This window comes from Garra rufa, chromosome 11 (assembly GCF_049309525.1).
Source record: "Garra rufa chromosome 11, GarRuf1.0, whole genome shotgun sequence".
Classification (NCBI taxonomy): Eukaryota; Metazoa; Chordata; class Actinopteri; order Cypriniformes; family Cyprinidae; genus Garra; species Garra rufa.
In genome coordinates, this window is record NC_133371.1 from 44054598 (window position 1) to 44126686 (window position 72089).

The following is a 72089-nucleotide window of genomic DNA, read 5'->3' on the forward strand; positions in this document are numbered from 1 at the left end:
ATACACTACCAGTCAAAAGTTTTTTTTTTTCTGTTCACTAAGCCTGCATTTATTTGATCCAAAATACAGAAAAAGCACTAATATTGTGAAATAGGTTTGCTATTTAAAATACCTGCTTCAGAAATCATTCTAATATGTGACCCTGGACCACAAAACCAGTCTTAAGTCGCTGGGGTATATTTGTAGCAATAGCCAAAAATACATTGCATGGGTCAAAATTTTTGATTTTTCTTTTATGCCAAAAATCATTAAGAAATTAAGTAAAGATCATGTTCCATGAAGATTTTTTTGTAAAATTCCTACTGTAAACATATCAAAATGTAATTTTTGATTTGTAATATGCATTGTTAAGAACCTAATTTGGACAACTTTAAAGGTGATTTTCTCAGTCTTTTAGATTTTTTTGCATCCTCAGATTTCTGATTTCAAATAGATGTATCTCAGTCAAATATTGTCCTATCCTAACAAACCATACATCAATAGAAAGCTTATTTATTGAGCTTTCATATGATGTATAAATCTCAGTTTTGTCAAATTTAACCTTATGACTGGTTTTGTGGTCCATGGTCACATATGCTGATTTGCTGTTCAAAAACATTTATTATTATTATCAATAATAATAATTTAAAACAGCTGAGTACATTTTTTCAGGATTCTTTGATGAATAGGAAGATCCAAAAATCAGCATTTATTTGAAATAAAACGCTTTTGTAACATTATACATTATACCATTCAAAAGCTTGGAGTCAGTATAATTTTTTATAATAGAAATTAATACTTTAATTTAGCAAGGATGCTTTAAATTGGTCGAAAGTGATATTTATATTTATAATGTTTCAAAAGATTTCTATTTCAGATAAATGCTGTTCTTCTAAACTTTCTACTCATCAAAAGAAAAACATCTACTCTGTTTTCTAGCTGCTTTCAACATCATAATAAACATAATAAAATATTTTTGAGCAGCAAATCAGAATATTAGAATAATTTCTGAAGGATAATCTGACTGGAGTAATGACGCTAAGATTCAGCTTTGAAATCATAGGAATAAATTACATTTTAAAATATATTCAAAGAGAAAACAGTTAATTATTTAATAATTGTACTCTTTTCGCTGTACTTTGGATCAAATAAATGCAGTCTTAGTGAACAGAAAAAAAAACGTTACAAATCTTACTGTTCAAAAACTTTTGACTTGCAGTGTATACATTTTTAACTTTTTTTAAATTAAAGAGTGAACTGAATGTAATGTTTTAGACACTTATTTGCATTTGCAATTCAATTTTAATTTGCATAATTTTATATTAAAAGCAATTAATTAATTAGCTAAATTTAAGCGTGCTTTTCTGACCCAACATGAGTAGGACTTTATATGTTATTTCATAATTTCTTCTATAGTCTTTGAAATATGGGAAAAAAAATGTACTTATGGTAATGCATTTATGGTAAACTAAAATATACTTTGCTGTCATTTCTATTTAAACTTGTATGGCATGCATTTAAATAAATTTTAATTACGCATTAGTAATAATAAAGTTGGAATTTAGTATATTTATAATATAATTACTGTGTGCTTAAGTTAGTCAGAACAAAATGATTTAAAAAGTACTTTAAAGGTAAAACTTTTAATTTAACTTTATTATGCACTTTAAAAGTATACTTAAAGGGATAGTTAACCCAAAAATGAAATGTTGTTCCAAACCTGTAATTTATTTCTTCCGTTCAACACAAAATAAGATTTTTTGAGGAATGTTGGTAACCAAATAGCTGCTGGTAGCCATTGACTATCCATAGTATTTTTTCCCCTATGGAATTCAATTGCTGCCAGTAATTATTCAGTTACCAACATTATCAAAATATATTTTATGTTTCACACAAGAACGTAACGTTCCATACAGGTATAAAAATGTAATTTATTCCTGTGATTTCAAAGCTGAATTTTAAGCATTATTATTATTATGTTGAAAACTTGAGTAGATTTTTTTCAGGTTTCCTTGATGAATAGAAAGTTTAGAAGAACAACATTTACCTGAAATAGAAATCTTCTGTAATATTATAAATGTCTTTATCATCACTTTTGATCAATTTAAAACATTCCTGCTAAACAAAAGTATTCTTTTGTATAATTTTATTAGAGTAATAATGCTGAAAATTTAAATGATCACAGGAATAAATTACACTTTAAAATATATTTAAATAGACAGCAGTTATTTTAAATAGTACAAATCTTACAGTTCAAAAACTTTTGACTGGTAGTGTTTTTTAAGCGTGCGAAGAAACATAATCATGGAAGTGTTCTCCAAGTACACGTAAGTGGCCTTTTTATTACATTATATTATCTGCAAGTAGTTTCTTAAGATATACATATACTTTTAAGATTTGAAGTGTACTACAAGTGCACATTCAGTGCAGTTGAGTGCACTTTTTTCCCAAGGTTATGTCGAACACCACTGAGCTTTTAATAACTTGCTGTCAAAAAAGCAGACTGATTAAAACTAATCAGCTAATTACAGCTTTTAATTAATCTAAAAAGCCATACAGCGTCTGTCTCCAAAATCACATTATGTCTCAAGTTAATAGCTATGCCAGAAGATAATATCATAATTTATGAAAAAAGAGCTGACCAAAGATCGTTCAAAGACAGCCAAGAGAATAATTCTTGCACTTGAGTCTTTCTAAGTCTAACCTTGAGGTTCGTTTCCTCCGCAGTGTGTTCTCCTGTTTGCCAAAACTCCAAGTTCTGGATGGCATCCCAAAGCTACCGGAAGACTCCGTGCCTCCCTCTTCACCGGCAGCGTCTAGATTTTGTACCATTCTCTGACGTCGAAACAGAAGAACCTGAAGCCAAGATCTGAATCCAGTGTACTCTACCATCAGAGCGAACTGAAATCTTGTATATAGTTGTGTATATTCTCTTATGAGCTGTAAAAAGCACATTTATATGACTTATTAAAGCTATTTTTGTACCTTTACTTCACATTTTCACATTTCATGAACTCAAAATAAACCTGCATTGACTTGGCAGCAGCTAAGATATAAGTGAGAGAAAAGACTACTATCAGACTACTCACAGTATGGATCATAGCAGCTCTGTTCAGGTCACAGTATGTCTGCTGCCAACCCTGTGTTAAGTTCACACTTTGTCCTGAGGACTGTTTTGACAGACGAGTCTGTTCTTGGGTAGTATCGCTTGATGCCCGGCTGACATGGTGTGAAGAAGGAGCACAGAGATTAAATCAGATACAGTCATGTGACACTGTTAGCAGCAGATAACTGATGATGTCACAGCACGTGTTGGCTAAGCGTTTCATGTTCTCATGGACTGAGCCGTATGAACATGTCTCAGATTGAAAATAAATCCGTAACAGTGGTCATGTAGGAAAGATTTGGCCTTTTTTTTGTACATCATGGTCAAACATACTAGTTTTTAACAGATATAATCAGAGTACAAATTATGTGTACATATACAAGTGTTTACAAATGTTAAAAAAGCTATTTTATCCACTTTATTTTCCCTGTAAGAGTGGGTGCGGCCATTTAGGGGTCAAGCACCGAAGGTGAGATTACCCTTATTGTATCTGTTGGCGTTCTTCTTCTTCTTTCACTATTGAGTCTTTGGCAGCCGACAGAACTACTTGTGGTAAAGTTATGAAATTTGGCACACAGATAGAGGGATAGTCTCATCATTAACCACAGCAAGTTTGGTGTCTCTATGCGAAACTATGCGCCACCACTTGTCCAAAATTTCACTTATGTTTACATTAATAACTTTTATTACACGGCTCTTTGGAATGCTTGATTCTGATTGGTCAGTTGAGACATTTGCAGGTTCGTTCTTTTCAAATAATCACCGCTCCAAAGTAATAACGCATAGCCAGTACTACTTGTATGTTTAAAATCCCTCCGTGCCAACAAAGATTACCGTTTGGCGCCATCTTGTGACAAACACTGGACAACCACAAATAACAATGGAAAATTTCGACATTAATCTATTTAAATTGTCTTACTAACGTACATAGTTTGAATGTTAGTCACGTGGTACTATATCGTTTCGCGGAAGGATAAAAATGTTAATTTAAAACAAATATGCCAATAAAAGATTTCAAATTCATATTCATGTCCAGTTTTTTTTTTTTTATTACAAGTAGCCGTGTAATAAGCGGGATAATGTACAGGCAGCCGGTAGTTATCGCGAAATAAGCCCCTTCAGTGTGATACAAGACCAGTCCTGATCACACTGTCGGGGCTTATTTCTGCGATAACTACCGGCTGCCTGTACATTATCCCTTACTTAAACTGTAAGGTCTATAAGGAAAATTCTAAAAGATCCCCCCCCCCCTCTGATTCCTTGGCTCATGTCGAGTCAAATGGACACCAAAATGTAAAAATAGCAAGGTTTAGTGTTTCGCTATTTTTAATAGTTTGTAAAACCTACTTTTTCGAACTCGTCCTAGACATCTTGTCTGATTTTCACCAAAATTGGCTCAGATCATCTTCAGACCATGCTGGCAAAAAGTTATGGAATTCAAGTTGATTAGTCATATAACACACAAAAATGGATATGAGGCTATATCTCTGCAACGGTTTGGTATATTGAGACCAAACTTGGTGTGTTTTTTAACAACCATGTCCTGAGGCTACCTGGAGTTTTGGCGAAGCACCACCTAGTGGTCAAGAGATATGAAAAATAGCTAACCATATCCAATTTTTCAATGTCAGCCATTTTGGGTGTTGGCTATTTTGAATTTTATCGTAAAATGCTATATTTTTACAAACACGTTGGCATATTGTTCCGAAACTCTGCATGTGTCTTCGGAACCATGCCCTGGCAGTTCTTATAAAGTTTGGGGGAAGTTTTAAAGAAACTAAAGGAATAAAAAAAATGCTAATACATTTGCTTAAATTGGCCTTTTGTAATGAAAGTGATCTTAATATATTCCTTGGATCATGCTGAGAACATCGATACCAATTATGCCAAAATTGTCCGAAGTTCCTGTCTGCCATTTTGATTAATGTTGAAAACATACTTTTTCGAACTCCTCCTAGACTATTGGTCCAATTTTTTCACCAAATTTGATTTGGATCATCTTTAGTCCATGCTGGCAAAATGTTTTGGATTTTGTGTCAATATACACTACCAGTCAAAAGTTTGGACACACTTCCCCATTCTCTTTGATGGCGAAGTGTGTCCAAACTTTTGACTGGTAGTGTATACGAAATGGTTATAGTTTAACGCATAATGCATTTGCTAGAATGATGTCAAACTGCGTCTGAAACTCTGCAAAGCTTTGACATATTGATACCAAACTTTGTGTGTGTCATTGTCACCTCACACTGAACAATTTGATAACAGCACTATTATCTATTATTTGTGACCCTGGACCACAAAACCAGTCTTAAGTCGCTGGGGTATATTTGTAGCAATAGCCAAAAATACATTGTATGGGTCAAAATTATTGATTTTTCTTTTATGTCAAAAATCATTAGGAAATTAAGTAAAGATCATGTTCCATGAAGATTTTTTGTAAAATTCCTACTGTAAATATATCAAAATGTAATTTTTGATTAGTAATATGCATTGCTAAGAACTTAATTTGGACAACTTTAAAGGTGATTTTCTCAGTATTTTGATTTTTTGCACCCTTAGATTTCAGATTTTCAAATAGATGTATCTCGGCCAAATATTGTCCTATCCTAACAAACCATACATCAATAGAAAGCTTATTTATTGAGCTTTCATATGATGTATATATCTCAGTTTTGTAAAATTTAACCTTATGACTGGTTTTGTGGTCCAGGGTCACATTTATGAAATTTCCAAAAATGCTATTAACTTTTGATTCCATTAACCTATTGTAAACTGGTCTCAAAGTATTCAATGGGTAATGCCAGGAACATGTATACTATTTTGCCATAGTCGGTTGAACTGCCTGTCCGCCATTTTGATTTATGTTGAAAACTTACTTTTTTTGAACTCATCCTAGACCATTTGTCCGATTTGTCAGATCATCTTCAGACTGTTATGACACAAAGTTATGGATTTTGTTTCAGTAGACAAAAGCGTTTTTGTATAGCACAGCAAAAAATTTGTACCATGATGCCAAAATAACTCTGAGGCTGTATCTTTGCAAAGCTTCGACATATTGACACCAAACTTTTCGACTAAAATCATCTTAAAATGGCTTTAATTACTGAATTTGCTTCAGTTGCTCTGATATTTGCTGCCTTGCTTGCCTAGTGCTTGGCTCCTTAATTGCTGCTTGCAGCTATTTTTAGTTGTACAAAATTGCTCGTTTTGCTGCTTGATATTGATATATGTGACCCTGGACCACAAAACCAGTCTTAAGTCGCTGGGGTATATTTGTAGCAATAGCCAAAAATACATTGAATGGGTCAAAATTATTGATTTTTCTTTTATGCCAAAAATCATTAGGAAATTGAGTAAAGATCATGTTCCATGAAGATTTTTTGCAAAATTCCTACTATAAATATATCAAAATGTCATTTTTGATTAGTAATATGCATTGTTAAGAACTTAATTTGGACAACTTTAAAGGTGATTTTCTCCGTATTTTGATTTTTTTGCACCCTCAGATTCCAGATTTTCAAATAGATGTATCTCGGCCAAATATTGTCATATCCTAACAAACCATATATCAATAGAAAGCTTATTTATTGAACTTTCATATGATGCATACATCTCAGTTTTGTAAAATTTAACCTTATGACTGGTTTTGTGGTCCAGGGTCACATATGTGTCTTACCATATTATTTAAATGTATTATCTTAATTATGAACACACTGGTTGGTATTGCAGACAGTTTTACCGTTTACTGCACGCTGTTATTCTTCTCGTTATTTCCCTATAGCGACTGATAAACCAGAAATCTCGCTCATAGGCATAACTGCACAAAACCCTTTTTTTAATTAGCGTTTGGCTGATGCATTGATTACATTCAAATCAAATAAAAACCTCTTGAAAAACTCTTCATAATTCTCACACTGGCTATACAACCACTGCATATGTTCACGGCTTTATACACATTCAATAGTCATTCATGACCTGCCATTGTCCTGTGAAGTTCAGCTCATCCTTTCAGCAGCGATCACTTATTCATATGCACTTCAGTGTTTTGTTTTAATTTTGGTGTCAATTTCAGTGCCGCTGAAACCCGAGCTGAGGAGACAGGAGAACAGAGAAACGAGATCTGACAAAATTATACAGCTTATTAAATCTGTGAAACGGCTTTGTTTGTAGGCAAACCCTCGATTCCCTACGGAGAGCATTTTTCCCAGCGTTTCCAAAAGAATTCATTACAGCTGCCTGTAAAAAACAATGAACTGCACTGTTCATTGTTTTTTACAGGCAGCTGTAATGAATTCTTTTGGAAACGCTGGGAAAAATGCTCAAAACAAAAGGCAAAATTAAAAAATAATAATAAAATGTATAATTTACATATTAACCCTGTCCTATAAAAACTCTACACACACAATATTATTTAAAATATTAGTAAGACTAATATATTTTAAATCATTTATTGAGTACCAGGGTTGGGGCCATTCATGAATTGAATTGAGAATGAATGGTAAATTCCAATTCACTTCCTGGAATGGAATTGGAATTGCATGCAGCTGACAGGAAATGGAATTGGAATTGATTTGGAATGCCAGGAAACAGAATTGAATTCCACTAAATTCCACTTGAGTTGCTAAATAAAATTATTTGACTTGATTTGCTTAATAGTTTATAGTACATTAAATATTGTAAATCACATAAACAAACAAAAAAAGAAATACAAAGTACTGTATGTTTAGTATGTTAAGTGTGATCATTTCACATGCCAAATTTCAGGAAATGATAATTCGATGCAATAAAAAGTGACGCATTTTTTTGTGAGTTGAGACATAACATATGTGGTAATCATATATTGAATGTATAGTACATCCACAAACTTATCACCACTGTCATTCAATTATTAATTCATAATGTACAGTTCTCATTTTTATTTACTTGCATTTGATCAACTCTATTTAATACATGGTATTTATAAAGCATCATAAATAAAGTTCAAATTTATGTCTCTAAATGTAATCACAAATAAATGCTCAGAAATAGCAATAAACGGAATTCAGTGGAATTTCCCTGAATTTAATTCCAATTCAATTCCAACTCTGTTTCCTGTAATTGTTGTTGATTTCCAATTCCAATTCCATTTCCTTCTTTGAATTGGAATTGTTGAGTTCATTCCTGAATTGACCCCAACCCTGTTGAGTACTTTCAATTGGGAGGTGGCTGTCCCGAACCCTAACCCCTAAATTTAAACTTCTGAATATGATACTGAAAATTAGTTATTAGTTAAGTTACTACGGAAAATAAGAAACAGTTTATCTTGTTGGACTTTTTATCCGAAGCTTTCTATCTAGACATTCCTTCTGTGTCACTTACCGCAGCATCTCACCAGCCTTTCAGAAACTGCAGGATGAAAGCAGAGTTATTTTGCTTTGGGTTCATTTTTAAATTAATGTTAGACGAAGAGATTTTTCCTCTCTGCTCAAGGTCACCAAACATCAAAACATCAGCACGCCCGCCAGACTTCGAGATTAAAAGAGGATGTGCATTAAATCCTTCACCACTTTTTATTCCGCTCACATTGCCATTATCAACAAAACGGCACAAAATTATTTCTCAGAACGGCTATATCTGAATTACTTTTACAAAACTTGAGAGAGAAAAAAAACTATACACATACATATATTTATTTTAAATATAAAGTAAAGCTGAACACTTAATAGAAAAGCTTGTATTAAATCTAAAAATCCTATGCGTCCTGGAAAATTAAAAAAAAAAAAGATTATTTCATTTTATATAATATATAATAAAACAAAGTAAATACAAAACAAAATAAATACAAAATTGTTCAATATTGTAGTGATTTAGCATACATTCAAAACAAATCATTTTGAGTAAGCGAATCCAGCAATTTTGTTTACTCGTCGCATATTAATATGTCGTCTCATTTCCAATGTGTACTAACAGTGACAATAAGACTTAGAGGACCAGGTCCAGTAGCACGTAGAATACTAGTACTAGTTTATACTAGTAAAACAAAAAAAGACAAAAAATGTGTTTCCATAACAGAGACATTCGACAAAAAACTGATCCAGATCAGGAATTGATTCATCCTGGCAAGATAGGCAAGATTTTTCCTTATAATCTATATGAGGCACTTGGTGAAAAGCAGATCAGTATTTAACTGAATGATTTTGGTTCACATCTAGGCAGCGTATAATTCAACTACGGTAAATAGGCACGTACAGTAACGTTTAAAAAAGCTTTCAACAGCTACAGTTTGCTTGAATTACATGTAAACATTCATGTAGTGACATCTGTTGACCCGAGCATCTTGCCAAATCCATCCTGCATTATTCATCAACACCATGGATGAATTAACACAAGTTTGGGTGGGGCCATGTGAGGATTCAATGCTGAATGGTGACCACTTCCTGTCCATCAAAATCAGTCTGTACTATTAAAATAAGACTGTTTTACTTCAAAGATTGAATATATCTTGCATGTGGAGTTCGAGTGCACAAAAATGGCCCTTGGAAAAACCTTCAGTGTGAGTTTCTGATAGTTAAAATCTGCTTTTAGATTTGTCGTCCAGTCAAAGAACTCAAATGCAAGATATAACGGGACTTATTCACAAGAAACTACGGATAGACAGATGTACAGTAAAGGCAGACAGCAGGCATTTGGTCTGTATGTGGTTGGGCGTTTCTCGGTTTCAGAGTCACACAGACCAAAAGTGAAACCGTTTTCTTATTCATCAGGGCCCAACGGTATGGAAACATAATTTTCCAGCACAAACCCAATCCAAACGGGTGGCAGCGATTGGCTGTCCTTGCTTTCAATCACCTCACATTTCTCCCCTGCGATTGGGCGGTTTGTCATCGTTGCCTTCTTCCTCCTCCTCATCTTCGTAGTTCTCCTCATTGGGATGTTGGGCTGGCTGATTGTCCTGATTCACCGCTACATCCTGATCTCTGGCCTCTTCCTGGACAAAAGAAAGAAAATAAGCAAATATATGTTCATTTCACACCCTGTCTGCAAAAAAAAAAATTAAGTAATGGGTTTGGTCCAACATGAGGGTGAGTAAATAATGAAATATGTTCAATTTTGGGTTAACCTTGCCATTTTTAAAAGAATAAAAATGTTCTATTAATTTACTCACTCCAATGTCATCCAAGCTGTTCATGTCTTTCTTTCTTCAGTCAAAAAGAAATTAAGGTTTTTGAAGAAAACATTCCAGGATTTTTCTCCATATAGTGGATTTCAATAGTGGCCAACGGGTTTAAAATCGAAATTGCTATTTCAATGCAGCTTCAAAGGGCTCTACACAATCCTAGCCGAGGAATAAGGTCTTACCTAGTGAAATGATTGGTCATTTACAAAAAAAAATCTCAATTGATATACTTTTTAACCACAAATGCTCATCTTGCAATAGCTCTCCCTCACGTATTACGTAGTCACGTAGAAAATTCACGCAATGATGCCGGATCATTTTGAAATGTTGGTGTTTTTCGCTAAGGATGCACAGACTGTTTGGCAACCAAAATTATTTGGCCGAAAATAGCAAAAAAGGTCTTTCGGTGTACGTCCAAATAAGTGAAAAGGCAGAATAAATTATACCAAACAATGACGTGACGCGATCAAATAAAGGCGTGCACTAATGCAGCAAACATGTCTGTAGTGTAGAAGCATTTAAAACTGTCAGAGAAAGACGCAAAAGTCATTGCAAGCACCGACAGTGAGAGGCTGTTTAGAATCGCATCCCATGCTTCCACAATAAGATAAAGGCATGGTTTTTGACCGAAATCACAAAATGGCCTTAAACCATTAGTAAATAAACTACAGAACGTATGTTGTCTAATACACGCATAAATTGTACTTATTCTGACAGCTCTGCACAAGCTTGTTAGCCAGGGTTCAGAGTCCAAAACGGCAGGAAAATCTGCGCTGAAACAGTGTAATGAGAATCATTCATAAATCTGCTGCTGTCAGCAAAAAGTAGTACTGAGGTCTTCTTGTGGGTTTCCGCCAAAATAAAAGTCAACATTCATAAATGTTAGCATTGCAATTTTACTGTTGTTCTGTAAAATAAAATAAAAAAGTTTGATAACAGTTATTACAACAGCTCTATTAATACTAGTGGTGGGCCGTTATCGGCGTTAACGTGCTGCGTTAACGTGAGACTCTTATCGGGCGATAAAAAAATATCGCCGTTAATCTATTCTCAAATTTGGGTTGGGAGCTGGGTCTAAACTACGCAAGATATGATGACTTTCACCTTGATAGTTTAACGCGGATGTATACCGAAGACTATAGAATATGGTCGCGCGTTTACGTCTCCTCCGCCAAAACACAGACGGGATCTCCTCGTCCTCCATTCATGAAAACCGAATCTACTATAGCGCGAAATGCCACGTAAATTCGTCGTTTTTTGGATTCATAAATCAAATGTTGGTCTGTCACTTAATTCAAATCGCGATATGGACTAGTGTATGTGAAAACTGAAATGCAAAAAGACCGTTTTGATATGAATCCGGTATGTTCCGTTTGCCTAGCTGTATGTATGAATGGTGGAGACGAGCTTTTACTACACGCATACTGAAACACACGTGACGCTCCCGCTAATTTTTGGCATTTGCATCTCACATGAACAGATAAACTCAATCTCCAAAACTGCTGAGAGTGTCACTTTTACCGTTTCATTTGAGAAAACTCGCATCATATCATACTGTATACACAGAAACTTCACGGCAACCTGTCAAAATAAAAGTACGGTGTAACATGTAACCCCTGCCTTCAGCAGAATTCAAATTAGCCATTTTAATCTAGATTAATCTAGATTAATTCCAAGATTTAATCTAGATTAATCTAGATTAAAAAAATAATCTATGCCCACCCCTAATTAATACATTTATTAAAACATTCTCCTTTACTCAGCAAGGCTGCATTTATTTGTGCATTAAAAAACACATGCCTGATTCAAGAAGGGGTGCTTAAAAATGGCCAAAGAATATTATTTTACTAACTTATTAATTTTAAGTTAAATCGTGCTTTGTTGGTAGGCTATAATGTCTACTAGAATGTTAAAAATGTTCAGTGTTAAGTAAATATTTTTAAATTGTGTTTTTGTAATTTATTATTTTTTTTCCGAAAAGCAAGATAAAACTGTAAAAAGCACATTTTGGCTATTTAATTTATGCAATGGTGAAAAAATAGGTGAAATGCATGGGGGAAAACACGGTAAACGGTGTTTGGTAATCGGCCTTCAGCCCAGTGTTTAATTTTCACGATTTTTTGCCATACTCTACCTTTTTGAACTGTACACTGACAAAAAAACTAACCACATGTAACCTTTCCAACATAATTACGCAATGTGTGAAGTCATGCAAGACGGGCATTCGTGGTTAAAGCGTATATAAATATTTATCTTTTTTAGAAAATGACCGATCGTTTCTCGGCTGGGATCACGTAGAGCCCTTTGAAGCTGCACTGAAACTGCAATTTGGACCTTTAACCCACTGATTCCCATTGAAGTCCACTATATGGATAAAATTCCTGGATCGTTTTCCTTTTCGAGTGAAGAAAGAAACACATGAACATCTTGGATGACATGGGGGTGAGTACATTATCAGGAAATTTGTATTCTGGAAGTGAACTAATCTTTTAAAATGCACAGATGTGAATAAACACTCCCTGAATCTAAGTGATGAGGTGAAAATGGAGGACGGATGTTTAAAGCTGGACCCGTGGCAGTAACTGGATACGGCTGAGGACGCTGCAATCGATCTGACTCACCCAACTGTGGCGCTGCCACCAGTCTACAGTTACAGCGGCAGCTTGTACAAAAGAACAAGTGAAAACGTACACACGTAAGCACTACATAACTATCTGTGATACATTACAGTGACAGCAACCCTTAAAAATGTTTGTCTTTTGCTTGTCTCTTGAACACCTTACGCAATTAAACTTGTTCAACAAGAAACAATATTTTTGCTAATGTTTGATAATCTAACTCTATAAGTTGGTAATTTATGTCCTTAATATATACAATACTTAAAAGATAGTTATGAATTTAATGCATTTAAAATTTCAGGGTTGGTAAGATGTTCAATGTTTTTGAAAGAAGTCTGTTATGCTTATAAATGCTGCATATATTTGCTCAAATACAGTAGAAGCAGTATTGTGGAATATTATTGTGATTTAAAATAAATGTTTCTGTGTAAATATGTTTTAAAATGTAATTTATTCCTGTGATGCAAAGCTGAATTCTCACTATCATTACTCCAGTCTCCAATGTCATATGATTCTTCAGAAATCATTCTAATATGCTGATTTGCTGTACAAGAAACGTTTCTGTTTGAACATTTCTGTTGAAGAACTTAATATTTGTGTGAAAACATTCTGTGACGTAGTGATTCTAGATAGGCCCGTAACCACAATCACACTTCACAGAACAATACAAATACAACATAAGCTCACTTTTACAATTGAAAAACGTTCTTTTCTAATTTAACTCAAAATGGGGGACTCGTTTCTTTTTTCCTGCTTATTCAAAACATATCATATTCTGTGACGTAGTGATTCTAGAGAGGCCCGTAACCCCAATCACACTTCACAGAACAATACAAATACAAATGGGTACCTCTGTCGGATATAAGAAAGTCTGGGACTCCCCATCTGGTTAGTATCTCTTTTCTGAAAACAGTTGCAACAGTCTTGGCTGTAGCTGTACGTATAGGAAACAGTTCGATCCAACGGGTGAAGTAGTCAACAAATACTAAAAGGATTCTTTAATGAACAGGAAGTTCAAATTTTGAAACTGGTAACATTGTGACTACCTTTACTGTCACTTTTGATCAATTTAATACATGCTTGCAAATAAAAATGTTACAAATAAAATCTTACTAAGCAGAATTTTTTGAATATTAGCATATATATACTGCCGCTCAAAAGTTTGGGATCAGTAAGATTTTTAATGCTTTTTAAAGGAGACTCATCAAGCCCGCTTTTATTTGATTAAAAATACAGAAAAAAAAATAATATTGTGAAATGTTAATGACATCTAAAATAGTGTTTTTTTTTTTATTTTAATACACTTGAAATATCATTTATTCCTGTGATGCAAAGCTGATTTTACAGCATCATTACTCAGTATTAAGTGTCACATGATCCTTCAAAAATCATTCTAATATGTTGATTTATTATCAATGTTGGACACAGTTGTGCTGCATAATATTTTTTGGGAAACTGATACTTTTTTCAAGATTCTTTGATAAATAAAACATTAAAAAGAACTTTAAAAAAAAAAGCAACAATAAACACCTCGTTCAAAGTTTGAAGTCAGTACATTTTTTCTTTCTTTCTCTCTTTGATAGAAATACTTATATTTTGCCAGGATGTGTTAAATTGATAAAAAGTGATAGTAAAGACTTTTTAGAACAGATTTAGCATAGTACTATACTATACTATATAGTGAATAAAGGCACACAACCAAAAGGCAGAAATAATAAATACAAAAATTTTGATCTTTACTGTCAAAGTGGGACTTCTAGTTTTCAATATTAAAAGCAAATGTGACCCTGGACCACAAATAATCTGAAAACTGAATAAATAAGCTTTCCATTGGTGTATGGTTTGTTCGGCAATCTGAGGGTTCAAAAAGTCTAAATATTGAGAAAATCGCCATTAAAGTTGTCCAAATGAAGTTCTTAGCAATGCATATTACTAATAAAAAATTAAGTTTTGATATATTTACGTTAAGAAATTTACAAAATATTTTCATGGAAGATGATCCTAATGATTTTTGGCATTGAAGAAAAATCGATCATTTTGACCCATACAATGTAGTTTTGGCTACTGCTACAAATATACCCTTGCTACTCAAGACTGGTTTTGTTTTCTGGTCCAGGGTCACATATATAATGAAATCTTGTATAATGCATATAATATAAAATGTAATCAATATAACTCTGGCATTACTAGGTTTCTAAGGTGTGCTTTTGTAATGCACTGTTGTAAATCTGATCCTAGCACACTGTTCTCAACAAGCCTCAAAATATAAATCTTATACCTGTTCTCCATTCTCCTCATTATACGGGTCTCCTTCTTCCTCCCGCACCGCCTTGCGCTTCTGATTATCTACCAGCTCATCCTGAGCCTGGAGAGAGAAAGCCATTTGAGTTAGGGAACAAATAACAATTCTTGTTTGTTCTAGGACTGTGTGTGCATTTGCATTTGTTATCCGACCTCATCATCTCCATCTTCCTGGTACTGCTCATCCAGAGCATCTTCCTGTTGGTCTGGGTTTCCAGCTATCTGCACAAAACACACACAAACTCATCTCAGACTGTCTCAGTTGCATAATAAATCCTCCCAAGTCTGTTTTCTGACACACACACACAAGTGTTATTTTACCCAGAGTCAAATCTTAATATCACACCAAATGCATAATAAATATTGTCTCTTACCACCAGCTGTTCTTCGGGGGGCGGCTGGTGCTGATTGTCTACAGCCAGGTGCATGTCGGGGTGACCAACAGGTGCCAGCTCTTCCTCCTCTTCCTCACGGTGCTGCTGCTGCTCTGCCTCCTCAAACTCATCCTCTCCCTGGTTGTTGGGGTCATTCTCCGGATCAACGTCCGCTTCTGCGGGTCGCTGTAAGATTGAAATATTAATCATCAATACATGTGTTCACACACACTAATTTAAAACAGACAAAAATGTATCAGTGTCCATATCAGGGTTCATAAAAAGCTAGTTTATCCACCTTTTCTTCACGTAAGAGTCTGGCTTTCGGTCTCATCCACATTTAAGCGATTTTTAGCTGTAAAAAACAGCTCGTTTTGCTGCTTGATATTGCAAATTAGTGTGTAGTACCATATTATTTTAATGTATTATCTTAATTATGAGCACAATGGTTTGTAATGCAAACAGGTTTACCGTTTACTACATGTTGTTATTCTTCTTGTTATTTCCTCACCCATAGGCATACTTCAGCGTTAAAGAAAAAGGTGGACACAGTTTAAAGTAAACCTAGCCCTGTTTATACTGGTGTGTGTTTACTAGGGGTGGGACGAGACAAGACTGGGTTCACGAGAATGAGAATGAGACGAGATGAGATTTTTAAACTTTTTTTAAAGAAATCCTCAATGATGAAATATATAGGGAAAAATAGTATTTTATTCAACTAAAAAACACAAAATGCAAAAAATGTAGGTGTATTTTGATATGAACTTATGTTATACCTATATTAAACTTCTATTTTAATGAATTGTATGCAGTAATGAACACGTACACTAAAGCTGCATGATTCTGGATTAATTGAAAAACAATTTTCTTTAATAAATTAGAGATCACGATTCTACAAATATTACAATATATGAATATTACAAATCTAAACAAAATTACGTAATTTACTAGTGGTTCTGACAGAATGTTCATTGCTTACAAATTTAAATAAAATAAAGGAGGCAGTGTCTCAATTAATAAAGACTATTCGAATCTCTTGAATGTATAATTCAATGCTAAATACTTTTTTAAATGTGCAGGTGTTGCCAACTCCTGGTGGACGAGGACAAGCGTTACACTACATACGTGTTAGAAGATACTTTAGTTTTGATCGCTACTGTAGACAACAAGTGTTTATACCCAAACTATGAGCTTTTATTCCAGTACTTATGCTATTTAAATGTCTGTAACAAAGAAATAATGATGATTATGTGGTTAAAAAGACTGTATATGTTGCTCTTTCTGAATCAGCAGCAAGAATGCAGATTTGAATGTCTTTAACACCTGTTTCACATCGTAAGCGTCAGTGGAGCGCGTGAAACAGTTGTATAAGATCGGCTGGGTGTTTGAAAAGAGATTGTGATATTTTAAGGATCAATCATGCAGCTCTAATGTAAACACTGCAAAATGTTTTGAAATGATATCGTCACGTGCCACGAGATCTCGCCACATCCCTAGTATTTACAATAACATGTGGTAACACACCTCATCTTCACGATGAACATGGTCCGCTTCGTCTTGCCTCGGTTCCTCATGGTGCGCATTCACCTCTACAAATGACAGAGAAATGGATAAATATAATGCAAAGATAATAACATTGTACCAAACACTAAAGAAGTCACTTTTTTAAGTAAAAGTAGCAATGTTATAATGTGAAACGACATGAATTGTCACCTTTCTCCTCAGCTATCTGTTGCTCTTCTTCTCCCTCGACTATATCAGCATCCATGTTTTCATACTTTGCCTTTTTCCTGATAAATACAGCAAATAAAAGGATTTATAAAATAAACCATGACACAAACACAACCATTATTCATTAATGCATTTTTGTTTAATGTTTTGGTTAAAAATATATACACCGCGTTCCAAATTATTATGCAAATGATATCTTTCTCTGGTTTTCATAATTAGTCAATGCAAATGACAGTCAGTATAATTTTTAAGTCATCAACCATTAGGGTATAATTCGAATTTTATTGAACAAACCTCCTAATGATAACAGTATTTATTTCAAAAATAAAAAACTGAAAATGCACTGTTCCACATTATTATGCACAACAGAGTTAAAACATTGTATAGGTTGTAAAGAACTGAAAATGGGCATTTGCTGAATTTGCAGCATTAGGTGGTCATATTTACTGAAATCAAAAGCTATTTCAATCAAAAACATCCTAACTGGGCAAGTTACATCTTACCATAGGACCCCTTCTTTGATATCGCTATCACAATTCTTGCATCCATTGAACTTGTGATTTTTTGGAGAGTTTCTGATTGAATTTGTTTGCAGGATGCCAGAATAGCTTCCCAGAGCTGCTGTTTTGATGTGAACTGCCTCCCACCCTCATAGATCTTTTGCTTGAGGATGCTCCAAAGGTTCTCAATCTGGTTGAGGTCAGGGGAGGATGGTGGCCACACCAGGAGTTTCTCATCTTTTATGCAGATAGCAGCCAATGACACAGAGGTATTATTTGCAGCATGAGATGGTGCATTGTCATGCATGAAGATGATTTTTCTACGGAAGGCACAGTTCTTCTTTTTGTACCATGAAAGAAAGTGGTCAGTCAAAAACTCGACATACTTTGCCGAGGTCATTTTCATACCTTTAGGGACCCTAAAGGGGCCAACCAGCTCTCTCCCTATGATTCCGGCCAAAAACGCCACCTCCTTGTTGTGGTCGCAGCCTTGTTGGGACATGTTCCATCCACTACTCCATCTATCTGGACCATCCAAAGATGCACAACACTCATCAGTAAACAAGACTGTTTGAAAATGAGTCTTCATGTATGTCTGGGCCCACTGCAACCGTTTCTGCTTGTGAGCATTGGTTAGGAGTGGCCAAATAGTAGGTTTATGCACAACTGCAAGCCTCTGGAGGATCCTACACCTTGATGTTCGCGGGACTCAAGAGGCACCAGCAGCTTCAAAAACCTGTTTGCTACTTTGTAATGGCATTTTAGTAGCTGCTCTCTTAATCTGATGAATTTGTCTGGCAGAAACCTTCCTCATTCTGCCTTTACCTGCACGAACCTGTCTGTGCTCTGAATCAGCCTCAAATCTCTTCACAGTACAATGATCACGCTTACGTTTTCGTGAAATATCTAATGTTTTCATACCTTGTCCAAAGCATTGCACTATTTGACGCTTTTCGGCAGCAGAGAGACCTTTTTCTTTCCCATATTGCTTGAAACCTGTGGCCTGCTTAATAATGTGGAACATCCTTCTTAAGTACTTTTCCTTTAATTGGGCTCATTTGGCAAACTATTTATCACAGGTGTCTGAGATTCATTTCAGTGATCCAAAGAGCCATGAGACACAATACCATCCATGAGTTTAATTGAAAAACAAAAAAACTGTGTGTTTATGACACTTACATACAATTTGCATAATAATTTGGAACGCGGTGTAAATAAGATTCAAGAGGATGTCAATTTTTGAATGGGATAATTTTTATAAACTATTTTTTTCTTTTATGGACTATATGTAAACATCTTTTATGTGAAATATCTTATTCAGGTCAGTACTAAATAAACAATAACATGCATTTTGACGTCTCATCTTTGACCCAGTTAATGTATGTTATTTATACAATAAATTGCTATTTGATGCCCACAAGCCTTGAACGGTGTTAAAATCACTGCAACAAACAATCTTTCATAGCTTTTTGCTTTATTTAAAGCTGCAGTCCGTATTTTTTATTTTGTATTCCAATTTTTAAAAATGTATATAAGTATATCATGAATCCATTTTCCAAACCATGTTTTTGGCTTATCCTGAATCACTACGGTACACCTATAGTAAGTATTTATATTCTTATTTCAGATTGATTCTGGTAGAAACTGCTGCGGTGTAGCCTAGTACCTGCATGATTTGTCATAGACATAAACAGAGAGAAGTAGCTCTGGCAACAATGTTTTTTCACTAGAGCGGCAAAAGGTATGGACTGCAGCTTTAAATAGTCATAATAATCATTTTTAAAATGAATGCATAATTGTGCAACTCAAGGGAGGGCCTCTGACCGAAGCATTTCTTGCCGGAGATGTTGTTCTTTGAGATCGGCTTCTCTGTTCTGCTGTTCCTCTCGCTCTCTCTGCAGACGCAGCCTCTCTTCTCTCTCCTTCTGCTGCTGGAGCTGCTGTTTGTGCAGGGCCTCTTGACGCAGATGCAGCTGTCTGCGCTCCTCCGCCAGCTGTGCAGCCAGACGCTGCTGCTCCTGCTGCTGTTCGTAAGCTGACTTCACCCGCTCCACCTGCGCGTGTTGCACATGAGCCTCAGCTGGCGCCACCTGGGGGAAGAACAGAAGAGTGAGGGATTTACGATGAGAAACAGAATGCAGATTGGGTTGAAGGACAATGCAGGAATTGAGAATTTGCTAACATCTCAATATTCATAATAATGAGCACAGAGACATACGTATAGCACACAAATATCTTGTGAAACAGCATTATTTGGCTGCCTACCCTTTGGAACAGCTATATATAATATGATGGCTAAAAATGTTGTCTGGGAATTACGTTCAAAAGTTTTTGGTTAGTGTTTTTTTTTTTATTACATTTTAAATTAAATTAATACTTTTATTCAGCAGGGATGCATTAAATTGATCAAAAGTGATAATTAAGACATTTATTTTACAACTAAATGCAGTTCTTCTGGACTTTCTAGACATCAAAGAATCCTGAAAAAATGTATCATAATTTCCATAAAAATATGAACAGTAATGTAGGCAAACTAGTTTATTGATAATTTGTCTAATGCAGAGAAATAAATAGATAAATAAAAGCATAAAAACAGCAATATAAATGTTTCCAATAAAAAGTGCAAACAAAAATGAGAAATGTTGCCTTGGCAACTCACTGAAAATAAAGTTAAAGTTCTAAAACTTTTTAAAATCAAAACTGAAAAAAAAAAAAAAAAAGTTAAATAGGACAGCAAAAACACATCACACAAAATTACTAAAACTTAAAACAAATTTTATTTCATTAATTTTCTTTTTATTTTATTCAACCAAGGGTGCATTAACTTGATTAAAATGATAATCTATTTCAAATAAATGGGAGTAAAAAAGTGGCAACAGCTTATAACTGTTTTCAATGAAAAAGCGCAAGCAAAAATTTTAAATGTTGCCTTGGCAGCTAACTGAAAAAGTTAGAAAATTACGATTATGAATGGAATTTGGTCTTGATCACGGATCGTGCCTAGTCGGAAATAGTCTGTTCCAGTCGGGCTCAGTCGCTGTTTGCAGTCGTCACAAAAATCACATAGTGTATGGTGTTTAAAGATTATAATCTTAGAATTCAAGAACCAGTCGTTGCCAGTCGTTTTCACTAAGATTTTTTTAAACATGTTTAATATTTGCGACTGACATCAGCGATTTTATGCGGTGGATATGCGTTCACTGTCATTCCGCATTAATTAGGTAATTTTGTCAAAATAAATGTTTTTGATGACAAGAAAAATACAGATTGTTCTTGATGTGAGTTATTTAGCCTTTCTTTTAATTCATAACTTAAGGCTATACAGATTTAAATAGTTTCGTTTTCAAAAGCGGAGCGCAGGGCACAACCTAACACTTTTTGAATTTCATGGTTTGTGTAAGTCTACGTGGGGTTCAGAGTACAATTTTTGTCCACGTTATTTTCACACTTGTCTAGTACAAATATGTGGCTTTGTTTCATATTTACAGTGTATACGTTTATCATTATTTACCTAAAAAAAGGAAGTGAAAAGTGACAACATGCCCCATATCATATGTAAGACGACCATATGACAGCTTAAAATGTTATCTGATCGAATAAAAAAACATATACACAACTAAAATATTTTGTCAATAAAATACATGCATTACCTTCAAATAAAGTAATGACATTTAAAAAAATAATAATCTAATTTTGGAGTTTGACAATGGACACATCGCAACAATGCTTGGAACAGCCCTGATCGCAACACACAGCTGTACGGAAGTTCAAAACAATGTGGACAAATAAATTAAACACATAGACATTCAGAAAAACACTCCACTTCCTCCACGCACCGCTCTCTCAGAACAAGACACACATAAACGAGCCAAAATGCTTCTATTTTTGAAATAATTTCTGAACATTAAACATGTCAAATTGTCAGGCTTTATTCACCTGTTTCTTGTAGTTTCTCAATAAAATCTATAAAAGTCAATAGTGTAAATCGCATCGCTAATGTCATAGAATATCATAGTTTAATAACAGCGGGGCCGGGGCATATTGTAACACAGTGTTACAACGTTCCCCATCTGCACGACTGGAATACAGGTTAGTGTCTTCTGCTGGTTTGCCAAGCATTAATAAACTATCTAAACAGATAAATAACAGATTAAAATACTAGCCGATTTGTCTTATTTTAAATGAATAATAAAAACTGAAATGGAAAAATTATTTCAGCCAGAAATGTACTTTTACTATGGTAAACAAAAAATTCAGCTATATCTTCAAAAGGCTTTTGCATTTTGGCGCACTTTTTTTCTCCGCATAGTGTTGCTACCCCAACTAATAAATACCGAAAATTTGGTTATGCTAGCATGTGTGGAAATAATTAAACCACACGTGTTGCAAATAACCCAGCGTTAGTTTGTGCCCCGTGCTCCCCTTCTCTAAATTATGCCAGTGATTCTCCCATTTTAAAGATGATCAAGAATGGTTTTATTTCGATCTGCAGTGTAAGAAAAGTCAAGAAAAAGATTAGCCGATAGACCTAAATATATATAGGTAAACTACAGGCTAATTACTATTTTTTCTTAACTTTTAACTTCTTCTAAAAATGTATTATCAACAATATTAAATACATTTTATAGGCTAGGTTAACAAATTTTCTTCATAATAAATATACAAACATAACCAATAGCTTACACTTGAAAATGAATAAATATAATATAAATGTTTTTATATATAAATTCATGAATCACGAATATGACGAAATAAAATAATTATATATATATATATGTTATATTTTTAATTGTGTAGCTATAATAGTTAAATGGATAAGAAAATTATAGTGCCTTGAATTTAAGTAATGTTTAATTTCGTTCGTTTCGTTCTCCTTAAATGTAAAGAAAAATAAATACCGTTTTTACCTGGAACCAATTCGTTTCTAATCCCTGATTTTAGACAAGCATACATGAGATAATTTATATACTATTGAATAAACGTTTAAAAATAGTGCTAGAAATGTTATAATTAAAGAAATTAAACAGACCTAAACTTTTGAAAAGCCATGTTATAATAAAAGTGCGTATCAACGTTTCAATGGGTAAAACAGGTGTCAAATAAAAGTGCCAGTGTTGTGCGCAGTGTTGTATGTTGGAGCGGCTGAGGGAGCGTGGGTAGATGCTGCGGTTGTAGTCCACTGTTTTTGTTGTTGTTCGGCAGAATTTGTCCAGTCGTGACTCACCAATCGTTAAGTGTGTTGTGTAGTGGAGTGACTCAGTCATTAGGTTTGTGCTCCTTTCCGATTGTCAAAGGCTAAAATTGGTTCCAGTCGGTGGAAACAATCGTTAAGTGTGTTCAGGTCAGTCTTAGAATGTTTCTGCTAGTCGTGTAGTGTGTTCCCAGCTTGAGGGTGCAAAAAAAAAAGAAAATAAATAAATCTAAACACTGAGAAAATCTCCTTTAAAGTTGTCCAAATTAAGTTCTAAGCAATGCATATTAAATTAAGTTTTGATATGTTTACGGTAGGAAATTTACAAAACATTTTCATGGAACTTGATCTTAACCTAATATCCCATTGATTTTTGGCATAAAGGATAAAACAATCATTGTGACCAATATAATGTATTTTTTGGCTAGTTTTCTGGATCAGGGTCACACATATATATATTTTTCCTTTCCTATTTTTCCCCCCTTTGGTTTGGTCAAATCAAATCAATGGGCATCTCTGCTCTAACACTTGCATTCGGAAGAGTTCCGACCTCATGAGCATGATGTTGCTCCCTCTCCAGTGCGTTTTCATCTGGTTGGTTGGCCTGTGGCTCCTCCTCCTCCACCTCATTATGCGCCACATCAAACTCCTCCTCCAGTTTCTGTGGCTGCCCCGCCTGCTCCATCTCCTCCTCTGCCAGCTCTCTCCTCCTCTCCTCGGCTCCTCCCATTTCTCCATCCTCCTCCCTGTGATGTGGCTGAGCCTTCTCAACCTCGTCATGTTTCTCCACCTGACCAGATCCACATAAGACAGACTTTATTCTTGACCATTCAAACCACTGACATGAGTGAGAAAAACCTTTAATAAAACAGCTTTAATACCTCTTCCTGAGCATCATGGGGTTGATGGTGCTCCTCCTGATGGTTCCCATCCTGGACCGGCTGGACGGGCTGAGCGGCTTCATGTGGCTGGGGCTGTCCTGCAGCATGTCTCAGACTGGGCATCTTATTGAGTGTTTCCTTTAGCTGTTTATATTCATCCACCTGAACCTGGAAATCATAGAAACCAACCACATTAGCACAACATCACACATTAGAATGACAGATTCATATACACTGGGGAAATGTTGGGTGGAAATGAATGGCCTGGAAACACAGAAAATGGAAATCAAGCACCTGACAGAAAGCAGAGATTAAAGACCATTATCAGGGAAAAATACCAAGAACAGAAAGCAAACCAGTGCAATCTTCAGAAATAATTTGAATTAAAGTGAACTGTGCTTAATTGACAAAACACTACTATATTCAGTGGTCTGAAATATATTTATTTGTTTGTGTATATTTATTTAAATTAAAATAAAAAAGGTTTTAAAATGAATAAATATTCAAAATTATATTATTTAGAAATTAACGCACAATGCAATTTTTAAAAATACTAGAAAACTATGTTTTAATTTGATCTATTAATTTTATTTAAGAATATTATTTAGGACTTATTTAGCAAACTTTATTTAACTGAAAAAAATACTAGAAACCCAAATGATTTTATTTGTTAATATTTTAATATTTAATACATATTTATGATTTAATAATTTATATTATTATTTAAAAATAAAATGTTTTAAAATAAATAATGTTCAAAAATATGTTATTTAGACAATAAAGGCAAAATGTAATTGTAAAAAACACCATAAAACTATTATTTAATTTTACTTACATTAATTTAAGAATAATAGTTAGGACTTACAGCAAAACAAAACAACAAAACAACAAAAAAATCATAAATCAAAATAATCATTTAATGTTTATATTAGCATTTAAAAATAAAATGTTTTGAAATAAATAGTGTTCAAAAATATATTATTTAGAAATTAACGCAAAATGTAATTTAAAAAATAATACTACAAAACTGTTTCAATTTTATATCTTAATTTAATTTAAGAAGAATATTTAGGACTTACAGCAAACTTTATTTAATTGAAAAAGAAATACTAGAAAACTACACGGTTTTAATTTGATTTATTTTAATATTTATTACAAATTTAATCATTAATTTTTATATTAATATTTGAAAAATAAAACATTTTAAAATAAATACTGTTAAAAAGTGTATTATTAGGATATTTACCAAATTGTAATTAAAAAAAAATTACTAGAAAACTATTTTTTAATTTTATTTCTTAATTTAATAAAGAATATTATTTAGGACTTACAGTAAACTTTATTTAACTGAATAAAAATACTAGAAAACTACACGGTTTTAATTTTATTTATTTTAATATTTATTACATATTTAATCATTAATTTTTATATTAATATTTAAAAATAAAACATTTTAAAATAAATACTGTTCAAAAGTGTATTATTAGGAAATTTACCAAATTGTAATTAAAAAAAATTACTAGAAAACTATGTTTTAATTTTATTTCTTAATTTAATAAAGAATATTATTTAGGACTTACAGTAAACTTTATTTAACTGAATAAAAATACTAGAAAACGACACTGTTTTAATTTTTTTTTTTTATATTTCATATATACTCATTTAATATTTGTATTAAAATATTTTATTAAAATGTTTGATGAATAAATAATGTTTAAAAGTATATTATTAATTTTATTTTTTAAATGAAATTTAGAATAGTATTTAGGACTTACAGTAAACTTTATTTAACAAAAAGAAAACATTTATTACTTTTTTATTTTAATATTTAATACATATGTACTCATTTAATATTTATATTTACATTTAAAATGTTTTAAAATAATATTTTAAAGTATATTAATTAGAAATTAACGCAAAATGTTATTTAAAAATACTAGAATACTATTTTATTTATTTTATTTCTTAGATGAAATTAAGAATATTATTTAGGACTTTAAAATTATTTTAAAAAATTATTAATATTTAATACATATTTATTTATTTTTATTTTTTTTAAATAAAAGAGTGGGTTAAAAATTCAAAATGCATATTATTTAGAACTTAAAGCAGAATTAATTTAATTGAAAAATTCTACAAAACTACATGGTTTTAAATTATATATTGTATTTATTTAATATTTATATAAACCTTTATTAAACACACAGTGTGTCAAACACATTTTATTTAGAACCTAAAACAAACATATTTAACTGAAAAACCCTACTAAATATATTTAAATATATTTTAACATTTTTATAAAAGTGTGTTCAAAAATTTTTTTTTTGCGCTCCAGGTTTCAAACTTGGTGTTGATTTAATCTAAATGTAAAAGCCAGGCTTGCATTACATTAAAAAAATATTTATGTAATGTTACGTTTGATGTCTTAGGTTTGAACTTGCAAAGTTTTTGTGCATCAAATAAACAGTCATGGTCTGCAAAGTCTGAACAGGTGCAAAAGCAAGTGAGTGGGAAGAGCTACAGAGGAAGTAAATAACAGCTACACATTTGGGTCTGTTATTCACACAGTGCTTATGTATGATGTCAAAAGATTATTATTTTTAACCATATTAATGTTTTACCACCCTCAATTCTTACCTAAATACCCACAATCCTAACCTAACCTTTCTTTCTACCAGTTCTCCTGCACTAGGCTACCTGTTTTTTCTTTTCTGACTGAATACCAAGTGTTGGCGGCATATGGAAGGAAAATAACACGCTGGATGTGTGGGTTTGAAAAGAGAACAAGTGCGAACACACACACACATGCTAAACCCACTGCCTCCCAGCATCCTTCGCTATCATCCTGAGAAAGCAGATAGTGACAGTCCTAATTAACGAGCATCTGTACATCTGCTTTCACAAAGCCGCAGAGACACGGCGAGTAAACAGGAAGTACAGCATGTATGGCTTATCAGAGTCATGCACATTTTAGCATACTAACGCAGGGCAAGAAGTTCTGTGGAGAGGAGTGAAAGAAAGAGAGAGTGTGCGAGAGATCATAATGGCCTTGTGGAATGCGAGCAGACTTGAAAAGCAGGTTTAGGCCTGCTTGACACAGCTCACGCAAGTGGTGCTGCAGTTGAACTGCATCAGCAGGATCAGGTGCTGTTTTCACACTCGCAGAATTTTTTGCTGCATAATTGATACGCAGTGCTATGCAGAAAATATGATGATTTCTGGGTTAACACTTTAGCTCTGCTTCAAAACCTGGTGAGTTGCATCCTAACTGCCAAGGAACCTCATAAGCAACTGATTTGAGACAAAGCCAAATTGCACAGGAAATGCCAACTTAATTGCTGGAGCTTACAGGAAATGCCTATAGAGTTTGTTGTATGTTGTTAAGTAAGAAAATACATTGCACACATAAATACTGTGTGAAGGATTAAATAAATAATGCAATATCAGTATTAAAATTAAATGTTTGACATTTCTTTCACTTTGGCCGCTATCTTGAATTTACAATTTCTCTGTGATATTTGTTGGTTTATTTCAATCAAAATAATGATTCCAGCCCCCGAAAAAATTTAAATAAAAATGAGCTGGAAAATATGCATTGTAGATAAAGAGTATAGCATATGATGATCATTTGCAATTCATATTTATTAAACTACAATTAAACTAAATAATTGGTTTCTTGTAAAGGAAATCTTTTTTTTTAAATATATAGTAAACAGTTATTTTAGTCAGCCAATACTAAAACAATTTTAAAAAAAGCATTTTTGTAATAAATATTTAATTATGTAAAACATAAAATAAAATAAACATAAAATGTAAAAAAAATAAATGTTAACTTAAATAAAATTATGAAATTAAAATATAAACAGCTTTTTATTTTAGCTAGTCAGCCAGGCAGCATGTCTCGTTTTTTTCCCCACAGGATATGCTCTGCTCAGTGTTTGATGGGTCAGTGAAATGCATGCTCAGCAAACACACACTCCTGCACCCGCTTAAAGAACACACACATACACACTCTAACCTGGGCCGCAGCTAGCGCACTCTTGTGGTCCTCCAGGGTCAACACCAACTGGTCGTGGGAAGATTTTAAGTTCTTGTGCTGTTCCTACAAGAAAAAGCATCGCAGGCAACGCTCAGATATAAGCATTCAGGACAACCACACTGAATATAAGAACGGCTAGTGTGATAAAGCTTAAATATGACTATAAATATAATTGACTGATGTGCAATAAGATGGATCAAGGGACCATGGATCATGTGTAAATATAAATTTTAACTGGGTGAATTTCGTGAAAATTGTCAAAAACCTTTGTGCATAATTTCACCCAAAAATCTAAAGTAAATTATATGCATGTTTATATTTTGCATAAAGAAAAACAAGTCTATTTCTAAGAACCATTTAAAAAAATAAACAAAAAATGTGAAATTAATTTACATTGATAAGAATTATGCATGATTCCTTCCTAATTTGTAATATAATAAAATAATCAAACATTATTTCAATTGATAAGTAATTATATAATGTAATGTATAACGTCTTTGGGACGTGGTTTTTCTTTGGTGCTGCTACACATTTGTTGTGTCTATATATTGTGTTTTATATTGTGCTTTGTTTGAAATAAAAAAGTGAAAAAACAAATTTAAATAAGGTTTTTATTTAATTATACAGCAATAGAGAAATAAACCAAACAGTGCATTTTTTCACTAACATGCTTTAAATGTGCTTTTTATTGACATTAAAAATGAAAAAATCCTAGTTTCTTTATGCAAAATATATTCTAATTATTTTATTTATTTTGATTTTACTAATTCGTATTTATTTTTTGTGAATTTTAAGGCTGTTATAACCAGGCATACACCACCAGTAAAAAAATGTTTGAACAGTAAGATTTTATCAGGAATTTATCTGCATTTATTTGACTCAATATGAAGCAAAAACAGTAATATTGTTAATTTACTATCTAAAATAATTGCTTTCTGTTTGAATAGTTGAATAGAATTACTCCAGCCTTTAGTGTCGCATGATCCTTCAGAAATCATCCTAATATGCTGATTTTCTGTTCAAGAAACATTGGTTATTATTATTATCAATATTTAAAACAGTTGAGTACACAACTGAGATTTTGTGACATTATAAACTGACTATACCATTCAAAAGCTTGCAGCTTGGAATTATAGAAATGAATACTTTTATGTATCAAGAATGCTATAAATTGATCAAAAGTGATGATAAAGACATTTATAATGTTACAAAATATTTCCATTTCAGATAAATGTGGTTCCTCTGAACCTTCTATTCATCAAAGAACCTTGAAAAATTCTACTCAGCTGTTTTCAACATAATAATAATAAATGTTTTTTGAGCAGCAAATCAGCATATCAGAATGATTTATGAAGGATCGCGTGACATTGGAGACTTAAGTAATGATGCAAAAAATTCAGCTTTGAAATCACAGGAATAAATTACATTTTTAAATATATTCAAATAGAAAACTGTTATTTTAAACAATAAAAACATTTCGAAATTTGACTGTTTTTGCTGCACTTTGGATCAAATAAATGGTTTAGTGAGCAGAAGAGACTTCTTTAAAAACATTACAAATCTTCCTGTTCAAAAACTTTTGACTGGTAGCTTATATTTACAAGATTCACCCATTCATCTGTGGTGAAAGATACCAATGGCTTAATTATACCAACAACCACAAAGCATATTTTGTACTATTCCTTCTAAAGCAAAACCCATAGTGCTTTTCGGCATTACCCTGGTGTCTTGAAGCTGCACATAAACGTCCTGATGAGCTTTTCTCAGCTGCTTGTTCTCCTCACGTAGGTTATATATATTCTCTAGAGAATAAACGAGAAAAAGAGATTCAGCTGAAATGAGCGCAGCTTGTATTTCCACCATACAAATGATTGCCAAGAGAAAGATGGTGAGAACATGATACCTTTGAGCTTTGAAATTTCAGACTCTTTAGTCTGATGAAGCTGGTCGAGTCTCTGTTTGTGTTCATCTACTGCCTTGTTGTGTTCATCTCCTTGCAGCTGATGTCGCTCTTGTAGTTCATAATACTGCTTTTTTAGGTCGTCATGCTGATTCTGATGGCAAACAAACACACATAGACACACAACAGTGTGTATTTTACAGTACATCACAAACCATTATTTTGTAAAAACAAGCATGTTGCTCACTGACCTTCAAAATTTGATGCTGGGAATGCAAAGAATTAAACCTGACGCTGGCATCTTGCTATAAACAAATAAACACAAACAAACCTGGTTATTTTGTAAGCACGGCATCATTTTTGCATCTAAATTCCAGGCCAGAGAGACACAGACTGTTATATCCAAGAAACATATGAGCCAGAATCACATTCAAACAACCAGATGAGTATCTGACTGCAGGGCAAGAGCATTTGCTCTCAATAAAACTCTCAAAAAGCATTTCACCTAGTTTCACAACTCTTTCTACTAGCTGTAGTTCTTAAAACAACATACCTTTTCTTTGTTGAGAGACTGCTGAGACTCTACTTTATACAGAAGATAATCTGTGAGGAAAAACAAGCATCACAAGTATTAAAAAAACATTGCATGCTTTATTTTGTTCCTACTGCAATGACGGTCATGCATTAAAAGTTTGGCTTAAGGGTGTCCAAACACTCTTAGGATCTTATTAACTTTTTGGCATAACATTGCAGCTTTGGGCTGAACCAAGTGGTGCATCATGTAGGCTACACTTCATAATTTCCTCTTCATCTATTAGTCATTGCCGTTGTCATGTATTACAAACAAACTTGCCGTCTTTGGCTTTTTTATGCTCCAGCCGCTCCTTCTGAAGAGACTTCTCCAACCTGGAGCGATGCTCGTACACAACTGAGAGGAAGAAGGAGAGAAAAAATAGATTTGCTCTAAGTATAATGACATACAGCTATATTCAAACGTCAGGGTCATAGTGCATCTCTATTTTTTTGTGCTGTAAGGCATGGTAACTTGTAGGGATGTAACAGAATTATCAATATTGTGATATCATGGTCACATAACAATATGAAACGAAATGTCTTCTGGGCAAAAAGTGTAGTTTTTAAAACATATTTAAAGTTCTTATTCTAACATAAATGGTCTTTAAAGTTGTGTTTTGGGCCATTAAGCTTTGGTACAGCATCTGTCAAACGAACTAAAACCGAAAGCACAAAATGGCTTAATCAAGTCTGTTTTTGCAGCACGTTTCAAAGCCAAACGCTCAGGTTGTTCAGGTGAACAGCTCGTGATCCTGTGTTTTCCGCACCTCACAGTGAATACTTTATTTTCACATTTTCCCCCAGACTTTTTTTCAGTTAAAATAAAAGCTCTACTGCCATTTCCATCCAAATTAAAGCTTAAAAGTGCAGTATGAGTTGTTTACAGTTATTGGTTTAAATGGGTAACGTTACTGCAGTCCAAATTCAAAGTATCTCTTTCAAGAGTAGAAATTAGGAAAGAAGTACTGTAATTTCCCAACTGTAGTGTGAAGCAAAAATAATATACCTCTGAAATATTAATTCTCATTTATTGTGCAGTGCAATTGTTTTACAATATATGGATATTACTGTCATCCAAATAACAATAATATAAAATTATTATTTTTATATTCAAATTTGTTTGGCTTCTTAAAACACCAGTGTGAATGTAATTTTACCACAAAGAAAAAAGAGAGTTGAGTCCTCTTTAAAGTTCAGGTACAAGTCAATTCACTAGTAGTAATTTGCCTACAGCATCTGTCATATTTTTGATTGATGACGACCTCTGACCTTGCCCCTCCTTCTCGTGACCCTGAGGCCACCCATGTGTGTCGACCCCATGACCTGTTAATGATGTTAAGATGTAGATATAGGCATAATTGAAATTCTAGCGATGCCTTGTGACCTGTTAATGTCTGTATGAGCTATATGATGATTGATGGTTGTTGAACTCTTGATACATGAATTCCTAAGGATTGTTTTTGATCTTTTATGGTCTGTTTTGAACTCTCACATCTTACACATGTCCACATGTTCGCTTGCATTCCATTTCATGCTTCGTGATGTGAGAAAGATGAGAGAGAGAGAGAGAGAGAGAGAGAAAATTGGTCTTAAACTGGCTCTTAAAATTGGTCTTGACAGAAAGCATGCAATGGAATGCAACCAGACAAGGGGACGTCAGATATCCCTGAATGTGAAATTTCACACTGAACCATAAAAGTTAAAAAACAATCCTCAGGACTTCCACAACAACCATCAATCTTCATATGGCTCACACAAACAGCATTAAAAGGTCACAAGGCATTGTTGGAATATCAATTATGCCTAAATCTACATTTGGGCATCATTAAGAGCTCACATGGGTGATGAGAGAGAGAGAGAGGGGTAAGCTCACAAAAGGTCAAACAAAAAAAAGATGACATGCTGTAGGCTAATTACTACTTTCACTGTTTTGTGACTTGTGTGGTAGTGAAGAACATGTGTTGGAGCTCTTTACTTTGAACTCTCAAAGTGCATTAGATAGAATAATTAATTTTCCAAAATCAAAATGTACAAAATGTTTATTTTTTTCTAAGTCTTCTAGAGCTGCATGATTCTGAATAAAATGAGAATCACCATTTTTTTGCTCAGAATAAAGATCACGATTCTCTCACGATTCTGGAGAACTTTTTTATTTGAAAGATTTACCCCTGAACATTAGGTTATCAAACAACAGTAAAATAGCAGTGAAATAAGACAAAATAAACTTTGCTTTAAATTTAAAGAAATGTAATGAAAAATAATGTAAACAAAAAAAAAATACCATTAAACATTAAAAAATAAACATACAAAGGTATTATGTCAGCGTAAAGCGATTTAAAGATTCTTAGCTAGAAACAGTAGCCTATCAACATTTTATGGCTGTCAGCGTCCACTCTGTGGGATGCCCAAGTTTACTTCACCATTTTACAAATAATTTCTAATCTAATCATGACAAACTATATATCGTTGGAAAGGTCTAAGGCTCCTAAATAGACATTCGACATGTTACAAATTATGTAGGAAAATAATTTATGACAAGAGTTTCATAGATTAATTTATGACAAGAGTGCACCTCAAAATTCGACTTCATAACAGGAGTTCTGACATTTTTCACAAACAGACTTTCTTGTTGCCTTTTTCCCTATTGCACTTTAGAAATTATAAGAAATGATATATCAGGTGAAAACTTAAAATTTCAAAATTTCATTTTAAAATCAGACATTGAATTAACATGGAAAATGTACATCAAAATCATGTTACTAAATGTTCTTGTCCATGCATTATAAATATGTAAGACTCAACTCTTCACAGAGCTATCTACACAACTACAACTTATTATAGCCCACATACTAATAACAGCCTAGATATTTTATGTAGCTTAATTTGCGCACATTCGGGAGTCGCTCTCTAAAAGCAGGGTATTGAAAGTTCTTTTGAATGCGCTTCCGGGTTTTACTTTTGGTTTCGTTTTAACGACCGCACGAAACTCTCGGCAGCGCTGAGCGTGCATTTTACAATATAAGAGATTACTTTAACAAAATCATTTGAAAGTGGGTGGACACCAACGGGATTTTGAAAAGCGTGTCCCCAGTGGAAATTACGCCCCTGTGTGAGTGGAACTCTGCCGCTGAGCTATCATTTGATGTGAATGAATGCCACGTTGTACAGGATATTGAGACAGAGGCGCCATGAATTGCATCTGACAGAATGTGCGCTGAAGATGAAGTTTGAATGGTTATGTAATGTTTGAGAGAACGGCGAACCTGTCACTGCATCAGCTCACAGCAGTTTGTGCAGTAATTAGGCTAGCAAAAGGTTTGTAAAATATAAATAAAACATAATTGGCTGAATCGTATAAATGCTGGATTAAGATCGTGAGGGGGTCGAATCGAGATCGCGATCTTTTAACGATTAATTGTGCAGCTCTAAATTCTTCATTTGTCTTTTTTTTAAATATCGTAATAAACTTTGTATCGTGGACTTCATATCAAGACATTATTGTATCATGCAATTTTGATATTGTTACATCCTCAGAAGAAGTTGCATCTATAAATTCATCCCATCTAAAGCAGCACAGCTACAGCCATCAAAGCACTGCTTATTTAATATCATTCAACAATACATTTCAAGACAATAGCTGTCAGATTTCTTATCAAAAAGTGTAGATAGCATTAATCTTGGTTATCTTTTAGATACAGTTAGAGTTATTTTTTAACTGCTGGCCTATGCAAAAATGCAAAAACAAATGTGTTCAGCTGTTGTGTCATATCATGTGTCATGTTTTGTCTCTTGAAACCTTTGTGTTGTGCACTGTGTGCTATTTTTGAACACAACAATGTGTCCTATGTGAACAGAACACTAAATTAGCAAAATTATGCTGCTTGAACATTTGCTTTAAAACTAAATCCGTCAAGGCATTTTAACTTCAAACCATTGCTTCTGGCCAAAATACCAGTCTATAATCCATAACAACACCTCCTACATCAAAGTGCACTTACATATTTGTATAGAGCTGTTTTGGACTGCTTTTGTTTGTAAGCACTGCTTGATCTGATTCTGTGCATAGTTCTCTCCACATAGGCAAAAGTCTAAGAATCTGTAAAATGTTAATTATTGTATGAAAACAAGAGGGATCATACAAAATGCATGTTAGTTTTTATTTAGTACTGACCTGAATAAGGTATTTCCCATAAAAGACGTTTACATATAGTCCTTGAATTTATACAAATGACCCCGTTCAAAAGTTTACATACACTTTATTCTTAATACTGTGTTTTTACCTGAATGATCCACAGCTGTGTTTTTTGTTTAGTGATAGTTGTTCATGAGTCCCTTGTTTGTCCTGAATAGTAAAACTGATTACTATCCTTCAGGTCCCACAAATAATTTGGTTTTTCAGCATTTTTGTGTATTTGAACCCTTTCCAGCAATGACTGTATGATTTTGAGATCCATCTTTTCACACTGAGGGACTTATATGCAACTATTACAGAAGGTTCAAATGTTCACTGATGCTTTAGAAGGAAAAACAATGCATTAAGAGCCAGGGGTGAAAACTTTTGGAATTTGAAGATCAGGGTAAATGTAACTTATTTTATCTTTTGGGAAACATGTAAGTTTCTTCTGTAGCTTCTGAAGGGCAGTACTAAATGGTAAAAATAAGAAAAATTAGGGAAAATGTACACATCTTTGTTCAGTTTAAAAGTTTATACCCCTGGCTCTTAATGCATCGTTTTTGCTTCTGGAGATTCAGTGAGCATTTAAATCTTCTGAAATAGTTGCATATAAGTCCCTCAGCTGTCCTCAGTGTGAAAAGACAGATCTCAAAATCATACAGTCATAGTTGGAAAGGGATCAAATACACAAAAATGCTGAAAAAACAAGAATTTATGGGACCTGAAGGATTTTTCTGGACAAAAAAATATTAAGAATCAAGCGTATGTAAACTTTTGAATGGGGTACTTTTTATAAATTCAACTATTATTTTGTTGACTATATGTAAACATCTTTTATGTGAAATGGATTACTTGTGGATTATTGTGATGTTTTTGTCAGCTGTTTAGACTCTCATTCTGACGACACCCATTCACTGAGGATCCATTGGTGAGCAAGTGATGCAATGCAACATTTCTCCAAATTTGTTTAGCAAATTTAAATTTGGGGGTGTTTTTATTTTCCAGCAGTATTTGACGCCTGCCCACAAAGCCAAAACTACCAGTAATAACTGTACTTGACTGGCCGGCAAACTCGCCTGACTTAAACCCCATTGAAAATCTATATGGGGTATTGTCAAAAGGAAGATGAGGGAACAGAGACCCCGAAATGCAGATGAGCTGAAGGCCAATTTCAAAGCAACTTGGGCTACCATAACACCTCAACTGTGTCAAAGGATGATGGCCTCCATGCCACGTCACCTTGATGCTGGAATTAGTGCAAAAGGAGGCCCAACAAAGTACTGAGGACATAATACATTAACACACTTTTCAGAAGGCCAACATGTGTTTAAGATCCTTTTTTTATTGGTCACATAAAATATTCTAATTTTGTGAAATACTGGATTTGTTTTTTTTTTGTCTTTAATCCATAATACTTAAAGGAACACTCCACTTTTTTTGGAAATAGGCTCATTCTCCAACTCCCCCCGAGTTAATAAGTTGAATTTTACCGTTTTGAAATCCGTTCAGCCGTTCTCCTGTTCTGGCGATATCACTTTTAGCATAGCTTAGCATAGATCATTGAATCCTATTAGACCAAATAGGATAATAATTAGTTCCTAATCTTATCAGCCTAGAAAATTGAAGCTTTGCATTTCCACCGGTCTTAGTACACGATATAACTACAGAAGAGTCAAGTTTTAAATAGGACAAATATGGAAACTCGTTGGTCATTTTTGAACGCGATGCTATTGGTCTAATAGGATTCAATGATCTATGCTAAGCTATGCTAAAAGTGATATCGCCAGAACAGGAGAACGGCTGAATGGATTTCAAAACGGTAAAACTCAACTTATTAACTCGGGGGGAGTTGGAGAATGAGCCTATTTCCCAAAAAAAAAGTGGAGTGTTCCTTTAAAATTGAAACAAATAAAGGCTTGAAATAGTTCACTTTGTGTGTAGTGAACTAATATAACATACTAGTTTCACAATTTGAAACAAATTATTGAAATAAATGGACTCGATATTCAAATTTTTTGGCACATACTTATACACAAAAATACCTATTTTTGCACAAACCAACAAAACAATAGACTAATTACTCAGAAACAATATGAGACACAATGCAATGACCAAAAGCATCTGTCTAAATGTGTATGGCTGTAGTGTCCATATTTTAAAAGCCATAAAATTAACAATGCAAATAATGGTTTTACTGTGGAAACTACTAAGTACAGCATCCTGTTAACATGCAAATACTGAGCTAAAAATATCATAACTAAAAAAAATGCAAAACAATCTAGATGCCCCATACTAACTAGAAGCTTTTGCAAACCACAGTCAGAAAGTAAAGAGAGCTGTGAGTTATTTTTTGAAGACTTTCCTCACTGTGTGATCCACTGACCCATTGAGTGCCACATCCAACCCTCTTAATTTCTCTCTAATGGCATCAGAATGAAAGGTTGCCCCTGCTGCTCTCAAAGTGCACTGACTTTTTTATACGTAACCCGAGCTGTGAATGTGCACAGCAGCCCTTCTCCAAAATCTGAAATGCCACAGGAAATGAAGCCTGACTGAGCCTTCTCTCCCCATATTTGTGTTTGTCCAGTGGTGTGGGTTGTTTCTCAAACTGCACTATTACGGTGATGTGATGGAATGCCTTCTCCGACCCCTTGGGTCTGGTCTTGTATCCTCCCATTACAATCATCATTACATTACTGACACATCCAGTACTGATTATACTGATTAAAGAGGGTGTGCAGTGATTAGGACTCGAAGGCAGTAATCACAGTTCTTTTCCAAAACACAGACTTCACATAAGACCTCCTAGGGGTACAATAAAAATAAAATAGTTTGTGCAATGGGCAGCACATATGACATAAAAGACCTGTTGGCTTAGAGATATATTAAAAAAAAAAAAAAAAAAAGTATTATAAGTTTCTGTTATACATAATTATGCATAATGAATTATAGAATTATATATTTAACAAAAATAGATAAATAAATATAAATAAAATGTTTTTCCAAATATAACATTTTTTAGAAATAACTATTGTTTATTATGTTATTAACGTTGTCAAGACAAATCTGAAATATATAAATAGAATAAGTATAGAACAATTTATTGACTTATAAATTATGGTTAATTATAAAATAATTATACAATTATTTTAGAAAAACTGTAAAATTGTAAACTGCAGGAAGTTAAATAAAAATATTTAAAAAATTAAAATATAAATAACATAAAAATGTGATTAAAATATGATGATGATTATGATCAATGATATATTATTATAAAATTATTTAACAAAAGCTATTAAATTGTAAACCACAGGAAGTTTAATTTTACAAATATAATTAATACATAATTTTACTAATAAATAATTTGTAAAAAATAATTATTAAATCATATTTGTTGTCAGAACAAAAATAAATTGTAAACCGCAGAAAGTTAAATAAAAACACAAACAATTGTACAAATATAAATAATTTCTAAAAATAATTATTATTAATCATATCTGTTGTCAGAACAAAAATCGAGACTACATAAATATAAATAAATTAAAAAACCAAACTACATAAATATTGAACAATTTATTATTGACTGTTATAAATTGATTAATTATTTAATAATTATAAAAAAATGAACAAAAACTGTAAAATTGTAAACCGCAGGAAGTTTAATAAAAACAATAAATAATTTTCTAAAAAGATTTATTAATCAAACTTGCTTTTTAAATTAAATAAATATAGAACAATTGTGACCCTGGACCACAAAACCAGTCATAAGGTTAAATTTTACAAAACTGAGATATATACATCATATGAAAGCTCAATAAATAAGCTTTCTATTGATGTATAGTTTGTTAGGATAGGACAATATTTGGCTGAGATACATCTATTTGAAAATCTGGAATCTGAGGATGGAAAAATATCAAAATACTGAGAAAATCACCTTTAAAGTTGTCCAAATTAAGTTCTTAACGATGCATATTACCAATCAAAAATTACATTTTGATAGGTTCACAGTAGGAATTTTACAAAAAATCTTCATGGAACATGATCTTTACTTAATTTCCTAATGTTTTTTGACATAAAAGAAAAATCAATAATTTTGACCCATACAATGTATTTTTGGCTATTGCTACAAATATACCCCAGCGACTTAAGACTGGTTTTGTGGTCCAGGGTCACAATTTATCAATGACCATTATAAATGATGATTAATTATATAATAATTATAAAATTATTTAACAAAAACTGTAAAATTGTAAACTGCAGGAAGTTAAAAAGCATAAATAATTTTATATATATATGTTCTTGTTTTATATATAAAACAAATTTAAATCAATTTATTCTAAAATGCATTATAAATGGCTGTTAAAATTATATAAATAATTACATATTAATTACAAAATTAAATTATACAAAATGTAAAAAAAAAAAAAAAGTATAACTTCCAGGGGTAAAAGATTTACAAATTAAACAGATTAACATTTTTTTTATCATATTTGTTGCAAATATCATATTTTGAGCATTTAAATTAACTTTTTAGTTTGGTTACAGTCTCAGTTGTTTTCATTCAATTGCAACAACTCTATACAAGCATCATAAATTGTTACAAATTACAAAAAGGTTAAAACTGAGCCTATAAAGTAAATACAACCAGTAAACATGAGAACTAAGAGAAACTAAAACAATTCAGATATACTGAAATGTGAAGCAGATGTGCATGCACTAAACAAAAAATATACATGTCACACAATACAAATAAACACAAAGTTGCTTGCTCAAGGAATTGCAAACATAAAAACCTTCCAAATTCCAACTACTTAAGAACACAAAGGCTAAAAAAACTCAAAATGGCAAAGCAACAAAACACAGAGCTGCTTCTGTTGCATTTTAATCTAAAGACAAGGGCAATTTCTTCTTGCCCTTTCAGGAGCAAGCATATTGAGTTTGGACAGGGAGACAAACAGTCCAGAGAAGCCCATCTCTGTGGGACAACAGAATGAAAGACTGTGATTTTAGGCACAGGTTGAAACAAGCTGGTTGCCAACAAAATGTCCTGCATAAAAATGAGCATCTTCAGTGGCAGCTGCCTGCAGGGAATCACTGCAGCAGCTGCACACAGAAACAAGCAAACATTTCTAGGATTTCTGTACCTGAATTTCAGGTTATCAGATGAAAGGTTTTTTCTTGCTCAGTTTCAAATACACCTCACTGTGTGAAATGCATCAAAGACAAATTTGCAGCAAACACTGTTTGATTTGCAAACTGCAGCAATGCATTTCTTCAAAAATGCATTGCTATATGGAATCATTTAAATGTATTGTCTTGAACTCACAATCTAACCAATATTCAATACATACAGTTACTCCACTTTGTGGTCTCAAAATAGTGTAGCATGCAGAAACGCGTTAGTTTAGCAAGTTAAAAATTTGTGGATTGGCATGTGTCATACACTGCCAGACACTGATTTTTTGTTTTTTAAAGAAGTCTCTTCTGCTCACCAAGCATGCATTTATTTGATCCAAAGCACAGCAAAAGCAGTAATATTGTAATAAAATACTATTTGAATATATTTTAAAATGTAATTTATTCCTGTGATCAAAGCTTCATTTTCGGCAGTCTTCAGTGTCACATGATCCTTCAGAAATCATTCTAATATCATTCTTATTATTATTATAAATATTTTAAAAGTTGAGTATTTTTTCAGGATTATCTGATGAACAGAAAGATCCAAAGATCAGCATTTAACTGACACAAAAGTTTTTGTAACATTATGCACTACACAATTTAATAGAATTTTTGGCGAGAGGAAAGAAATGATAGAAATTAATAATTTTATTTATCACAAATGCTTTAAATTAATCCATTTTAAAACATTTAAAATGTTAGAAAAGATTTCTGTTTCATGTAAACGCTGTTCTTACAAATTTTCTATTCATCAAAGGAACCTGAAAAAATTCTACTCAGCTGTTTTAATAATAACAATAAATATTGTTTGATCAGCAAATCAGAATATTAGTATGATTTCTGAAGGGTCATGTGACTGAAATAATGATGCTAACAATTCAGCTAAAATAATTTACATTTTAAAACATATTCAAATAGAAAATAGTTATTTTAAGTCAGTGCATATACATGTTTTTTGAGAGGGGAGGGGGATTATAGAAATAATTCTTTCATTTAGCAATGATGCTTTAAATTGATCAAAAGTGATTTATAATGTTACAAAATATTTCTATTTCAGATAAATGTTGTTCTTATTATTTTCCTATTCATCAAAGATACCTGAAAAAATTCTGCTCAGCTGTTTTCAACATAATAATAATAATAAATGTTTTTTGAGCAGCAAATCAGAATATTATAATGATTTCTGAAGGGTCATGTGACTGAAGTAATGATGCTGAAAAGTCAGTTTTAAAATCACATCAATAATTTACATTTTAAAATATATTCAAATAGAAAGCAGTTATTTTAAGTCAGTGTATATACATATTTTTGAGAGGGGGGTTATAGAAATAATACTTTAATTTAGCAATGATGCTTTAAATTGATCAAAAGTGATTTATAATGTTACAAAAGATTACTATTTCAGATAAATGCTGTTCTTATTTTTTGCTATTCGTCAAAGAAACCTGAAAAAATCTATTCAGCTGTTTCCAATATAAAAATAAAAATAATGAATATTTTTTAGAAGCAAATCAGAATATTAGAATGATTTCTGAAGCATCGTGTGACTGGAGTAATGACACTAAAATAAATTAGCTTTGAAATCACAGGAAAATTATTATTTTAAAAGTTTTTGCTGTACTTTGGATCAAAAAAATGCAGGCTTGTTGAGCAGAAGACACTTCTTTAGAAAACATTACAAATCTGGCAGTGTAATTTTGTTATTTGAACCTACAAATGTTGTGTGTACCAGCCTAGATCTTTCCTAAACAGTAGGCAATACTATACCATTCTATTCAATTCAGTTCTATTCTCATAAACAGGTCTTGAAACTTGGAGAAACGTGAGAAAAGCCATTCAGTATGTATTTAAAAAATGTGATCTATCATGTCATGTGACATTTTTTATGTGCTCTTTCTAGAACTTTAACCACTAAACCACAACACCACATTCAAGGGACCGACAGTGCGGTTTCTCATATTGAATAACATTTTCAGGGCCAAAAAAAAAAACTTTGATTTGAAAGTTTGATTGTTTGACGGAATGTTTCTCTTGCGCCGTGACGTCATCGCGACGACGTGTGTTTTTACCTTGAAGCTGAGCGGAAAGAGACTCCTGGTGCTGCTGGTATTTCACGGCCATCTCCTCTGTCCTCTTCAGCTGTTTGTGCATCTCGTAAGAAAACATCCCACCATAGATCATCCCAAACACCACCGTGACCAGTAAGAGAGACTGGAAAATCTTCTTCTGCTTCCTGGAGCACACGCCGTTGCCCATGTTTCCTCCTCTCCTCCCGGATTCCACAGAAACTTTCCAGGGAATGATTTTCTCTTCACTCTTCGGTATAGAAACAGCTCCGTCCTCTCTGAGATTCCTCATGAAACATTATATTTGTCCCCAGTTGCTCGTACCACTTATATATCTGAAATGTTTACAAAAGTCTCACGCTTGGCCAAGTTTTCCAAAGACATTCAACAGATTAAAAAAGTGACGAAAACGATTGTAGCCCGTCCTCACGATTAGTCGAAACTATGTTAAGTTTATTACATAGTGAAAAACTGTCTTTTTTACTAATTATCTGAAGTTTACAGCGGCCTAATCGCACCTTTCATTACGTGTCACCTAGCGCTGCTGCAGATCATCCAGCGATGAAGCTGAAGGAAATCCCGCCTCCCACGAAGAATCGATTGCTACGATTGGCCGAGGTTCCTGTCAATCAAAAGAGATTCGCTCTGACGGGAGGGGCGTGTGTCTGCAGGATGTCTGCAGAATTTCCAGAAAAGGCAAAAAAAAAAAAAAAATCATTATTTAAAGAAAAAAAAACCTTTGTTTTTTAAAACTGTACATTGAGTACATCGAACTCCTTAAAATTGTAAGAAATGAATAGTTGTGCATACTTTTATTTAGCAGGGAGGCATTAAAGTGTCACAAAAGATTTGTGTTTCCAATAAATGCTGTTCTTTTGATTTTTCTATTCATCAAAGAATTAACAGGGACCCCAAAATTCAGTTTCCATCAAAAATCGATGAAGACTGGAGAAAATTACTAATGAATACTGAATAAAAAAAATTAAATACAATTTTTAAAATATTTTCGATTAGAAAACATTTATTTAAAATTGTGACAATATTGCTGTTTTTATAGTATTTTAATTTAATATATATACTAGTCAAAAGTTTTTGAACAGTAAGATTTGTAATGTTTTTCAAAAAAAGTCTCTTTTGCTCACCAAGCCTATTTATTTAATCCAAAGTACAGCAAAAGCAGTAAAATTTTGGAATGTTTTTACTATTTAAAAAAAAATGTTTTCTATTTGAATATATTTTAAAATGTCATTTATTCCTGTGATTTAAAAGCATTACTCATTACTCCAGTCTTCAGTGTCACATGATCCTTCAGAAATCATTCTAATATGCGGATTTGCTGTTCAAGAAACATTTTTATTAGTAGTATTATCAATATTTAAAACGGTTGATTATTTTTTTTCAGGATACTTTGATAAATAGAAAGATCCAAATATCAACATTTATCTAAAATAGAAAGCTTTTGTAACATTATACACTACACCATTCAAAAGTTTGGAGTCAGTAGGCCTAAACCTTTTTTTCTTTGGAAAAAAATCATAGAAATTAATACATTTATTTAGCAAGGATGCTTTGAATTGATCAACAGTTATGATAAAGATATTTATAATGTTACAAAAGATTTCTATTCTATTTCTATTCATCAAAGAAACCTGAAAAAAAATGTGCTCAGCTGTTTTCAACATTATAATAACAAATGTTTTTCGAGCAGCAGATCAGAATATTATAATGATTTCTGAAGGATCATGTGACTGGAGTGATGATGATAAAAATTCAGCTTTGAAATCACGGGATTAAATTACATTTTAAAACACATTCAAATAGAAAACAGTTCTTTTAAATAGTAAAAACATTGCAAAAATTTTACTTATTTAGCTGTTTCTTAATTTTTTTGATCTGTTCTAAAACTGTAAAATCACGCCTAGTCACAGAAGACACTGAAACCGTCTCCAGGAGTGTTATTCACAATGAATAAAACAACGCTTTGGCTGTTCAGACAAGCACAGCAGGAGGCACATTTGCCGGGGATGTTCTGCATTACACAAAACCCTTTTGTTCACTTCAACTGTTTCTTATTAATCACTTTGAAAACAACAACAAAAAATCGAGATCTTTGTTAAATTCTCTCATACTCTTTTCTTCTCTCTTGCATCGGAAACGTGATGAAAGGCACCCAAAGCTACTGTTTCTCTGAGTAAACAAGTCTATTAAAAGGCAATTGACTCTTTTTAATTTAAAGACAACTTAAGACAATTACCACATTGAGCATTAGGATAATAAATCATCGCTGACACGGAAGAAAAAGAGAAGCCAAGATTCCTCCTTCATTATTATAAACCTCATGTCGCTGAAGGGCCACAACCCGCCTTTTTAATTAAACGAAAGGCTAATCTAAAAGTGTTTTTACAAACCTGTATGACTTGTTTCTTTCACAAAAAGAGATGTTAGAGGAATGCTGACTTTAATTAAAATGGTCACACATGAAAATGCAAGGCAATTCAGACTGGCATCCTGCTTAATACATGTAACGTCAAAAGTTTACATAAACCTTGCATACTCTGCAAAATGTTCATTATTTTATCAAAATAAAAGGGATCATATAAAATGTGTGATATTTTTTATTTAGTACTGACTTGGAATAAGATATTTCACAAAAAAGACGTTTACATATAGTCCACATGAGAAAATAATAGTTGAATTTATAAGCTGACCCCATTCAAAAGTTTACATTCACTTGATTCTTAATACAGTGTTGTTACCTGTTAGTTGTAAATGAGTCCCTTGTTTGTCCTGAACAGTTTAAACTGCCCGCTGTTCTTCAGAAAAGTCCTTCAGGTTGCACAAATTCTTTGATTTTTCATTTTTCTGTATGCAACTATTACAGAAGGTTCAAATGCTCACTGATGCTTCAGAAGAAACAAAAAAGCATTAAGAGCTGAGGGGTGAAAACTTTTGAACAGAATGAGAATGTGTACATTTTTGTTATTTTGCCTAAATGTCGTATATTTTTTTATTTAGTACTGCTCTTCAGAAGGTACAGAGGATACTTACATGTTTCCTATAAGACAAAATAAGTAAATTTACCCTGATCTGCAAATTCAAAAAGTTTTCACCCCCGGCTCTTAATGCACCGTTTCCTTTTGAAGCATCAGGGAGCGTTTAAAATTCTGTAATAGTTGCATTTGAGTCCCTCAGTTGTCCTCAGTGTGAAAAGATGGATCTCAAAATCATACAGTCATAGTTAGAAAGGGTTAAAGTACACAAAAATGCTGAAAAACCAAAGAATTTGTGGCACCTGAAGACCAGCAGGCAGTTTAACCGGTTTAGAAATTATACAGGTCAAGAATGACACAAGGATGAGTAAACGATGGCCTAATCTATTTTTTTTTTTTCATCAGATGGTAGTGATTCTCAATCTACAATATCATCTGAAAATCCTCTGGTATCATGTTGGGGGAATGTGAATTTCCTCTTGATTAGAATGCAGACTGCAAAAATAATTTCTAAACTGTATTTTAATCCTGTTGATTTTTCCCCCAGTAAGGGGGAAAAATCAACTTGTATTAATAAATAAAATAAAAATTCAATGTTAAACATGTTAGCCATGGCTATAATAATAATAATTATAAATAAGATATAATGTTCCCATAAGGAAGTCAATACTAATACAGTAACCAGATAAAAATAATAAACATGTATGTTGCTTTTCAGGGCAGCTGATTCCTGTCATTCATCAGATGCTTGTCTTCAGCTGGTGGAACAACTCAGACAATTACAACAGAAAGTATCCACCCATTTCTGAATATATAGCATTGCTCACAGTGCGATTCCATCAGATACAATGGCACACGGCGCAATGCTGCTTCTGCTGATCAGCTTGGCTCTTGCTCTGGGACCAGCCGTAGGTTTCTATGGGGGTTCCATGATGTTCTCGCCTGGAAACAGATTTCCAGATGGATCAGTTGAGGTAAATCTAGTTTTTGCACTGTTTTACTTGTACTATTTCTGTGTTACTGTCATATGTATTTATGTAAAACCTGTAACAACTAGCCCCGTTCTCCTCAATGCGTTTTGGCAGGTGCACTTTTACTACAGAGAGTCCAGTAGGGGGCCCTGTAGTTCTCAGGTTGAGTGGATCTGTGAGAGTGGATCTTGTGGCACCCTCACTAAAAACGAACCTGCGGTAATAGACGCAACTGAAAATCTGTGGTGCCTGTCAGAGACTCACATGGCCACCAATGTCACTAGTAATGGTGCATTCATCCTGAGGTATTTCTGATGCTGTTTTTATATAATAGAACTATCCACCTTTTTCTTCCCATATAAGTGGCTGCAGCCATTTGTACATTTTATAGGTCTAGTTTCCGGTCTCATCCTCGTCCAGCTATTTTTAGCTTGATTTTGCAAATTGGTGTGTCTTACCATATTATTTTAATTATGAACACACTGGTTTGTAGTGCAAACAGGTTTAAAGTTTACTGCACGTTGTTATTGTTCTCCTTATTTCTCTATAGCAGCGAATGAACCGGAAGCCTCACCCATAGGCTTACTTCTGCGACAGAACTGTATAAATACAAATATAAACTACAACTCAAAAGTTTGTGACTTGTAATGTTTATAAAAGAAGTCTCTTATGTTCTTCAAGACTGCATTTATTTGATCAATAATACTGCAAAATGTTATTGAATATAAAATGATGTTTTTTTTATTTTAATATACTTTAAAATATCAATTATTCCTGTGATGCAAAGCTGAATTTTCATCAGCTGTCACTCCAGTCTTAAGTGTCACATGAGCTTTCAGAGATCATTCTAATATGTGGATTTATTATTAGAATTATCAACGTTGGCAGCAACAGGATTCTTTGATGAATAGCAAGTTAAAAAGAACAGCATTTATGCAAAATATAAATCGTTCCCAACAATGTAAATCTACGCCATCACTTTTTATTAATTTAACACATTCTTGGTGAATAAAAGTATTGCTTTCTTTCAAATTCACAGACCCCAAACTTTTGAACAGGAGTGTATATTGTTAGAAAACATTTCTTTTTTTTTTGTGATTAACATTTTTATTCCGATTTTTAGTTTCACTTCAGAAACATCACGAGATAGAAAACATTTCTGTTTTTAAATTAATGCTGCTCTTTTCAGCCTGTTTCCAGCACTGCTAATAAATCAGCATATTAGAATGATTTCTGAAGGATCATGTGACACTGAAGACTTGAGTAATGATGCTGAAAAATTCTGCTTTAATCACAGAAATATGAATGTACTTCTAAATATGTTGTTCTGCTAATTTCTGCTGTCTTAACCACGATAAAAAATGTGTGTGGGCTGCTAAATCATATAGAGAAGGACGCAAGCAGGAAAGGGCGCAATATTAATTAACAAACTAATGTCAATAGGTGGTATAAATTGAGATATTAGACTAAAATTTCACCTATTTGACTGGAAATGATAAGAACAAACATGAATGTTGTCAAGATTCTTGCTCTGGAAATCCTGGTTCAGTTTGGCCATCCCCAAACGCCTTTTGTTCCTCAGACAGATTTTTCCACTCCTCTCCTTGATTTGCTATAACTTTTTGCAATCTATAGTACTCCAAATGTTTTTCCTGGTGTGACCGATTAGTACAGCCCAAAACACGTCAATAATTGACCATTTTCAGCAGCAGTAATCAGCAAAACATACAAGATTCGTTCGGTTCAGTGGCATACGTTTAGTGTTGCCAATATGGCCGATTGATGACGCATTGTGAAAACAGTCTATTAAAGAAATGCATATGCAAATATCTCTTTCAGCTCCTCTGGTTGCTGCTGGGCGGATAATGTTAATGGTGTTGGTGGATGGAATCTTCAAAGTCATGTTGACACCGGCCGTCGATCCGACACTCAGTCTCCAAACAGGTCCCCTGTTTCAGCGGCAATTCCAAACATAAGGTGTGTGCTTTTTTGTGCATTTTACATTTGTAACCACCTCCGTAAATATATAATGCATCTTTCTCCATCATCATTTTCATAATAAACAGGATTCCTCAGAACTGCTTCCAGAGCATTCATTTGCTGGCACATGATCCAGATGCCGATTTTGTGAGATGCAGGTTTAATGACGCCAACTGCACAGACTGCCATCGCCATCCAAACATTAATCTTCAAGAGGTAATGCTTTCTATTGCCAAACTTGAAAAAAAAAACTTCAACTTGGAAGGGTAAATGCTAAGGTTTTAAAAATTAATAAATGTTGGTTTGTTTTTTGTAGGATTCATGCACTTTGCACAAAGAAGGTTCTCTGGAGCTGGGTGTGCATGTGTTTGAGCTCATGTTGGAGGATTATCCTGTTTCGAACATAACTGTGACTGACGATAACGGGGTCAGTAATGCACACAACATCGGCGATAACCCAACCGCTCTCAGTCAAGTGCCTCTGCAGTTTGCAGTGGAAAGTAAGTGAGAATCACATTATCTGCTATGGGTCAAACAAAGACTCCCTAATGCAATAAAATAACTTGGAAAGCTGGACCATGGACCACAAAACCAGTCATAAGGGTACATTTTTTTGAAATTGAGATTTATACAACATCTAAAAGTTGAATAAATAAGCTTTCAATTAATGTATGGTTTTTAGGATAGAACAACGTTTTGCTGAGACAACTATTGGAAAATCTGGAATCTGAGGGTGCAAAGAAATCTAAATATTGAGAAAATCACTTTTAAAGTTGTCCAAATGATGTTCTTAGCAATGCATATAACTAATAAGATATTAAGTTTTATATTTACGGTAGGACATTTACAAAATACCTTCATGGAAAATTATCTTTACTTAATATCCTAATGATTTTTTGGCATAAAAGAAAAATTAATTATTTTGACCCATACACTGTATTGTTGGCTACTGCTACAAATATACCTGTGCTACTTCAGACTGGTTTTGTGTTCCAAGGTTACATATAGCGTTTAAGAGGAAGTTTACAGAAATCACAAAAATGGAATCAAATTAAGCCAAAAATTAAGAACATACAAAGTCTCACAAATGAATTGAAAGGAACACCATAAGTGTTAATGTGGCAAAGTGCAACAAAAATGTAATGAAATAACTTAATAACTTGTTGAAAAATTGATTTAAAGGCAAAAAATTGGAAGAAGACCAATTGAATTTGTATATATATATATATATATATATATATATTTTTTTTTTTGGTAAAATGTACTCCAATAATCCTTTTATTTACAACTTCGAAAAATCATTTTTACAGCGTAAGAAATTTTCAGAGCAATCTCTTTAAACTTTTTCTTTTAATCCTAATGCAGTAATCACAATATCTGGAGAAGTCTTTTTTTTTGTATATAAATAAACGGTGCAAGTCAAAAGTGCATTGGACTAGACATTGTAGAGCTACAGTGTATTTCCACCGACATCTGAGACATCAATCGCTTCTAGAAAAACAATAGACATTCATTTGTGTTTAATTGACCTGAACAACCAGTTTTGACATGCAAGAGGCAAAACAATGCAAGACATGTCTAAAGAAAAATTGTGGATGAACAGGTTTTGTGGTGAATTATATTAGAACATGTACAGTAATTGAAAGTAGAAGTTAACTTATGCTGGACTTAGAATAAATGTTCAGTGTAATATGTTCAAGTTAAAGGTAATGCTAGTACACTCTAAAAAACAACTTTGGGATAAATATTGACTAACCTAACAATTGGGTTAAATTTTTCAATTAAAATTTTAACCCAAAAGATGGATTAGATCATATTTGACCCAAAGTTGGGTTGAAACAACCCAGCACGTTTATAATAAACAATCCCAGAGGTTTTTTTTTTGCAAAGATGCCACTGAAGAAGCATTTTGGTTCCCTAAAGAACCTTCATGTGAAAAACATTTTAATATTCTAAAGTATCTATTCTGTAACCTTTTGCTCACTGAAGAGGTTCCATGAATTTTACTGAAGGTTTTTCATTCACCAGTGATGCCAATGATGAACCTTTCTTTTTAAGAGCGTATGGAACACTTTCACTTTAGGTCTGTTGTGGACATCATAGAATTCAGTTGTGTACTGATGCTGTGTTAATGCATTTTTGTGTATTTAAACACAATCTACTCTATCTTGCAGTTCTTCCACCATCTCAGGGTTGTGTACCAAGTGTGAACAAACCAAGTTTCTTGACACCAACTCCTCTACATGGAGATGTGCATCATGCCGCTGTGGGTGAGCCGCATGAGATCACCCTCAAAGCACAGATCTCAGACAGCAGGTCTGAATAATGCTTTCTGTTTCTCAAACAAAACAAGAATCACAATATTCCTCCTAATAAAGCTGAAGTCAAAAGTTTACATACAGTAAACCTTGCAGGATCTGCAAAAATGTTAATTATTTTACCAAAATAAGAGGGATCATACTAAATGCATGTTATTTTTTATTTAGTACTGACCTGATTCGATTTAATCCACAAGAGAAAATTATAGTTTATAATTATAGTTTATAAAAATGACTCTTAATACTGTGTTCTAACCTGAATGATCCACAGCTGTGTTTTTTTGTTCAGTGATAGTTGTTCATGAGTCTCTTGTTTGTCCTGAACAGTTAAACTGTCAGCTGTTCTTCAGAAAAGTCCTTCAGGTCCCACAAATTCTTTGGTTTTTCAGCATTTTTGTGTATTTGAACCCTTTCCAACAATGACTGTATGATTTTGAAATCCATCTTGTCACACTGAGGACAACTGAGGGACTCATATGCAACTATTACAGAAGGTTCAAACACTCACTGACGCTTCCGAAGGAAACACTATGCATTAAAAGCCAGGGGTGTAAACTTTTGAACAGAATGAAGATGTGCACTTTTTTTCTTGTTTTTTAATTTAGTACTGCCCTTCAGAAGCTACAGAAGATACTTGCATGTTTCCCGGAAAACAAAATAAGTTAAAATAACATGCATTTTGTATGATCTCTCTTATTTTGGTAAATTAATTAACATTTTGCAGATTCTGTGAGGTGTATGTAAATTTTGACATCAACTGTATTTTTAAGCCAATATTTTGTAGTCTGCAACCTCCAGATTTGATTGCATTTTGCTTATTGGTGCTAGTCATAATCAATTTTAAAAGTGGCATGATTTTGATGAGCAAAATGAGTTTAACTAAATTCCTTTTTTATCACTATAGTTGATAAAGTTATAGAGATATAGATCAAGTTGGAAAGAATAGGCCTACCTTGACATGCTCAACTGACAATGTTTGCTAAATCAGGTTTTACATGTTCAAGTTAATGTTATCTGATCTCTCTGTTCCTCTTCTCTGTGTAGCATCACTGACTTCCAGATCAGTGGCCCTTTTAATATGTCTAAGACCCTGAAAAGTGAAAGTAATGGAGTTCTGGTGGCAACACTGTCCTGGACTCCACAAGAGACAGATCTGTACCGCCGTGTACCTGTGTGTTTCGCAGCAGACACGCTTCACAGGTAAAATGGGGTCTGTGTTTAAGTTCACTGGTTATTTATGTTCTCTGCTATTTATAGTTTCTTAAGAGTTCTTGTCTGTCTTTATCAGTCAATCAGAAATGAGGTGCATCATTGTGACTGTGGCAAAAACAAGGGTGCTTTCAGGTAAGTTCAATACAATAGCAGAAACATCTTTTATGTAAGTATCTGAATACAGATGCGATGCTTAGAAAATACTGGCTTTGTTTGCAAACGAATCCATTTTTCGAAGTGAATGAATCATTTGTGCGTTCGCTCCCAATGATTTGATTCATTTCATTCACTCAAGTTCATTCAGTTCGTTCTATGATGAATAACGTTTGGTTAAAAAGATGGATGACGCAGTACAATGGCGTAAGAACGTTAAAGTCATACTTTATTTAGCCTATTGGCTGTTTCGTTATAATTTGTGGATAAAACGATGCTTTAACATTTTTCTAGAGTTCTACCATAATAAATTTTTAGTCACAAACATGTAGCCTGATAAAGAATAAAATGACTTGGTCGTGAATGATTCGATCTCAACGACTCTAAAGCCTCGTTCAGACTGTCAGCCCAAATTCGATTTGTATGCAAATCCGATCATATTTAGGTAGTCTGAACAGCAACGAACTACATGAAATCTAATTTGGTCAAATACTTTTCGAGCTACATTTGTATGTGGTTTGGAATCCTATTCAAATCGAATTTCTGCTTTTTCACGTTTTCATGCCACGTAAAATGTAAACACGTCAGACGTTTTTGTGGATAACACAACAAATATACAGCTAGTATATTATATCCAGCAGAGATGGCAGCACTGAATAAAGTCGTTCCAGTTTCCTGCATTTCTGCCGCTGCTTTAGATGACGAAATATAATCCAGCGCGACGGCAACGTTGTCATTTCGCAAGACTGAATGAATCTATATTGCAAACTGTTATTGTTGTTTTTAGCGTTGGCATAATAACGCAACGACATTGCCATAGAAACCATCGCACATTCTGTGAAACGAAAGAGCGCTTATGGACACACAAATCGTATTTGAACAGTTGCGATATGACTGTGTAGACAGTCAGTTATTCAAATCCGATTCCATCCAGATCTAGACAAAATCGGATTTGGGCTGACTGTCTGAACGAGGCTTAATGAATCGGTTGACTGAATGATTCTATAACTCACTGATGAAACACATGTGAACGTATCGCCACCTGTTGACATAACTATGTAACTTACAGAAAGAACCTCTGAACGATTCAGTGAGCGAATCTTTTTGGTGAGTCACTTCGGATGAATCGAATCACCTAAAATAACATTACTAGCAAATTCTTGTTCACTGAATCGTGTAAGAATCACAATGACTCGATCTCAACGACTCTAATGAATCGGTTGACTGAATGATTCTTTAACTCGCTGATGAAACACAAATATATGAACGTATCGCCACCTGTTGACATAACTATGTAACTTACAGAAAGAACCTCTGAACGATTCAGTGAGCGAAACTTTTTGGTGAGTCATTTCAGATTAATCGAATCACCTAAAATAACGTTACTAGCAAATGCTTGTTCACTGAATCGTGTAAGAATCACAATGACTCGATCTCAACGACTCTAATGAATCGGTTGACTGAATGATTCTTTAACTCGCTGATGAAACACAAATATATGAACGTATCGCCACCTGTTGACATAACTATGTAACTTACAGAAAGAACTTCTGAATGATTCAGTGAGCGAAACTTTTTGGTGAGTCATTTCAGATTAATCGAATCACCTAAAATAACATTACTAGCAAATGCTTGTTCACTGAATCGTGCAAGAATCACAATGACTCGATCTCAACGACTCTAATGAATCGGTTGACTGAATGATTCTTTAACTCGCTGATGAAACACAAATATATGAACGTATCGCCACCTGTTGACATAACTATGTAACTTACAGAAAGAACTTCTGAACGATTCAGTGAGCGAAACTTTTTGGTGAGTCATTTCAGATTAATCGAATCACCTAAAATAACGTTACTAGCAAATGCTTGTTCACTGAATCGTGTAAGAATCACAATGACTCGATCTCAATGACTCTAATGAATCGGTTGACTGAATGATTCTTTAACTCGCTGATGAAACACAAATATATGAACGTATCGCCACCTGTTGACATAACTATGTAACTTACAGAAAGAACTTCTGAATGATTCAGTGAGCGAAACTTTTTGGTGAGTCATTTCAGATTAATCGAATCACCTAAAATAACATTACTAGCAAATGCTTGTTCACTGAATCGTGCAAGAATCACAATGACTCGATCTCAACGACTCTAATGAATCGGTTGACTGAATGATTCTATAACTCGCTGATGAAACACAAATATATGAACGTATCGCCACCTGTTGACATAACTATGTAACTTACAGAAAGAACCTCTGAACGATTCAGTGAGCGAATCTTTTTGGTGAGTCACTTCGGATGAATCGAATCACCTAAAATAACATTACTAGCAAATGCTTGTTCACTAAATCGTGTAAGAATCACAATGACTCGATCTCAATGACTCTAATGAATCGGTTGACTGAATGATTCTATAACTCGCTGATGAAACACAAATATATGAACGTATCGCCACCTGTTGACATAACTATGTAACTTACAGAAAGAACCTCTGAACGATTCAGTGAGCGAAACTTTTTGGTGAGTCACTTCGGATGAATCGAATCACCTAAAATAACGTTACTAGCAAATGCTTGTACATTGTGTTGCTGTGGCAGTAACAAATCTCAGTACTCAAACGAGTTTCCTTTAAATGTATTAAACCAGGTGTGTTATTGTGTAGTTAGATAAACAGACTGTAAGTCACAGTTACCTGGATGCACAGCCATATTGGAGATACTTGGATGTAAACAATAGCATGGATTGCACGGTTAATGTACAACTGAATATGTTGTTCTGCTAATTTATGCTGTCCTAACCATGATAAAACGTGTGGAAGCTGCTAAATCATATAGAGGAGGACTTAAAAGGCAGGAAAGAGCACAATATTTTGATTAACTAAAGTTAATAGGTGGTAAAGATATGTACAAGCAGTGTTAATTAAGATATTAGCCTAATATTTCACTCACCTGACCGAAAATTATAAGAACAAACACAAATGTTATCAAGGTTCTTGCCCTGAAAATCCTGGTTCAGTTTGGCAAACCACAAATGCCTTTTCCCCCTCAGACAGTTTTTTACACTCTTCTGCTTGATTTGTTATAACTTTTGGCAGTCTATGGTACTTTAAATGTTTGTCCCGATTAGTGCAGGCCAAAACATGACAATAATTGACCATTTTCAACAGTGATAATGAGATAATTAGTGTTTTCATTACTATTTGAATGCAGGTTACATTAAACAAAACAGAATTGTGACTTAATAAATCATATCTTTTAAGGTGAAGCAAAGGTCCTCTGTGAAGATAACAGAATCAGCATTGTGGTCAGTAAAACCTCCATGGATGGCATTGACCAGAATTGGCTCCAACTGCGAGATCCCACCTGCTCCCTCACTTCTAATGAAACCCACATCCTTGGCACGATGTCCCTCAACACCTGTGGCACTACGATGGATGTATGACGGCTATGTGTTATAAGTTAAATACTTGAGTGTTGCCTTGAAGCCCCTTACATTCTATTAATTTTTTGTTTTCAACACCAATCAGGACTCCGGAGATTTCATTGTCTTCAAAAACGAGATCAACTCCTTTGAGAATCCTGATGCTGTGATTACCAGACGCAATCAAGTTAAATTCGGCTTCTCCTGCCAGTATCCCAAAATGGCCAGCGTCTCCAACCGCTACGTCAACCATAAATCTGACTACATCTTTACTGAATCCAGCTTCGGCACATTCGGTTACTCCTTCGAAGTGTTCACCGACAGCAGCTTCAACAGACAGGTAGATCCCAGCGTGTATCCAGTGCAGGTTCAGCTGATGGACAAGATCTACATGGGCATTGAAGCTCACACTGCTCTACCAGAAGTCACTCTCTTCGTCGAGTCCTGCAGAGCCACTCCAGAAGACAATCCATTCAGTGCTGTCTTTTATGACATTATCAAAGATGGGTGAGACTTTGTCATACACTACATTTTCACATTTCTAGAAGAAAACTATAGGGTTTTGGCCATTTTATTGTCCTCCAGCTATAAGTATGAGCAATAGCATGCACTAATGACAGAGTAAGTAAGCCTATAATTTGCTAAATTAAAAGCTTGCTAGATTAAGCTTTTGGTCTAACAAAGAGGTTTCAAGTTCAAGCCCTTGTACAAAGTAGGTGGTCTCCTTTAAACACACGGTTGGCCTTCAAGGCTTTGTTGAGCCTCACAATGGCTTTCCTTCAGAGCCATTTATCATTACTATTTATGGTTTACCACAGGTGTTGTGTAGAAATGTGGAAAACAAGTGTGAAGCTAAAGATTGAAGCTTGTTTTTGTGCACCTGAAGCCTTTTTCAGTGCTAAACACACCGTATTAGTGAAAGAAAATTATTTGTCATTTAATTATAAGGTCAGATTACTCACAGCACTTAATCAGCAAAAACTTGATCTGCTACTGACCTTAAAATAGCAATTTCATTGTTTTAATCACTTAATTACTTCATTACTTTCTTTAGCACACAATAAATAAATCAAATGTGAGTAAAGATATTTATAGCATTACAAATTATTTTCATTTTAAATAATTGCTGTTCTTTTGAACTATTCAAAAATATAGTTTTTCTTCAAAAATAAAAAATAAAATGTTTCTTGAGCAGCAAATCAGCATATTATAAGGATTTCTGAAGGATCATGTGACACTAAAGATTGGAGTAAGGATGCTAAAAATTAATCTTTGCATTACAGGAATAAATTACATTTTAAAATATTTTAAATGAGAAAATGGTTATTTTAAATTGTAATGACATTTCACAATATTACTGCTTTTACTGCATTTTTGATCAAATAAATTCACAGTTTATCAATGCATAATGCATTTAAATCTGAAAAAAATAATGCACCAGTCCAATTTTCTTAATACAGGCAATCATAACATATATTAACTTGTTTGTGTTATTTCAGGTGTATTATGGATGATACAGTCACGGTTTACCCAAGTGACTCCACAAAGTATGACTTTGATATCCAAGCTTTCAAGTTCACAGGAGGCTTTGACGAGGTACAAAACATTTGCATGTTGAATGCACAAGTGAAAATTGTGTTTAGCATCAACATTTCACTATAATACTTTAAATCACCTTGACAGGTGTACATTAGCTGCTCAGTCATCCTGTGTGCAAAAGAAAGCATAAACTCCAGATGTGCCCAAGGCTGCCTAGGCGAAGCCGCACGCAGACGTAGACGAGACGTGAGCCAGGAAACCGCCAGGCACTACATCACCCAGGGTCCCTTGCGTGTGGCGAGACAGACTCATGATGCTGGTAAATGAATGGGGTTTAATAGAATAGTTAACAGAAAGTACAATTACGATTTTAAAGAATTATTTCTTTAAACAGTGAGTAAAGTATGATTTTGGTAACACTTTGTAAGATTCTGTTATTATTATTAGTTCATGCATGAACTATTATTCACTTTCAGAACAGAAATTTACAGATTATGCACTCACCCCCTTGTCATCCAAGATGGTAATGTCTTTCTTTCTTCAGTCATAAAAAAATTGTTTTAGGACATTTTAGGATTTCTCTCCATGTAGTGGACTTTTATGGTGCCCCCGAGTTTGAACTTTCAAAATGCAGTTTACATGCAGCTTCAAAATGCTCTAAACAATCCCAGCCAAGGTAGAAGGGTCTTATCTAGGGAAACGATCGGTTATGAAAAAAAATTACAATTTATATACTTTTTAACCTCGTCTTGTCTAGGTCTGCTTGAACTCTGTGTATTCTGGTTCATGGCCGTTAGGTACAGTCAAGCCGGAAATTATTCATACCCCTGGCAAATTCTGACTTAAAGTTACTGTTGTTCAACCAGCAAGTTTTTTTGACCGGAAATGACACAGGCTTCTCCCAAAAGATAATAAGATTATGTACAAGAGGCATCATTGTGGAAAAAAAATATTACTCATCTTTTATTTACATTTGAACAAAAAGTGCCATGTGCAAAATTATTCATACCCTTGTCAATAATCAAGAGAAAAGCCTTTTTTTTTGGCTATTACAGCAATCAGACTCTTCCTATAATTGCTGACCAGCTTTTTGCATGTCTCCACTGGTATCTTTGCCCATTCATCTTTAGCAATGAGCTCCAACTCTTTCAAGGTTGGAGGGTCTCATTGCCATCACCCTGATCTTTAGCTCCCTCCACAGATTGGATTTAAGTCAGGACTCTGATTGGGCCACTGCAATACGTTAATGTTTTTGTCTGCTAATCATTTCTTTACCACTTTTTCTGTGTGTTTTGGGTCGCTGTCATGCTGAAATGTCCACTGGTGCCCAAGACCAAGTTTCTCTGCAGACTGCCTGATGTTGTTGTTGAGAATTTTGATGTATTGCTCCTTTTTCAAGGTGCCATTTACTGTGATTAGGTTCCCTGGTCCACCGGCTGAAAAACAGCCCTAAAACATTCGGTTCTGACCACCATGTTTGACAGTGGGGATGGTGTTCTTAGGGTTGAAGGCTTCTCATTTTTAACGCCAAATGAAGGCTACACCATTGTGGCCAAACAATTCAATTTTTGTTTCATCTGACCATAAAACATGAAGACCAGAAGTTTTCTTCTTTGTCCAGATGAGCATTTGCAAAGGCCAAGTGGGCTTTTGTGTGCCTTATCTGGAGGAAATTGATGTTCCCAATGAATCAGGGTAATTAGGATGCTTTAGAACAGCTTGGTCTATTTGGAATGGTATAGAACTTTGGATTTTCCCATAGACTGTGACAGTTTGCAAGGGGTATGAATAATTTTGGACATGCCACTTTTTGTTCAAATATAAATAAAAGCTAAGAAATATTTTTTTCCCACAATGATGCCTCTGTGTCATTTCCGGTCAAAAAAAAAAAAAACTTGCTGGTTGAATAAAAGTAACTTTAAGTTAGAATTTGCCAGGGGTATGAATAATTTTGGGCTTGACTGAATGTCAAAAAACATTGCGTTTGATGTTAAAAATGTAAAAAAAAATTCAAAATAACCAGTCGATTTGCTATAAAAGACCCTTTTTTTTCAGCTGGGATTGTTTAGAGCTTTTTAAAGCTGCATTTAAACTTTGGAATTTAAATTTTGGAAGTTCAAACTTAGGGGCACCATAGAAGACCATTATATGGAGGGAGATCATGAAATGTTTTCCTCAAAAACAATTTATTTACGACTGAAGAAAGAAAGACATGAACATCTTGGATGACAAGGGGGTGAGTATATTATCTGTACATTTTTGTTTTTGAAGTGAACTCTTCCTTTGACTAACAATGAGTAATATAATTCTTGTGATATTTATTAATCTGTTAATTTTTGTTAAAAGTAATAGCTCACCCAAAAAAGCTGATACAAATTTAGTGACGCACAGGCCATTTAAGATGTGTTTGTTTCTTCATAGGAGTAGATTTGGAGAAATTTAGCATTACATCACTTGCTGCACTGAATCGCTGCAGTGGATCCTCTGTAGTGAATGGGTGCCGTCAGGAATGAGATTCCAAACAGCTGATAAAATTAATCCACAAGCAATCCACACCAGTTCATCAATTAACAACTTGTGAAGTGAAAAGTTTTGTGTTTGTAAGAAACAAATCCACCATTTGCCATGTCTTTGACTTCAAACCGAAGCTTCTGGTCAAAATAAAATATAGAGTCGATAATCCATAATAGAGTCCATCCCTTTCTGTCCTTTTTACGTCAAAATTCACCAACATATATTTTTTTAGATCTGCTTTGGCTTATAAACAGCTAGAAAAACAGTTTGAAGTTAAAAACATAACTATGGATTTGTTACTTAGAAACAAACAACTTTTCGCTTCACAAGATGTTAATTGGTGGACTGGAGTGATGTGGATTTATTGTGTATTACATTGTGATGTTTTTATCAGCTCTCATTCTGATGGCACCCATTCACTCCAGAGGATCCATTGGTGAGCAAGTGATATAATGCTTAATTTCTCCAAATATATTCTAATAAAGAAACAAACTCATTTAAGTCATGGGATGAGGATGAGTTTTTAGCAAGTGGTCATTTTTGGTTGAATTATTCTTTTAACAATTGGAACCCTATTATAAAGTGTTACCATAATTTCTATGTCATGATCTTTGATTTAATTCTGTTTCTCTTTCATATTGTAGTCTCAAATGACAGTGGATATCTACACATGAGCACAGGCACCGGGGTCTTTGCAGGGCTCTTTGTTGTCTCCATTGCGGTGATTGTGGGGTTCTTGGTATATAATGCAAGAAGGACAAGACCTATTGACCGCATGAATCTGCTGTCCTCCTTCTGAGAGCCTTTAGTGGCCAGTTTGACTAAATGCACAAAGAACTACATCCTTTCAGACTATAAATGCCAGTTAAATTCTTTCCAGTTTGGTGGCGTATATCATACATGAGTAGTAAATGGTATAATCGCACAAGAATGACCTATGGTGTGGCTGGTATTATCCTAATTCTTTTAACATATTGTCTTTTATTCCATTTATTTCCTTCTTCACTTTCACACTACATGCCTCATTGAACATAACACGCTTATCGGGATGTATTGGAGAAAATGTGAACAAAAGGCATTCCAGTGCTGTTGGCAGAACAAACATTTATGAATGAATGCTGGTTTTAAAATAAAATGTGCATTTAAATAATTATTGTCTCATCATGTGCAAAAAATACCCTCTATGGTCCATTTTTGTACTGCTTTACTTTTATTTAGTTTAAGAAATAAATGAAATAAAAGAAATGGCTTCAGTAGAGAAGCAGCTCACATTATAGGATTGTTCACACACATAAATCACATAGCACTCAAAAGATTCTTTTAATATTCTTTCATAACCCCAAAGATTATATTTCCTACAGAAAGTACATTTGCTTCGCAAATTCAACCCTGTTATATTTTCACGCTCTCTGACTGAAGCTTGTATGGAAATATTTATTGCTATTTGAAATAAACTTGAACTAAAATTACACAGTTGAGGTCAAAAGTTTACATTCACCTTGTAGAATCTGCAAAATGTTAATAATTGTACACAAATAAGATGGATCATATAAAATGATCAAAATTATATTTTTTAGTACTGACTTGAATAAGATATTTAACATAAAATATGTTTACATGTAGTCCACAAGAGAAAATAATAGTTGAATTTATAAAAAAGACCCCGTTTAAAAGTTTACATACAACTGATTCTTAATACTGTATTGAAACCTAAATGATTACAGTTTTTCAGCATTTTTGTGTATTGTGTATCCTTTCCAACAATGACTGTATGATTTTGAGATCCATCTTTTCACACTGAGGACAACTGAGGGACTCATATTCAACTATTATAGAAGGTTCAAATGCTCACTGATGCTTCAGAAGGAAAAACGATGCATTTAGAGACACTGCATCACTGCAACTTTTGGAATTTAAAGATCAGGGTAAATTTAACTTACTTTGTCTTCTGGGAAACATGTATCTACTGTAGCTTCTGAAAGGCAGTACTAAATGAAAAAATATATATATATTTAGGCAAAAATGGAAAAATGTACACATTTTCATTCTGTTCAAAAGTTTACACCCCTGGCTCTGAATGCATCGTTTTTCCTTCTGGAGCATCAGTGAGCTTCAGTTGTCCTCAGTCTGGAAAAGATGGATTTCAAAATTATAAAGTCATTGTTGGAAAGGTTCAAATACACAAAAATGCTGAAAAACAAACAAACAAAGAATTTGTTTTGTGTTTAACTGTTCAGGACAAACAAAAGACTCATGAACAACTATCACTAAACAAAAAAACACAGCTGTGGAATATTCAGGTAACGACACAGTTTTAAGAATCAAGAGTACGTAAACTTTTGAACGGGGTCATTTTTATAAATTCAACTATTATTTTCTCTTCTGGACTATATGAAAACATCTTTTACGTGAAATATCTTCAGGTCAGAACTAAATAAAAAATGACATGCATTTTGTATGATCCCTCTTATTTTGATAATTAAAATTTTAGTTTAATTCTAAAACTATAATTATATGTCAATTTACTGAAATTTTATAATCTTTCAGATTACAAAAACAATAGTATTTTTCTAGGTCAAATTAAGTTTAAATAACAATTAAAATGTAGGCTAAAGATCTCAAATCGAATGAATCTACATGATAATGCTCATCACTTCCATTTAGTCATCATAAATGTGGTAAGTCCTATGCTGTCCATTATTTATGTAGAAGTTTAAAAAAAAGAAACAGGCCTAATGTAATACAACCCAACATTATAATTATACTTAGCAACAAACCTGCTTATAGGCTTAGTGCTAAAATGCTCTAATAATAAAAAGTAATCTCAAAAATGATCTTGCATTCATGTCACCTATCAGATGACTTATGGTAAAGCAAAACTTCCTGATAGGGAAAAAACGGCAGAAGCTGCAGGGCAGGAAGTTACTGAACATTCTTATAAGTAAGATTTCAGAAAAGATGAGTTTCACTTTATCTCAGCAGATGAACACAGGCTTTATATTATACGATTTACTTCTGAAAGCAAAAGGGAAACATTAGAGGTCTCAAAATTACTTCAAAAGATTCTAATGGTGGCTTAAAAAATGTTTAAATATATAAATGAATTTTTTGTGTCATTTATTTTTTCTTAGCTTTAATTGACTCGGCTCATTCAAGCCCAGTTGTTTCCTTTTATTTTATTATGGACTCAGATGACATTTTTCTAATAAACATTGAGACATGCATTTACTAATAAATAAACAATACATATTTTTGGTTCATTTGTGAGAAAGGAAACTGATTATCACTTTTGCCCTAAAGGCTGTCATCTATCTTTAGTCAGGTGTTCTGAAGAATTTAATTAAACCAGAGGACGTGAAAATGCAACCATACAAATAACTTATAACAGCATACAATCATTAAACGACTTTAATTAGCAACCAACTACACTACATCATCGATCATCATTTACAACTCGAAGTTTTCACAGGTTTCCATGAATTACTGGGAATTTCCAAAGCTGTAATGGTTTCAGCATTTTTAGATTTTAAAATATCTAATTTAGTATTATTTATGAGCTCTTTTCATCATAGGGAGCAAAAAATGTTCCCACAAGGTCAAAAAAATGACTGGTATTGGTATTTTTGTTGCATAATGATAAAGTAAAGCCGCTAAATCGAAAGTAAAAGTAAAATGCTCACGGACGTTTACAAGCTTTTAAAAGCGAAGAAAAGCGTGGAAATGAGAGAAAACTATCCCTCAACCTTTTCCCTCGGTGATACCGGTACTGCCCGTGTTGTCACATGTCAATTAACCGGTGGGGAAATCTGAAAATTATTATTTTCATGACTAGTTTTTTTTGTTTGTTTGTTTGTTTTTGTGATATTTACTGCAAGTTTATCAGGAAGTGACGATTTTGTTCTCTTTCTCTCGTTGGATGGAAACGGTGCTTTATGCGCAAATGTTTTATGCGATGTTCCAGTTTTGCGTAATAGTCAAAGAAGTTTGCTGCCGCAATATGGCCGAAGCAGGCGCAGTAATATCACACCAGTCACATTGAACGTTAACTTGCTGGGAACTAATTTTAGGCACTGCGTGATAATACTCTGCCTGCTTCGGCCATGTTACGGCAGCAAACTTCCTTGACTATTACGCCGGAATGGGAGTGTAGTTCCTAATCTTATCAGCCTAGAAAATCACAGCTTTACATGTTCCGTTGGTTTTAGTACACAATATAACTACAGAAGAGTCAAGTTTTAAATAGGACAAATATCAAAACTCGTTGGTCATTTTTGAACAAGATGCTATTGGTCTAATAGGATTCTAAGATCTATGCTAAGCTATGCTAAAAGTGATATCGACAAAACAGGAGAACAGCTGAATGGTTTTTAAAACGATAAAACATTAATTCAATTAACATTAGTTCAAACTCATTAGTTGGAGAATGAGCCTATTTCCAAAAAAAGTGGAGTGTTCCTTTAATAAATAAATGACAATAAAATATTTTTTCTCACTTGTTTGACTGGACTCTCTTTGTCTACTTTCAAGTCTTGTATGGAAATCTGATGATGTTTTGGGCCATATTTATGCAGAAATATAGAAAGTTCACAAACTTTCAAGCAGCACTATATATACAGTAGTTTTACTTTCAGTTAATTATAATAACCCTGATGTGAAGTGCAATTGTTGGCTAAGTAACAACACTGCAAAAACTGCTTTTCTTAGTTAGATTTTTTGTCTTGTTTCCAGCCAAAATATGAAAAAAATTATTAAATCAAGAATGATTTTCTATAGCGTAAAAATTATTGTTTTGTTTTCAGAAGTGTGAATGAAGTGTTTTTTTGTTTGAAACAAGCTAAATAATCTGCCAATGGGGTAAGAAAAATAATCTTGTTTTCTGTTTGAAATAATATTTTTTTCTTACCCCACTGGCAGATTATTTTGCTTGTTGTAAGCAAAAATGCACTTAATTTTGACTTAGTCGTTTAGAAAATTGTTGATTTAAGAATTTTTAGATAAAAAAACAAGACAAAAAATCTAAGTAAGAAAAGCATTTTTTGCAGTTAATATGCTGTCTCACTTTGCTAAGTAAGGAAAAATGTACAAATTATTTATTTTAGAGTGAACTATATAGCTGTCATTAACTATTTGACAGCTAGAATGAGGCAGGTTACCAATCAGAATCAAGTATTTCAGAAAGTATAAATAGTGATATTGCGTAAAAATATAACTAACAATTTTGGGTCATTGTTAGGATTTATTACGCTTTTTAATCCTAACAATTGCTTTTCTTAATATAGATATGAAGATTTATTTTAAGACCTGAACATGTTTCATTCATCTTGATTGACATAACCAGCACGCTCCAAATTCCACAAAGAAGTGGATTAAAAGGAAGTTCAGCATCACTTACCACTTACCACTTACCGGCTAAATGGAAAGTTCTCTGCTCATCTAGCTCGACTGGTTCATTTTCTTTTCAGGATGTCATATGTGTTACCAGTAAACCGTATTTCTGACTGGGAACAGAAATAAAAACCATTTCAAGACAATGCCACGTTTAAAGCAAAAACTAAACGAGTCAGCTGCGAGTTTGTGGTTGCGTTCTTTTGCATATGCAATTTAAAAAAAAAAAAAAAAAAAAAAAAAGTGATTATTCCTTCTAAGATTTGCAAATTCAAGAATTTGTTTGTATTTATATATTGTATTGAATACTATGAATAAAACTAATATGCTTGTATATATTCAAATATATTACCGTTTTAATCAAAAATGTGTGGTCACAGTAATGCGATGTGTCCAACCTCAAAGAAGTTAGGAGAAAAAAAGCTCACACTTTATATTAGGTGGCCTTAACTACTATGTACTTACATCACAAAATAAGTACAATGTACTTATTGTGTTCATATTGTATTGCAAAACACTTTTGCTTTTATTAAGGTGAGATATGGGTAAGGTTAGGGACAGGTTTGGTGGTATGGGTAGGTTTAAGGTTGGGTTAAGGTGTAAGGGCTGGGTCAACAGAGTAACTATAAATGTAATTACATAAATGAATAACAGATGTTATTACATATAGGTGTTTTTAAATAGTACAATGTAAAAGCACGTATGTACACAAAAGTGCATTGTACCAAATTATTAATTTAAATGTAAGTAGTAGTTAAGGCCATCTAATATGAAGTGGAACCGAAAAAATAAAAGTAAATTCCAATCATTCCATAGCAGTTTTTTTACTGGAAAGTAGGCCAGAATATGGACTGTCATTTCCTCCATCAGACACAATAAATTTGAAACCAGTTGCCAGATGCAGAACACATCACTTCTGATCAACATGTCTCTCACCTCTCTGCTCTTGGCTGAGCTTCTGCTGGTCACCACAGTAACAGCCTCACACTTCTATGGAGGCTCAATGACCTTCAATCCAAGAAGGAACTCTGATGGATCGTACAAGGTGAGAACTCTAGATTGTTTAACTGTAGCAGTAGCAGCCATAGTCTTTGTTGGGTGAATTATAATACACTGTAAAACAAATTTTGTTAACATTTTAACATTTATTTGCATTTTACATTGATGCTTCATGCATTTTTGTATTCGCTCGGTAGTTATGTCAACTCAATTTTGAAATTTAGACAACCGGGTTAACAACTAAATTGCTATTTTAAGCTTTGTAAGCTTGTTGAATAAACTTTAGGAAATGAAATACATGTACCACATCTTTGTTGCAAAGATGACTCACATATGTGACACTGGACCACAAAACCAGTCATAAGGGTACATTTTGTTTAAATTAAGATTTATATATCATCTGAAAGCTGAATGAATATGCTTTCAGTGATTTATGGTTTGTTAGGATAGGACAATATTTGGCCATGATACCAGTATTTGAAAATCTGAGGGTGCAAAAAAATCTAAATATTGAGAAAATCATCTTTAAAGTTGTCCAAATGAAGTTCCCAGCAATGCATATTACTAATCAAAAATTAAGTTTTGATATATTTACAGTAAGAAATATACAAAATATCTTCACTGAACATGAATTTTACTTAATATCCTAATGATTTTTGGCATAAAAAAAAGAAAATTTTGACTCACACAATGTATTTTTGACTATTACTACGAATACACCCATGCTACTTAAGACTTTTTTTTAAGCGTTTTGTGGTTTCTACTAAAGTCATGTATCAGCCTCTTTCTAGCTATTTGTATTAAAGTTTATTGCACAATTGTAGTTAAATGAAATCGACAAAAGTACTATAATGTCACTACATAAACACTGATCACCATAATGGTGACTTCTGACAAAACCAAGTGCATTTTTCCCCTCATAATGGCATTTGCTTTGTATATTTACTGTGTTGTTTTTTTAATGTCAAATACTTAAAGGGACAGTTCTGTCAATTTACTCACCCTCAGGCCATCCAATATGTAGATGACTTTTTTCTTCAGTACGACAGTAAAGAAGATTTTTAGCTGAAATCGTATAAAATGCAAGTCAGTGGCTGCCTGTCTTTGAGAATAAAAAAGCATATCACCAACCCTGTCTACACTGCAAAATAGTTTTCTACTTACATCATTTCTGCACTTTGCTGTTTAGAATTTGCGAAAGCAGATTCAGAATTTTTATATTCAGAAATGGACGCTACATTCATAACCTCAATAGAAAGTAAGTGTGTGATTTGTTATAATGCTCAGCTTAAAGCTGAAAAAGAAAGCTGGTGCAATGTGAGCAACATGATATTGAATTCGTAGGCATTTTCGTGTAATTTTTGCCCCAAACACTATTAATTTTTTCATTAATTTCCAACTCTGCTGTGTAGTATTTTAAAGGATAAAATAAAGCTGTTTGCACTCCTTGTTAGCAAATTTTAACAGCAACCACAAACATACATACTATAAAACATTGATTATTTCAGGTTGAACTTCGCTTCAAGACGACCTACCATTCCTGTTACAATTATGAATCCTGGCAATGCAAGTCTGGAAACTGTGGAAATGATGTCAGCTCTGTGATCGGTAAAGTTGATTCGAGTCCAAATGGCGACAACTGGTGTCAGTCTGAGGGAGTGATAACAAAGACGGTTTCCTCCAACAGCCCATTCCAGCTTCTGTAAGTAAACATATTTAGTAGAACAGAATCATTAACTAAAAATGCAGATGTGAACAAAATTCAAATAGGAAATGTCTACATGTTTTAACAGCAAAAGCAGTTGCTGCTGGATCAACACGGTCACATATTCTGGAGCCTGGAGTCTTCTCACTTACATCGACCTCGGAGTGAGATCGGACACTTCCGAGCCCAACCGATCTCCAATAACCACCATCCTACCATTTGTCAGGTAAATCAGCTGTTTATAAGAATTCTCAGAAGTGCATAGTGTCTCTTTATCTTTTTAAATCATGATGTGCATCCAACGTGAAGTTATGCAGTTCGACTCGTTATTTGACTGTGTTATTTTGTGTTGCAGAGTTCCTCAAAACTGTCCAAGGAGGTACAATCTTTTAGCCTTTGATCCTGATGGTGACCATGTCAGATGCAGATATGGACTTAGACAAAACCAGGAGTGTGGAATCTGCAACCAACCTGCTGGTTTTACGTTGGATCAGGTAAAAAAAATATGAGTAAGATGTGAAGAGGCCAGTAGTGTAATAACTATATGTATATATAAACATGCATGTATGCAGTCAACTATTAAATAATTTGAAAAGCATAGAATGCGATTTATATTGCTTAACAGAACTGCAGAATTTTCCTCTATTAATTGACAATGCACGTTTACTAACTGCAGTTACACTTTATTTTAAGGTGTTCTTGTTAGTGTAATTATACATTTAAGTACTTAGTAATATTAACTGTACTAAATATATGGTTAGGGTTAGGATTGGGGTTTGGCTTAGGGTTACTTGTATGTAATTATGCAAGATTAATTGTTATTATAATAGTAAGTACATGTAAATTGTAACAATGAAACCTTAAAATGAGGTGTTACCCAAACTCCTTCAAGCAACTATTTCACTTCTAAACACAGTGCGTGCAGAATCATTAAGCAAGTTGATATTCTGGTTCTGTTTTTTTTTTCCCCAAGCACATTTGACCAATTCCAAACCACATCAATCTTAATAACTACTATTGATTTTGTATTTAATCATTTATAAGTGATATATAATTGTCCTTGAAGGCTGGAAATGTAAAAACGTCATGTTTTCTTTTACAGATAAAATGAGCCGAAAAAAAGCGATATAACTCAGACTAAACGTCAAAATTTTTAAAGGGGTCATTGGATGCCCATTTTCCACAAGTTCATATGATTCTTTAGGGTCTTAATGAAAAGTCATGGTAAATATTTCAAGGTTCCTTTAAATGGAAATGAGCTCTGCTCACCCCGCCCCTCTTTGATGTGGGATTATAAGCCGTAATGTTTACTTTAGCCGCATTTAGCCACATTTAGCATGGTACAAGAGGATTGGATGCTGGTGCTTCAAAAGTCACTCTCAACTTCGCCGTCTATAAAGCCTTCATGTATTTCACAACACTTCAGCGTGAGGGTCATTTTTTTTAGGATTTTTTACCTAAGCAAACACATTGACACATTGCACTTCTGGAGACTCCAAGCAGCTTGCAGTTCTGGAACATGGTGGCGCTGGAGACTAAAAAGTCTTCACTTTAATTCTTAATTCTTTTGCAGTTAACATGTCTTTTCTTTTTCACCATGCTATTAATGCATTAGTATTGCATTCTTCTCAGGCATGTAAAAATTTAGATTTTTAATTTTTGAGTTAAATCTCATTTTTGGCTCAGTTTATTTGTAAAAGAAAACATGCCTAATAATTATGCACAGTTTTTCACTTCCACAAAATCAATAGTAGTTAAGATTGATATGGTTTGGAATTGGTAAAACGTTCTTGGAAAAAAAAATAGGAGCAGAATATTAACTTGCCTTATAATTCTGCATGCACTGTAACTCTGGTTTTACACATATATATACACAAGTATTTTGCTTCAATACTTAATTCACAATTTTTTTTTCTTCAAAATGTAGCATAACTGCTCTCTGTCATATTCGCACACATTGGTCCGTGGAGTTTATTCATTTGAGCTGGTGCTGGAGGATTTCCCCATTCGCAAGATTACTCTGTCCTACACCAACCAACCTTCAAAAGTAATCTCTCCAATCAGTTTCATCAGAAATCGACGGTATGTTAATTATTATGGAGCTACTACTATACTACCTATAACAGAGGATATAACAAAAACTACGCTTGAGACAACTACATTTGAGACAACGACAACTGAGATAACGACAATTGAGACAACGACAACTCAGCCAACAACTACTGAGACAACAACAACTGAGACAACGACAACTGAGCCTACAACTACTGAGACAACAACTGAGACAACAACAACTGAGCCTACAACTACTGAGACAACAACAACTAAGCCTACAACTACTGAGACAACAACTGAGACAACAACAACTGAGCTTACAACTACTGAGACAACAACAACTAAGCCTACAACTACTGAGACAACAACTGAGACAACGACAACTAAGCCTACAACTACTGAGACAACAACTGAGACAACGACAACTAAGCCTACAACTACTGAGACAACAACTGAGACAACGACATCTGAGCCTACAACAACTGTGACAACGACAACTAAGCCTACAACTACTGAGACAACAACTGAGACAACGACATCTGAGCCTACAACAACTGTGACAACGACAACTAAGCCTACAACTACTGAGACAACAACAACTAAGCCTACAACTACTGAGACAACAACAACTGAGACAACGACAGCTGAGACAACGAAAATAGCCACTACTACACAAACAACAACCACATTTCCAATTACAACCACTGCAGCGGCAACAACAACTACAACTTCTTTGCCACTGAGCAAAATACCTCTTCAGTTTTCACTTCAAGGTATGTTCTGGAAGTTTGGTGTAAAGTATGCTTCAAAATTATGTTACTATGTTTGATTAAATATATACTGTACATACGTTTCAGTTGATGGTCCAGCACCATCTTGCACTGAGGGTGAATATCTACCACGGTTCCTCCACCCAACACCACATCATGGAGAGCACCTGCAGGCTCGTGTGAATCAAGAGCTGGAGATCAGAGTGAAAGCTTTCGCATCTTTTTCAAAGTATTAAGAAAAAGCTTTTTATTTGAAAAAGAAAATGCTTGAATTAAACATTTTGAATCTGTTTTTAACTACATTGATTTTGGAATATCATACTCGTAGCACAAGTATATTTGTAGAAATAGCCAACAATAAATTGTATCGGTCAAAATGATAGATTTTTCTTAAATTTCCTACTGTAATTATATCTAAACTTAATTTAACAACTTTAAATGTGATTTTCTCAATATTTCAATTTTTTTGAACCCTCAGATTTCACATAGTTGTGTCTCAAAATAAGCCAAATATTGTCCTATCCTTATGACTGGTTTCACATTTATATCACTCTTGGCAGAAATAAAACTAAGGCAGTAAGAGTAGTAGAACATGTTAATTAAATCGTGAAGATATTTTAGAATATGGTTGTGCATTACTAAAGTTTCTTAATGTTTTTGTTTTGTCATTGTGGTTTTTGTCATCTAGAATCATTGATGTGATCATTAGTGGACCTCTGAACAGCACAAAATACAAAACCACCACTGGGGATTATGTGATTAACTGGACACCAACTGCAGAAAATTTAGGCCAAAACTTTCCATTCTGCTTCATCGCAGAAGGACAATACGGGTATGTTTACTAAGTAAATGTACTTTTGAATGTTTTAACCACTTTAAAATCACATTATGATTGCTGATAAAACCCTTTTCTATTTTAAGATCTAATATTTACCACTCTGAGATGAGGTGCGTTGTTGTAAAGGTGAATGCTAAAGGTGAGTAAATCTGTTTCTCCGATAAATTTCTTTTTCCGATAATGATCACCCCAAATGATAATGGCTAGGGCTGGGTAAAAAAATGAAAATTTCTACATTTCAATCGATTCCCATGTTTACGAAATGGTATCGATTCTTAAATCCCAAGAATCAATTAGTCTAGCCTGATTTCAGTTTATGAATGGAACTTAATAGCGCACCTCCCATCCAAGAAATAGTAATAAGCTTTGTGCTTTGTTACTTTTTGATATCTCAGATTTTAAATTCTGTCCATTTTATTAAAATATTCAAACAATAAATGCCATTTTCGCACTGCCTAATGTAGAGTGAAAGATCGTTGTGGCGGCTCAATTCAAGACCAGTTTCAACACAAAATAAACATGAATAAACATCCAAATGTATGCTAAAAGAAAGTGTACAACTTACTGAAATCCATATTCAATCTCAAGTAATCGCATAATCAATGTTTCAACCGTGCAAAGACATCAGTATAACAGCTTGTAAACAATGTGACATTACGTGAACTCTAGAGAGCAGCATTTTGGTATTTTACAGCATTAGTTGAGAGATTTTTTTCTTTTGAATTGAATTTCAATCTTGTAAATCATGAAAATTTAAAAAGTAAAATCGAATCATGAAATTGGTTTCAAAACCTAGCCCTAATAATGGCATTTTTTGAGTGAAATGTAATTAACTTATGATAATTAACTGATTTATATTAAATCAATATTGACATTTTGTGGCTTTAAGTCAATGTCTATTATCTTTAAAGTCTTTTATATTCTAGTGTGCATCTCATCTTGCACAGGACATTTAAAGGTGGTGTTCAAATATCCTGCTCAGATGAAATATGTCCATTTGCATGACTATGATTATTAATTTTATTTCCAGGACCTGAGGCAAATGTAACCTGCACTCAAAACTCAATGTCAGTGACAATTAAGAGATCCTCCATCAAAAACCTCCATGGTGACCATTTGAGGCTGATAAATCCGTCTTGTCGGGTTTACACCAACAACACCCATGTGTTCACCAGCACACTTCTAAATGACTGTGGCACTCGGATTGAGGTGGGCATTTTTAAAATCAACATTAACAATCAGAACTTGTGAATCAGAGCTAAACTATTCAACAATTTCTGTTTCTTTTTAGGAGAACGATAAAGAACTCATCTTCAAGAATAAAATCATTACATATGATGATCCCAGGACCATTATAACCAGGAAGGATCAGCTAGAAATTGAAATCCTCTGCAAGTACCAGAAAAAGAGCAACGTTACGATTGAGTTTGACACTCACAGACCACCAATCAACATCTCAGAAAAGGGCTT

The 72089-nt window shown here is 33.7% G+C and overlaps 1 protein-coding gene and 1 long non-coding RNA gene across 2 annotated transcripts; one reads left to right on the top strand and one right to left on the bottom strand.

The window, feature by feature from the left end:
• Positions 1 to 8628: 8628 nt before the first annotated feature.
• golim4a (golgi integral membrane protein 4a) lies at positions 8629 to 42440 on the bottom strand. The gene is made up of 16 exons (XM_073850028.1): positions 41771 to 42440; positions 30630 to 30704; positions 30330 to 30379; positions 30028 to 30081; positions 29780 to 29930; positions 29596 to 29678; positions 27856 to 27939; positions 23838 to 24005; positions 23507 to 23746; positions 19590 to 19855; positions 17248 to 17324; positions 17059 to 17123; positions 15535 to 15720; positions 15314 to 15382; positions 15138 to 15224; positions 8629 to 10052 (listed from the first exon to the last, which is right to left on the bottom strand). Exons 1-16 carry the CDS (start codon positions 42057 to 42059, stop codon positions 9915 to 9917), a joined length of 2082 nt encoding a protein of 693 aa, XP_073706129.1. The 5' UTR covers positions 42060 to 42440; the 3' UTR covers positions 8629 to 9914.
• A 3428-nt stretch (positions 42441 to 45868) lies between these two features.
• Positions 45869 to 47908, top strand: LOC141345161 (uncharacterized). Its single transcript, XR_012356960.1, has 3 exons — positions 45869 to 46033; positions 47568 to 47705; positions 47795 to 47908. It is a non-coding gene; the product is annotated as an uncharacterized lncRNA (long non-coding RNA).
• Positions 47909 to 72089: the final 24181 nt, after the last annotated feature.

Excerpts from the sequence above, each read along its gene's own strand:
- golim4a (XM_073850028.1), bottom strand. The coding sequence starts at position 42,059 with ATGAGGAATCTCAGAGAGGACGGAGCTGTTTCTATACCGAAGAGTGAA. Across the intron at positions 23,747-23,837 it reads CCCATGATGCTCAGGAAGAG|GTGGAGAAACATGACGAGGT; the intron begins GTATTAAAGCTG and ends GGATCTGGTCAG. Across the intron at positions 17,124-17,247 it reads ACAGATAGCTGAGGAGAAAG|AGGTGAATGCGCACCATGAG; the intron begins GTGACAATTCAT and ends TGTCATTTGTAG.